Below are 72089 nucleotides of genomic sequence, written 5' to 3'. Positions count from 1 at the left end.
ACCATGCCCCCTCACTGTAACTGTTACACTACTGTCAGTAGGGTATGGTAGACTCTCCTGTGCTGCTCACCCTGGGCTTACAAAGTTAGCCCTCACCTGTAACCTTGATTTGCAAACCTTTCCACTTCCCCAAGCATCACAAAATAGGCATCACAGATTCTCCTACCCCTAAAACATTCTTGGAAAATGCCACTCCCTCACAACCCTGCCAGAGTATTTCTCTTCAACCCGTTGCCTCACTAAATGGCTTTGTTGCTTCATTTGGTGTGTTTGGTCACTGTGTCAATTGTGATTATGTGTTTGGATATCCTTCAGCTACTATATGTGTTTTGGATCAAATCAAACCTATCTACAGTACTTTATAAAATGGTTATTATTTATTGTACAGTATTTCTTACTATTTCGTTCTCTTTTTTCTCAATTTCTATCTCTATCTATCTGTTCTCCACCAGTCCAACTGTGGTCCCAGTGTAAAGCATCACCCAGGCAGTCATAACTGGTCTCAGCCACGCTAACTCACATCTTCCTTGTCTCTCCCAGTGCTTTGCCCAACGTAGACTGGAGGGACAACACTCGTTCCGGGGACTCTTGAACTGAGGGATTTGCTTTCCATGTCAACAAGCAAGATGAAGAGGACTCTCTCACTGTGTAACTTCTTTTTAAGAACATAAGCACACTTAATTTATTATTATTTTTAACGCATGGTATTTTACCTCAAGTTGCTCCTGTTTGTGTTTCATACCTGACGCTGTTACAGTATAATTCCTTTTTGTTGAGCATGGTGATTTCACAAACAAACCCAGCGTACTTGCCAACCCGCATTTCTTTTTTTTATTATTGTTTGAGTGTTTTTACATTAAGTGCAGTGTGAAATACAGAATCAAGTCATTTAAGAAAGACGCATTAACTCAAGTTCAGACTATACCTAGTAGATTTTGGATATGGCGGATATGAAGCTACTTATCCATAGGGTTGTGTCCTCATTCAATAAGCCCCATCCAAAAGTCTTCCAGTTGAGCTAGCATGGCTCAGGATCAGCTGTAACATCAGGGATATCAGAATAGACTCAAATGCATCATTTAATCAACTACATTTTACTGACAATGAATACAAATATTATTCTGTTCAGCTCAGCATCCCATTTGGTCCAATAGTACAGTAATGTACGTCAGTATATTTTGGGATCATCCTAGCGGTATACTATAGTAGTAGCCTACCATTGTTATTACACAGAAGAGAATGTGTTACATGTCAGAAAAAAGATTTGTCAGAACTGTAATGATTGATGCACTGATAACTAACTATGCATTTGAGTGAATAACAGCATTTGACCCAAATACTGTCTATAGCCTACCGCAGGCCCATAGAAATAGAATGAGTAGAATGGATTCTTTCTATTTGAATGCGTAAGCCTTTCTGGTTCTCAGAGTCAGTGACTGAAGCCCTGAATCAGAGGCACCAGCCCAGACCTGCCCAGTCTGTGAGGACCTCAGCAGACAAAGCTGAACATTATACGGGCATTGTTATATTTATATACACAAGATATGAAGCTGCCTTTGTCATTGCCTGAATTTTTGTACATTGTGAATGACTTATTTTTAATGAAGATGTTATTCTACTGAGCTACTTATCTGCTACACTATTTATTTATTTTGTATATATTTTATTTCAAATAAATTAATTATGTCAAAGCTTTACACGTATCAGATTGTGTCTCTCTATTTATTTAATTGCAGTGTCAATTAGTCAGAGTAATTGCTTATTGCCTAAGCCCCATCTGTTATCTATAATCAGGAACAAATAACTAATTTATTGGATGTGAATTTGATTAAGCTTTATAAGTACATCTAGACCCTTAAGCCATTAGTGTATTTACACAGTTTTCATTTTGGAGCAATTGTTCAAACTGTTGTTTTTTCACCCCAGTTCAATGCTTTTTAAGCAGTCACCACATATAAGCAATAGGTGGCAGCCAAGCTCTACAGTGTCTGGATGACCGTTTCCTTCTGAAAGACACAACTCTAGGCTTGTTCAATTATTTGTCACAATTCCCACATAAACCACGTGTGTTTGATACCATTCCTCATTCAATTCCATGCATTACAATGTGCCTGTCTACCTTTCTACCTCCACCAGCCTCCACTGTTCTATAGCCAGACCTCTTCTCCTGCATGTCCAAATGTCTGCTATAGGTCTTCCAATGTATTTGATATTATACATGTGTTTGATTGCATTCCTCACTCCATTCCATGCATTAAAATGAGCCTGTCCTCCGATTTCTACCTCCACCAGCCTCCCCTGCTGGGGAGAAGGACATGAAGGGTGGTGCATATGTGAGAGAGACAGATCCTCTCATCTGGTGCTGTTGTGCCAGTATAGACCATTTAGTATAAATCAGCCCACACATATGGGACACACAGAATACAAACTGAATAAAAACACCAACACACAGTTCAACACACACTCTTGATTGATTATGTAAGATCTGCTACGTGTCAGCAGAACCTGATCCAGCCTGCTGAGGGAAGCCAGATGGAGAGTCTGGAAGAACTCCCAAACTGACCTCTGGACCACAGGCTATAGCACTGAACAGAGGAAACACACACTCTCTCAACTCCAGCCAGGAACACAGAGAAGCTTGTATGCTACACAGCTCAATTGCAGCTGAGGACTGTGAAGAGCATGCTATCTAAGTGTATTAAAGAAATGCTATGCCTATATTTGTAATACTTACATTGTTGTTGTTGTTGTTGTTGTTGTTGTTGTTGTTGTTGTTGTTGTTGTTGTACAGTTATGCCTATATGAAATGCAATACTGACGCTGGTTATTAGATAATTGTGATATTATACATAGAAAAACACACTGGTGAGTAGAATATGAATAGCATTGACATACAATTATTGGCCAGAAGGAGTAATAAGAAACCTAACAAAGACAAATGGGTAACCTGAAAAAACATGGTCCATGGAACTAATGTCACACTGCTTCGATGGCGGATTGAATCTGAAAAACATTTTGTTCTCATCAAGATAAGATTTCCACATTCAACACCGCACCGCCAATTGAAGTGCGTAAAATACCACAGCCTGTGTTTGGCACGCACACGCACACACACACACACACACACACACACACACACACACACACACACACACACACACACACACACACACACACACACACACACACACACACACAACCCATTTAGTTATTTTGCGCGGCACCATCGGCATACTGTTGCAGAAGCGAAACGGTGTTTTTCCTGTCTTGTTGTAGAAATATACAGTGTAAATATTCTTTGAGTGGAATATACTCCGAACACCATGGATATCAGAGGTGTGCGTCTGTTCTTGTGCCTTCTCCTTCTCGCGCACTCTACCTTCCAACAAAGCTCCTCGAAGAAAAATGACAGGAAAAAAGGTAGGACTCTTACCTAGAAACTTCTGTAAATATAAATTGTATAAACAGCCATGTTCTGCAGTAGGCTATAGCCCACAGACAAAATAGACACAATTGCTCATTGCATAGTTTCTTACAAGTAAAAATAAATGCTTTTCTGCTGACGCATTTAATCCATCAAATGACTCCTTGAATAGCGATGCTTAAAGCAAAGAGAAAATATATCAGATCAAGTTAACTGTTATTTTGGAGAGTAACAATAGTTCATAAAATGGACATGTCTTAACTTGTTTTTTTATCTTTGTGCTTTTTGATCCAATTTCCTCAACGTTTAGAGGCTGTCAGCAATGCTGCTTTTGAGGAGCTGAAGAAACAGATTGATGACATTGTGCTGGAGCTGAATCTGTTGAAAGAGCAGCAAGCCTTACAAACAGGTATAGATTCTGTCCTTATCTAAAGAAGTCAGAAAGAAGTTAGAAATGTGGTGTTGTGTGAGTGATGTCACAGAGACCACCACACATGGGGAGCACCTGTGCCTCAGAATCTCAGGCACAGATGTTTCACATTAGTCAAGGGAAGTTGTGTTATCACAAGGAAGGTCTTCACAGTGAGAGAAATTATTGAATCTGACTTATTGATGGGGCATTCATGGGGGATGCTTATAATCTTAGAACCCAAACCTCTAACTACTGTACTTGTTTGTTAGGTTATCTGTGAAAATAATAATGTGGAAGGTATTGCAATAAGACCAAATCTAACTTCATGTTCACTATTCCTCCAGTTTGCCTGAAAGGCACCAAGATCCAGGGCAAGTGTATCCTGGCTGATCCAGTCAAGAAGACCCACCATGTAGCCAATGAAGACTGCATAGCTAAAGGAGGCGCCCTCAGCATCCCTCTGACAGGCGACGAGAACGACCAGCTCTACGACTACGTACGCCGCAGCATCGGCCCTGGGGAACCCATCTGGTTGGCCATCAACGACATAGCCACTGAGGGCATCTGGGTCGACCATTCAGGCACCAGCCTGCGCTTCAAGAACTGGGAGACTGATGTCACCCACCAGCCAGACGGGGGGCGTGGCCACAACTGTGCCATCCTCTCCAGTACAGCCAATGGGAAGTGGTTTGACGAGAGCTGTCGTGCTGAGAAAGCCTCAGTCTGCGAGTTCAGCATCGTCTGAGATTCCATAACATTTGTTTGCTGTATACCTTCACTTTTATAGTGCAGTAGTCATACGGGCAATGCAATGCATGCATAATGCTACAGGAAAGCTTAATTTCAATGAAAACAGGCACAGCACCGAAAGGTTACCAAATACACCCTTGAGGCTGAGACATTAGACATTATGTTGGGTTTACTGCTTACATCTCATATTTTTCTGCTGTATTTTGCCAAGAGCAGATTAAGTTTAATCTTCTAACGGATTGAATCTAGATTGTCATGTGTAGTGTGCAACCAACCAGATTGAAAGCATTGTATTTTACATTAAAATCCATAACTTTAAAATAGTGTATATGCAGTGCTATATTTAAACACTGCTTACATGTTAATATTTTCTTGACTGTTTGTTGGATTATGAGGAAATCCCTATCTGATGGCTTGTCTTTGTTATTTGTTTGGTCTCTAAATTCTGGCCTTGCACATTGTAACCTCTGCTGATCCAATAAAAAAGAAATTGAACATCTTCTGCCAGCGTTTCCAAAAGCCCTCTCTTCTGAATGTGTTAAGTAATGTTCACTGACATGTGTATGAATAAGGGGTGTGTCAAGTGCTACACCCTTTGGGCAGGCTCTTGTTTGTTGAATTTTTGGGCAGGAAATGAATTTTTCCTCTTCTAAAGATTCCACATTCCAGCTTCCAACACTGGGGTCATTATGGCAAGCTGATGTGAGCACAGGAGTTTATTGTAGGCTAGGCCTAAAGGCTACTGGTTGATAGATTTAGGTTTCACCATGGAGTGGTAGATCTAGACTAAATTATCTCATAACAGTATTACATACATCAACATGTAACCATATAGCCTATTACAGTATCTGGTAAACCAAACACAGTAGCTGGTACAGTAACTACAGTAAGGATGCAAGCTCTAAAAAGCTCTTAAGCTAGCAACTTAACCTCAACCCTTATCATAGTCTGCGATCAACATCAACATTCTAAACAAACAAGATCCATGTCAGGTCAAATAGAATATATAGACAAACACTTCAATTGCAACCAAATAGAATTGATATTCGGAATTCATCTCAGGAAGTGGGAAAATGCTTATGATGCTTATTCACAGTAGGCACTCATCTGGGGGATACAAGCCTGCTAACTTGACCCTTGACCATTACCCTGACACCACAAGTTGACAGGAGAAAATATTCTAAACTTGGATCAAATGTGCTAAAAATTAAGGGATTTCATTACAACCATGTGAATTATCTAAAAAAGAAAATGTTTTAAAACAACAAGATAAAAACAGCATATTTAAATGCATGAAATTACACTGGGTGTCAAAACTCAAAGTGAATCGACTTAATGTAACAGTGCATTCACATTGCACCTGTAACACATGTACTTTACAGAGTTTCCACCATTATATCCCAACAGTTTATTCCTTATGAATCCATGTTTAGTGGGATACAAAAGTGGAAAATATGAAAAAAAGAACTAGCCTACATCACATGGGAAACCTTGGTAACTAGCAGGGGTAGAGAGCGACGTTTGGGAAACAAGGTCAATCAAACACTGAAGTGTATCAGCTTTGAAGTGTGTCAAACATTGAAGTGGGTCAGCTTTGAAGTGTGTCAGGTTTTCATTGTGCTCCATAACAAAATTGATGAATTGAAGTCATTTGGATAGAGGGTCACCTTACTAGATGCAAATGTCTATAAATAAAGACATGGTTATAGGCTACTGTAGTTTTATGAGTGGCAGGCTGAACCTAACTCACCTAAGCTGACAAGTAAGGTTTTTACTGTGAGAGTCAAATGTGTATGTAATGCATACTATAGATAAAATAACATGCTTATAGGTGTAACAACAGCTGGAAACTGCTCTTTGAATTGCATTTATTTCACAGGCCATCCAGACACCCCCATTCACATCAGTGGGGCAGAAGAAAATACAGCATTTGATTTGTTACATTCAATATTACAGCACGTTTCTCAGAAGTGAATTAATGCATAAAGCATGTGTGATTCATAACAACTTTCAGTTGAGTAAGGCCAGGCAATTGCAAAAGAGGATTCATATTGATTTAAGGGCATGGGGTAATCATGCTGTTATTCAGAAAAAACTCAATCCACCAACTGGTTATTCAAGACAGAGGTTTTAGGCTCAGCTTTCTGCTCTTTGATTGGCTCAGCTTGCCCCTTCGTTTTGGACCCAATTTTCTCATCTTTGCTCACCTTTTTAATTCTTCTTCCTCTGTCTTCCTCTCATCAACTGCCTTCTCTTTCAAACCCATGGCTGACACATCCTCTTTCAATGGTGATGTCTTAGTGATAGACATTTCCACATGTTCAGGTTTTGCCTCTTTTTGGTTTTTAGTGAGTACCTCAGACTCCTTGGTCTTGACACTCACTGTTTTTGTAGGAACATCTTTGGGATCACCTTTCTCAGGCTCTTCTGATTTCTCCTGAGATATATTGCTTTCTGGTGTAACCTTGTATGAGCCCTTGCTCTTTGCAACTGCAGTAGTTTTATCTGGTATTATAAATTCCTCTGCACCTGTCTCCACTGCTTTGTCTCCACTGCTGGTCTCTTTAATCTCCTCCTCTTTAGGAATGGCCGTCAGGTCTGATTTTGGGCAAGTCTCAGATTCCTTAAAAATGTTCTCATCCTTTGAGTCATCTTTTGTTATCTTTACACTGCCCTTGGGTGTTTCCTGTTCAGTGATTTTTACACTCTCATCCTTGCTGCTCACCTTTGGCTCTTTAGGACTCATCTCCTTTTCAGGACTCTTGGGTGCCTTTTCCTTCCTTTCAGGTGTGCTCTCTGGCGCCACGCTGTGTGAGTCCTTGCTCTCTTCAACTGCAGTAGTTTTATCTAGTATTATAGATTCCTCTACACCTGCCATCGCTTTGTCTCCACTGCTGGTCTCTTTAATCTTATCCTCTTCAGCAATGGCTGTCAGGTCTGGTTTTGGTAAAGTCTCAGATTCTTTCATCTTTTTCTCAGCTATTAAGTCGTCCTTTGTTTCATCTTTTGTTATCTTTACACTGCACTTGGGTGTTTCCTCTTCAGTGATTTTTGCACTCTCATCCTTGCTGCTCACCTTTGGCTCTGTTGGGCTCATCTCCTTTTCAGGACTCTTGGGTGCCTTTTCCATCTCCTCGTCTTGAGGAATGGCCATCAGGTCTGGTTTTGGGGAAGTCTCAGATTCTTTAAAAATGTTCTCATCTTTTGTTTCATCTTTTGTTATCTTTACACTGCCCTTGGGTGTTTCCTGTTCAGTGATTTTTACACTCTCATCCTTGCTGCTCACCTGTGGTTCTGTGGGACTAGGTGCCTTTTCCTCCCTTTCAGGTGTGCTTGGAATTTCTTGTGCTTTGTCACGCTGAGTTGCATTGCTCTCTGGCGCCACGCTGTGTGAGTCCTTGCTCTCTTCAACTGCAGTAGTTTTATCTAGTATTATAGATTCCTCTACACCTGCCATCGCTTTGTCTCCACTGCTGGTCTCTTTAATCTTATCCTCTTCAGCAATGGCTGTCAGGTCTGGTTTTGGTAAAGTCTCAGATTCTTTCATCTTTTTCTCAGCTATTAAGTCGTCCTTTGTTTCATCTTTTGTTATCTTTACACTGCCCTTGGGTTTTTCCTCTTCAGTGATTTTTGCACTCTCATCCTTGCTGCTCACCTTTGGCTCTGTTGGGCTCATCTCCTTTTCAGGACTCTTGGGTGCCTTTTCCATCTCCTCGTCTTTAGGAATGGCCGTCAGGTCTGGTTTTGGGGAAGTCTCAGATTCTTTAAAAATGTTCTCATCTTTTGTTTCATCTTTTGTTATCTTTACACTGCCCTTGGGTGTTTCCTGTTCAGTGATTTTTACACTCTCATCCTTGCTGCTCACCTGTGGTTCTGTGGGACTAGGTGCCTTTTCCTCCCTTTCAGGTGTGCTTGGAATTTCTTGTGCTTTGTCACGCTGAGTTGCATTGCTCTCTGGCGCCACGCTGTGTGAGTCCTTGCTCTCTTCAACTGCAGTAGTTTTATCTAGTATTATAGATTCCTCTACACCTGCCATCGCTTTGTCTCCACTGCTGGTCTCTTTAATCTTATCCTCTTCAGCAATGGCTGTCAGGTCTGGTTTTGGTAAAGTCTCAGATTCTTTCATCTTTTTCTCAACGACTAAGTCATCCTTTGTTTCATCTTTTGTTATCTTTACACTGCCCTTGGGTGTTTCCTCTTCAGTGATTTTTGCACTCTCATCCTTGCTGCTCACCTTTGGCTCTGTTGGGCTCATCTCCTTTTCAGGACTCTTGGGTGCCTTTTCCTCCCTTTCAGGTGTGCTTGGAATTTCTTGTGCTTTGTCCTCTTGAGTTGCATTGCTCTCTGGTGCCATGCTGTGTGAGTCCTTACTCTCTGCAACTGCTGTATGTTTCTCTGGTATTATAAATTCCTCTGCACCTGCTGTCGCTTTGTCTCCACTGCTGATCTCTTTAATCTCCTCGTCTTGAGGAATGGCCGTCAGGTCTGGTTTTGGGGAAGTCTCAGATTCTTTAAAAATGTTCTCATCCTTTATTTCATCTTTTGTTATCTTTACACTGCCCTTGGGTGTTTCCTGTTCAGTGATTTTTGCACTCTCATCCTTGCTGCTCACCTTTGGCTCTGTTGGGCTCATCTCCTTTTCAGGACTCTTGGGTGCCTTTTCCTCCCTTTCAGGTGTGCTTGGAATTTCTTGTGCTTTGTCAGGCTGAGTTGTATTGCTCTCTGGCGCCACGCTGTGTGAGTCCTTGCTCTCCTTTTTAGGACTCTTGGATGCCTTTTCCATCTCCTTGTCTTTAGGAATGGCCGTCAGGTCTGGTTTTGGGGACGTTGCAGATTCTTTCAAACTTTTGTCATCCTTTGTTTCATCTTTTGTTATTTTCACACTGTCCTCTTCAGTGGTTTTGAATCTCTCATCCTTGCTGATCACCTTTGGTTCTGTGGGACGAGGTGCCTTTTCCTCCTTTTCAGGTGTTGTGCTTGGGATTTCTGGTGCTTTGGTGTCCTCTGATGACTTAACAGGCTCCAAAATCGCTTTAGTTAGAGTGGTTTTCATCTCTGTTGTGACCTCAGTGGATGTCTTGTCAGTGGATGTCTCCTCTGAGGGCACAGGGAGAGCCTCCTCTTGTACTGTAACAGTGCTCGCTGGCTCTGTAGACTGGTCGGTGTCTTTGAGCTCCTTCAGGTCGGTAGTGGCCAACTCAGGTTTCTGCTCTAGCAGTGGAGTTATGTCCTCTTTCAGATCCACCTCTTTGCTCTCTATTAATGGACTTTCCTTTAATGGACTCTCTTTTTTGCTACCCTGCTGTTCCTCTACTGAGGCACTCTCCTCTTTCAGGTCAGGCTCTTTTTTCTCCTTTAAGGCACTTTGTTTTAGGCTATCCGATTTTTGGGGCTGTTTTGAGATTTCATCCTCAATGGGAGCTTCGGTTTGTGAATCTTCTTGTTTTGAGGGATCATCTTTTTGGAATTGCTCCTCTGCATCCTTTTTCTCACTATCTATATCCTCTGCTGAGTAAAGTTGATCCTTTTCTTCATCACTGGAGGCCTCAACTGATTTAACCTCAATCTGTATAGGTTTGACAGTGTCCTCCTTCCTCTCAACTGCATCTGGCTCATCCCCTGTTTCCTCCTTTCCTTCATCACCCTCTTCTGCCTCTGCAGGGCTAACTCCATCTCCATGCTCCGTGGATGTTTCTACCTGCTGATCTTCAGACACCTTTTCATCCTCTTTCTCTGGGGCCTCCTCACAGAGACCAGCCTTATCTTCCTCCTCCTTTTCCTCATTTCTTTCCCTCTCAGTTTTGGCGAGTTCCTCCCCCTTCCTCTGATACGCTCCTTCTCCTCCAACTGTCTCCTCTGACCTTGTATCCTCAAACTCAGACATCTCCACTTCTCTGATGGTCTTTGTGATGATCTCTTCCACAAACTTCTGTGGCTCGGCTCTCCTGGTGGGCCCCCCCTGCCGAGCCAGGCACGGGAGAGTGTAGACGGGGGACTGGCGGTAGGTGTATGGCATTGAGATGTTGGTGTCAGAGATGGTGGACAGACGACTCTCCTCACCCTCCAGGAGTTGCCTACATGGAGAGAGATAAGTCTTCATTTATAAAAGTTGTATTTATTTATTTGTCCTGTAAAGCATATTGTATTGCTTTTGTGTATGAAATGTGGTATACAAATAAAGTTTGATTAAATTAGTGTAGAATTGTGAGATCATGATTCATCTATGGTCTGTTCATTTAAATTATTCATTAAACAGTGTCATAAAATCAATAGTTTCATGTTGTCAAGTGTTATTTTCTTGTTCATGTATTATTATTATTTCGTCTATAGTAGTTATAGTGGTCTCTTACTGTCTTTGAAAGTCACTATGAATTATTGTAATTTGTACATGAGACATGCAGAGCTATAGTTTTACCTGAAGGAAAGGATCTCCACATCCAAAGCCATGTTCACATTCAGCAGGTCCTGGTGTTCCCGCAGGTGACCAGACATGTCAAGTTTGGCATTTTTCAGCTCATTCTCCAGCTGTCTGATAGTATCCTGGATAAAAACAATCAAGACATGGGTTCATTCTCATCAGCCGCTGAGACTATTAGGCCTAGGCCTTTAATAAAAAGGTGAAGAAAGTTTTTCTTCCTGTAAGTGTAAGCCTAGAGGGTGGGCCCAAATGATGCATCAGCTTAGTAGGCTACTGATACAAAATAAGTCTTTAAATACGGATATAAATATTTATAATGCTAACTGGATTGAGGTACAGTGGGTAGAGGTAGGCCTACACAATAAATCGCAGCATACTGTACCTGGTAATGAACCATTTCCGCATTGTGACGGTCCTCTAGCTCGTCGAGTTGCTTTGCCAGTGCCTCTCTTGTGCCTTTTGCACAGTCCAGTTCAATGTTCTTTCCCTGCAGGCGCCGTTTGTGCTCTTGGATCTCTTGTTTGGTCGCCTTCAGTGCTTCTCTGTTTGTCTCAGCAGCTTTGGTCAACTTTGCAAACTGGGCACGGAAACATTCCTCTGCTTGCTGGATGTCGGACACGGCGTGACCTTCTAATTGCGCCCGGATCTCCCGGAGAGCTGCGGTGATGTCCGGCTTGCCAAAGTGGTGCGCTTCAACCTTTACCTGAGTCTCTTGCATCTGGGCCAACATCTCTGACACCTCAATCTCATGGTTTTTCTTCAGGAAATGTATCTCATCCACCATTGACTGGGCTTTCTTGTCCAGCTGAAGCTTAGCCAAATATGTGTCGTTGATGTCCTTTTTCAGCACTATAATGTTGCTCTCAGCGTCTGATCTGTAACACGCCTCTTGGTCATATTTTGCCCTCAAGTTGAGGACATCTTCCTCCAGGTCCTGATGTTCTATTTCAATCTGACGCTTCTGAAGCGTGATGTCATTTACTTGTTTTCTCAGATCCCTGAGCTCCGGTTCGTACTGCTGTGCCAAAGACGAAGGGGATTGTGCCTTCTGCCTAATGTCTTCAATTTCTCTCTCTAGCAATTGATTCTGATGCTCTAAATGACGTACCTTTTCGATGAACCCAGCAAAACGGTCATTCAGCCCATGGAGCAATTCTTTGTCGTTTGTTTTCAGTTCACCTACATCTAAGCTCTCCGATGCTCTCAGAACCGAGCCGAACTCTCTCTTCTGCAGTGCATTGCCTCTGTTCAGAGATGCGGCTGCCGCCTCAAAGATCCTTGAAGTCTGTTGCGATGCGGTGGAGTATCCAGTCAGTTTTGTTTGGTATCGTGAATACTCAGATTGAGTTGTCCTATGCGGAGAACCCGATTCAAAGTCCATTCTGTGGCTCATGGTGTTGCTGTGTAGAACAGCAGTGAAGATGTGCAGGATAAGCGACGCCTCAAGCCTTTTATACCTCCTCCGTCCACTGAAGCTGCAGAATCAAACTGTCCATAGTGCTGAAAATGTATACAATCAGCTGGTAGCCTGACTGGCTGTCAGCGCACGTGTCCTGTCCATCGCTTCTTTTCCTTTTTTCTTACAGACAGCTGTGACGTAGCTCCTCATTTCCCTGAAGCTGCACAATGAGACCTCACAGTTGAGTCATGAGTCTTGAGTCGTTGATAATGGTATTTGTGGACTGGTGAGGTATGTGACATAAAAAAATACTATAGGCCTCTCCCGTACTGCAACAGTTTTGACCAGGATGCACAAGATACTCCTCGCCCTATGTTGTAAACACAATAACAGCATCTATATCAATGCATTTCTTTGGTTCAACCCTATCTGATTAAGTGGATGTGCATGTTAATAACAGCCTGAACAGTTTAGTAAATTCAGCACATCTATATTCTATAATCAGTCTGTCCAGATTATAGACCTCTGTGTAAAGGTTTGTAGGCCTTTGTCTTAATCATTATTGGTTGGTGGAGAATAGTCAATTTGACAGAACCTCTCATTTCACAGCACTTCTTTTTTTTTTTTTTTTTTTACAAATGGACAAGTCTACAAGAGGAAAACACATGAGTCATCTTGGCACAAACAGACATGCTGAAAAGCCAGAAACAAGCAAATGTCCTGGATGGGTTTCAACTATGCAGACTTCACATATTGTAGCAAGCCCTATACAGTATCTGCTATGCTATTCCACTGTAATATGCATCATATTTGAGGGAATAATACAAATATGATATCAGATGATATTAGACTTTTACTTTCCTGATTACAAATCTTCCTGTGTTTGTCCAAGGAGTTATATTTTGACACATAATACATGACATGGTTGGAAAATGTTGTAAACCATATGTATGTGTCTAATATTGTAAATAATGTGCTGTTGAGGACCCCTCATGTTGGAGACATCTCTTGGTGACTGTGGTGAGAGACCACTTCAAAACTAAGAGTAAATGAACTCTCTAATCTGATATGGTTCACCTCTCCGTCTGCTGCCGATTCTACACTGATGCCACTCTCTGCTGATTCAACACTGATGCCACTCAGTTGAAGTTCTGTAGCATCATCAAGGCCGGCGGTGGCTATGGGCAGGGGTGGGCTCACCCCCCCCCCAAACGTGCGTCTTGCCCACCCAATCAAAAGTTAAGAAAACACTTTTTTTGTTGTTCCAGCCAATGGAAAAATAGCAAAGAAAATACCAGTACCGTTTCTAACTTCTGATTGGGTGGGCCTGCCTCCTGATTGGGTGGGCCCGCCTCCTACAGCCCGCCTCCAAAGTCACCCACTGCCCACCCCCTCTTCTCGTCGTGTTCTCGTCGTATTTCTTTGAGATTGGCAAATTTCTAGTGTGGGTGCTTGGTGTCATGAAACCAGTGAATGCAATTCTACAGTCTCAGTCTGTGGATACGTGCATTGCTTGTCAGGTTGTTGGTGCATCACTGGAGTCCTTAAAAGACATCCATAAAGATGACTGCTGGACAGAGCTTTCTCAGGCACCTGCTGGGGATGATTCACATCCTCCAAAGAGAAGTAGAACATTGAGTAAACACCTTGGTGAAAGTGTTGTGCTCTCAACTGTGGGTCATACAGATTCTGATGATCCCACCATCACCTCCTGTCAGTCTCTGAAAAGATCCCTGCTCAACATCTTTGACAGGGCCATTTCAGAAATGGAAAACAGATTTTCCAAGAAGAATGTAGATCGAATGACAACCAGTCTTGTACCCAAATCTAGTGCATTTCTAGATTCCACCTTGTTGCGCCCTCTGCATGTGCTTGCTGGTACTGTGGCAGACGATGTGAGTCTTAAAATGTAATTCTTGTTGCAAAACCAATGTTGGTCAAGAAATGTCCAAATGAAACAGACCTGTCCACTGTGTGTAAACACCTGCAGGAGTATAAGGAAGCTTTTCCTGTGTTGCATAAATTGTATGTAACAGCCCTGTTAATTGTGTGTCTTCAGCATTATGTGAGAGTTCCTTCTCCACACTGTCGCAAGTCCTAACCCCCACATGTCGCACCATGTTACATGAAAGAAAGAGGAATTTGGTGATCTTGGCCCATGAGAAATCAATAACAAATACCTTAGACATGGATGAATTTGTTAGAATTTTTGCCAAGGGAAACAGGAGACTAATGTTGTGGATGGATGGATGGATGGATGGATGGATGGATGGATGGATAAAAAGATATAAAGAATGGATATATGACTGAAATACTGTACATATACCTTCGGGCTACTCGTCCACTTCTCTAACCTCTGGGCTACCTACCACCCAAGTTGCCCACCTATTATTTCTACCAGCCATTTACTTACTTGCTTGCCAGTTAGGAGCCAGTTATTAATGCTTTAGAAATGCACTTATAAATGCTTCAAAACTAACCCTGATCATGCAACATTATTTGAAATTGTTGCACAGTGGTCGCACAGTTGGGAAATTGTATTTGCTAGTTTTTAATAATATAATAATAATAATATAATAATATATATATATATAATAATGTAATAATATATATATATATAATATATGCCATTTAGCTGACGCTTTTATACAAAGCAACTTACATTGCAGTGAGTGCATACATTTCAGTATATATGGTCCCAGCGGGAATCAAACCCACAACCCAAGCGTTGTTAGCGCCATGCTCTACCAAATGAGCCACAAAGGACCACCGGATTTGGGTAATTAAGGGTGTAATTACTCTTAATGAATGTACTCTATCTATCTATGCCTCTACCTTACAATTACTACCATGACTGCTCTCATCAGATATCATAGAAACTGAGACCCTCCACTTATTGATTCATTTCTGATATGGATTGATACAGTTTTCTCTTCATTGCTTTTCAAAAGGAGCACAAAGTTTGCCCAAATATGACAATATGACAATAGGACAGTGAAGGTTCTCCAAGCCTCTTTGGGTACACAAGATAAGGAACGTGGTGATAATGTGAGCCAATAGTTTACAGTAGGTACGGTTATCAAACTTTATGTTAGCTGCTATTAATCTATGATGCTGAACATCAGTGAATGACATGAAAACAGATGTTAGGGCAAATGTTGGTGTATTATCCAGAATTGATTTGCTTAGATAGACACCATGATGACACAACATTATGTATAAAATAATATTATGGAATAGACAGTGCTCTGTTTTAATATTAGTATGTTTGGGGTTATCAACCATTAGCATTAGTTAGTATTAGCGCTTAAAGGTGCATGATGTAACATTCAAGCTTTCTTAAGGTTCTATATTACTATGTTTAATCTGTAGAGAACAAGGAATGCCCTTGTAAGAAATATTTAATTGACAAACGCTGTTATGGTCCCGCCGGAAGTCATTCATTCCAATAGGGCAATCTGCACTGCTGCATCAACACTGCGTTCTGTTTCTGCATTCTTTTGTGTGTGCGGCATGCTTTGGATGGATCTATTGCGAGTTGCAAGTTACTGTGCGGGAACAGGAAGTTGTCAAACCACAGAGGGTTGCAAGATGTAGCTTTCACCAATGGTTTTATGGGACAGCAACAAGACAAAAATGAACAGACTCTCTACTAACCCACATCACATGGGAAACCTTGGTAACTAGCAGGGGTAGAGAGCAACGGTAGGGAAACAACGTCTATCAAACATTGAAGTGTGTCAGCAGGTTTCCATTGTGCTCTATAACAAAGTTGATGAATTGAAGTCATTTGGATAGAGGGTCACCTTACTAGAGGCAAATGTCTATAAATACAGATATGGTTATAGGCTACTGTAGTTTTATAAGGCTGAACTTAACTCACCTAAACTGACAAGTAAGCTTTTTACTGTGAGAGTCAAATGTGTATGTAATGCCGACTATAGATGAAATAACTTTGAATTGCATTTATTTCACAGGCCATCCAGACACCCCCATTTACATCAGTGGGGCAGAAGAGAATACAGCATTTGATTTGTTACTTTCAATATTACAGCACATTTCTCAGAAGTGAATTAATCCATAAAGCATGTGTGATTCATAACAACTTTCAGTTAAGTAAGGCCAGGCAATTGCAAAAGAGGATTCATATTGATTAAAGGGCTTGTAGTAATCATGCTGTTATTCAGAAAAACTCTGTCCACTAACTGGTGATTCTAGACAGAGGTTTTAGGCACAGCTTTCTGCTCTTTGATTGGCTCAGCTTGCTCTTTCGTTTTGGACCCAGTTTTCTCAACTTTGCTCACTCCATCATCTTCAGAAAAGTCATTCTCTATTTTTGATTCTTCTTCCTCTGTCTTCCTCTCATCAACTGCCTTCTCTTTCAAACCCATGGCCGACACATCCTCTTTCACTGGCGATGTCTTAATGATAGATATTTCCACCTGTTCAGGTTTTGCCTCTTTTTGGCTTTTAATGACTACCTCAGACTCCTTGGTCTTAACACTCTCTGTTTTTGTAGGAACATCTTTGGGGTCCAGAACTTTCTCAGGCTCTTTCGCAATTTCCTCTGATTTCTCCTGAGTTGTATTGCTCTCTGGCGCCACAGTATATGAGTCCTTGCTCTCTGCAACTGCAGTAGTTTTATCTAGTATTATAGATTCCTCTGCACCTGCCATTGCTTTGTCTCCACTGCTGGTCTCTTTAATCTCCTCCTCTTTAGCAATGGCTGTCAGGTCTGGTTTTGGTAAAGTCTCAGATTCTTTCACCTTTTTCTTAACTATTAAGTCATCCTTTGTTTCATCTTTTGTTATCTTTACACTGCCCTTGGGTATTTCTTCTTCAGTGATTTTTACACTCTCATCCTTGCTGCCCACCTTTGGCTCTGTTGGACTAATCTCTTTTTCAGGACTCTTGGATGCCTTTTCCATCTCCTCGTCTTGAGGAATGGCTGTCAGGTCTGATTTTGGGGACGTTGCAGATTCTTTCAAATTTTTCTCATCCTTGGTTTCATCTTTTGTTATTTTCACACTGTCCTCTTCAGTAGTTTTTAAACTCTCATCTTTGCTGTTCACCTTTGGTTCTGTGGGACTAGGTGCCTTTTCCTCCCTTTCAGGTGTGCTTGGAATTTCTTGTGCTTTGTCACGCTGAGTTGCATTGCTCTCTGGTGCCATGCTGTGTGAGTCCTTGCTCTCTTCAACTGCAGTAGTTTTATCTAGTATTATAGATTCCTCTGCACCTGCCATCGCTTTGTCTCCACTGCTGGTCCCTTTAATCTTATCTTCTTCAGCAATGGCTGTCAGGTCTGGTTTTGGTAAAGTTTCAGATTCTTTCACCTTTTTCTCAACTACTAAGTCATCCTTTGTTTCATCTTTTGTTATCTTTACACTGCCCTTGGGTGTTTCCTCTTCAGTGGTTTTCACACTCTCATCCTTGCTGCTCACCTTTGGCTCTTTAAGACTCATCTCCTTTTCAGGACTCTTGGGTGCCTTTTCCTTCCTTTCAGGTGTGCTTGGGATTTCTTGTGCTTTGTCACGCTGAGTTGTATTCCTCTCTGTCGCCATGCTGTGTGAGTCCTTGCTCTCTGCAACTGCAGTAGTTTTAGTTTTATCTGGTATTATAAATTCCTCTGCAGGTGTCATTGCTTTGTCTCCACTGTTGGTCTCTTTAATCTCCTCCTCTTTAGGAATGGCCATCAGGTCTGGTTTTGGGGAAGTCTCAGATTCTTTAAAAATGTTCTCATCTTTTGTTTCATCTTTTGTTATCTTTACACTGCCCTTGGGTGTTTCCTGTTCAGTGATTTTTACACTCTCATCCTTGCTGCTCACCTGTGGTTCTGTGGGACTAGGTGCCTTTTCCTCCCTTTCAGGTGTGCTTGGAATTTCTTGTGCTTTGTCACGTTGAGTTGCATTGCTCTCTGGCGCCATGCTGTGTGAGTCCTTGCTCTCTTCAACTGCAGTAGTTTTATCTAGTATTATAGATTCCTCTGCACCTGCCATCGCTTTGTCTCCACTGCTGGTCTCTTTAATCTTATCCTCTTCAGCAATGGCTGTCAGGTCTGGTTTTGGTAAAGTCTCAGATTCTTTCATCTTTTTCTCAACGACTAAGTCATCCTTTGTTTCATCTTTTGTTATCTTTACACTGCCCTTGGGTGTTTCCTGTTCAGTGATTTTTACACTCTCATCCTTGCTGCTCACCTTTGGCTCTTTAGGACTCATCTCCTTTTCAGGACTCTTGGGTGCCTTTTCCTTCCTTTCAGGTGTGCTTGGAATTTCTTGTGCTTTGTCCTCTTGAGTTGTATTGCTCTCTGGTGCCATGCTGTGTGAGTCCTTACTCTCTGCAACTGCAGTATGTTTCTCTGGTATTATAAATTCCTCTGCACCTGCTGTCGCTTTGTCTCCACTGCTGATCTCTTTAATCTCCTCCTCTTGAGGAATGGCCGTCAGGTCTGGTTTTGGGGAAGTCTCAGATTCTTTAAAAATGTTCTCATCCTTTATTTCATCTTTTGTTATCTTTACACTGCCCTTGGGTGTTTCCTGTTCAGTGATGTTTGCACTCTCATCCTTGCTGCTCACCTTTGGCTCTGTTGGGCTCATCTCCTTTTCAGGACTCTTGGGTGCCTTTTCCATCTCCTCGTCTTGAGGAATGGCCGTCAGGTCTGGTTTTGGGGAAGTCTCAGATTCTTTAAAAATGTTCTCATCCTTTGTTTCATCTTTTGTTATCTTTACACTGCCCTTGGGTAATTCTTCTTCAGTGATTTTTACACTCTCATCCTTGCTGCTCACCTGTGGTTCTGTTGGGCTCATCTCCTTTTCAGGACTCTTGGGTGCCTTTTCCTCCCTTTCAGGTGTGCTTGGAATTTCTTGTGCTTTGTCAGGCTGAGTTGTATTGCTCTCTGGCGCCATGCTGTGTGAGTCCTTGCTCTCTGGAACTGCAGTAGTTTCACGTGGTATTATAGATTCCTCTGCACCTGTCGTCGCTTTGTCTCCACTGCTGGTCTCTTTAATCTCCTCCTCTTTAGGAATTGTCATCAGGTCTGGTTTTGGGGACGTTGCAGATTCTTTCAAATTTTTCTCATCCTTTGTTTCATCTTTTGTTATTTTCACACTGTCCTCTTCAGTGGTTTTGAAACTCTCATCCTTGCTGATCACCTTTGGTTCTGTGGGACTTGGTGCCTTTTCCTCCTTTTCAGGTGTTGTGCTTGGGATTTCTGGTGCTTTGGTGTCCGCTGATGACTTAACAGGCTCCCAAATTGCCTTAGCTGGAGTAGTTTTCATCTCTGTTGTGACCTCAGTGGATGTTTTGTCAGTGGATGTCTCCTCTGAAGGCACAGGGAGAGCCTCCTCTTGTACTGTAACAGTGCTCGCTGGCTCTGTAGACTGGTCGGTGTCTTTGAGCTCCTTCAGGTCGGTAGTGGCCAACTCAGGTTTCTGCTCTAGCAGTGGAGTTATGTCCTCTTTCAGATCCACCTCTTTGCTCTCTATTAATGGACTTTCCTTTAATGGACTCTCTTTTTTGCTACCCTGCTGTTCCTCTACTGAGGCACTGTCCTCTTTCAGGTCAGGCTCTTTTTTCTCCTTTAAGGCACTTTGTTTTAGGCTATCCTCTGGCTCAGATTTTTTGGGCTGTTTTGAGATTTCATCCTCAATGGGAGCCTCGGTTTGTGAATCTTCTCGTTTTGAGGGATCATCGTTTTGGAATTGCTCACTATCTATATTCTCTGCTGTGTAAAGTTGATCCTTTTCTTTATCACTGGAGGCCTCAACTGATTTAACCTCACTCTGTATAGGTTTGACAGTGTCCTCCTTCCTCTCAACTGCGTCTGACTCATACCCTGTTTCCTCTTTTCCTTCATCACCCTCTTCTGCCTCTGCAGGGCTAACTCCATCTCCATGCTCCGTGGATGTTTCTACCTGCTGATCTTCAGACGCCTTTTCATCCTCTTTCTCTGGGGCCTCCTCACAGAGACCGGCCTTATCTTCCTCCTCCTCCTTTTCCTCATTTCTTTCCCTCTCAGTTTTGGCGAGTTCCTCCCCCATCCTCTGATACGCTCCTTCTCCTCCAACTGTCTCCTCTGACCTTGTGTCCTCAAACTCGGACATCTCCACTTCTCTGATGGTCTTTGTGATGATCTCTTCCACAAACTTCTGTGGCTCGGCTCTTCTGGTCTGCACCCCCTGCCGGGCCAGGCATGGGAGAGTGTAGACGGGGGACTGGCGGTAGGTGTACGGCATTGAGATGTGGGTGTCAGAGATGGTGGACACACGACTCTCCTCACCCTCCAGGAGTTGCCTACAGGGAGAGAAATAGTTAGGTCTTCATTTATAAAAGTTGTATTTATTCAGTCGTCCTGTAAAGCACATTGTATTGCATTTGTGCATGAAATATGCTATACAAATAAAGTTTGATTGAATGAGTATTAAAATTGTGCGATCATGATTCATCTATGGTCTGTTCATTTAAATCATTCATTAAACAGTGTAATAAAATAAACAGTTTCATTTTGTCAAGTGTTATTTTCTTGTTCATGTATTATGATTTTGTCTATAGTAGTTATAGTTGTCTCTTACTGTCTTTCAATAATTCTTTAATATAATTCACTGTGAATTATTCGAATTTGTACCGGCTGAGACATGCAGAGCTATAGTTTTACCTGAAGGAATGAATCTCCACATCCAAAGCCATGTTCACATTCAGCAGGTCCTGGTGTTCCCGCAGGTGACCAGAAATGTCAAATTTGGCAATGGTCAGCTCATTCTCCAGCTGTCTCATAGTATCCTGGATAAAAACAATTAAGACATTGGTTTATTCTCATCAGCCTCTCTGAGACTATTAGGCCTAGGCCTTTAATAAAAGAGTATTTTTCTTCCTCTAAGCATAGGCCTACAGGGCGGGCCCAAACAGTGCATTAGCTTAGTAGGCTACTGATACAAAATAAGTCTAAGTATTCAAATACGGATATAAATCTTTATAATGTTAACTTGATTCATGTACAGTGAATATAGGTAGGCCTACACAATAAATCGCAGCATACTGTACCTGGTAATGAACCATTTCCGCATTGTGACGGTCCTCCAGCTCGTCGAGTTGCTTTGCCAGTGCCTCTCTCGTGCCTTTTGCACAGTCCAGTTCAATGTTCTTTCCCTGCAGGCGCCGTTTGTGCTCTTGGATCTCTTGTTTGGTCGCCTTCAGTGCTTCTCTGTTTGTCTCAGCAGCTTTGGTCAACTTTGCAAACTGGGCACGGAAACATTCCTCTGCTTGCTGGATGTCGGACACAGCGTGAACTTTTAATTGCGCCCGGATCTCCCGGAGAGCTGCAGTGATATCCGGCTTGCCAAAGTGGTGCGCTTCAACCTTTACCTGAGTCTCTTGCATCTGGGCCAACATCTCTGACACCTCAATCTCATGGTTTTTCTTCAGGAAATGTATCTCATCCACCATTGACTGGGCTTTCTTGTCCAGCTGAAGTTTAGCCAAATATGTGTCGTTGATGTCCTTTTTCAGCACTATAATGTTGCTCTCAGCGTCTGATCTGTAACACGCCTCTTGGTCATATTTTTCCCTCAAGTTGAGGACATCTTCCTCCAGGTCCTGATGTTCTATTTCAATCTGACGCTTCTGAAGTGTGATGTCATTTACTTGTTTTCTCAGATCCCTGAGCTCCGGTTCGTACTGCTGTGCCAAAGATGAAGGGGATTGTGCCTTCTGCCTAATGTCTTCGATTTCCCTCTCTAGCAATTGATTCTGATGCTCCAAATCACGCACCTTTTCGATGAACCCAGCAAAACGGTCATTCAGCCCATGGAGCAATTCCTTCTCATTTGTTTTCAGTTCAACTAAATCTAAGCTCTCCGATGCTCTCAGAACCGAGCCGAACTCTCTCTTCTGCAGTGCATTGCCTCTGTTCAGAGATGCGGCTGCCGCCTCAAAGATCCTTGAAGTCTGTTGCGATGCGGTGGAGTATCCAGTCAGTTTTGTTTGGTATCGTGAATACTCAGATTGAGTTGTCCTATGCGGAGAACCAGATTCAAAGTCCATTCTGTGGCTCATGGTGTTGCTGTGTAGAACAGCAGTGAAGATGTGCAGGATAAGCGACGCCTCAAGCCTTTTATACCTCCTCCGTCCACTGAAGCTGCAGAATCAAACTGTCCATAGTGCTGAAAATGTATACAATCAGCTGGTAGCCTGACTGGCTGTCAGCGCACGTGTCCTGTCCATCGCTTCTTTTCCTTTTTTGTTACAGACAGCTGTGACGTAGCTCATCATTTCCCTGAAGCTGCACAATGAGACCTCACAGTTGAGTCATGAGTCTTGAGTCGTTGATAATGGTATTTGTGGACTGGTGAGGTATGCGACATAAAAAAATACTATAGGCCTCTCCCGTACTGCAACAGTTTTGACCAGGATGCACAAGATACTCCTCGCCCTATGTTGTAAACACAATAACAGCATCTATATCAATGCATTTCTTTGGTTCAACCCTATCTGATTAAGTGGATGTGCATGTTAATAACAGCCTGAACAGTTTAGTAAATTCAGCACATCTATATTCTATAATCAGTCTGTCCAGATTATAGACCTCTGTGTAAAGGTTTGTAGGCCTTTGTCTTAATCATTATTGGTTGGTGGAGAATAGTCAATTTGACAGAATCTCTCATTTCACAGATTTATTTTTATTTTTATTTTTTTACAAATGGACAAGTCTACAAGAGGAAAACACATGAGTCATCTTGGCACAAACAGACATGCTGAAAAGCCAGAAACAAGCAAATGTCCTGGATGGGTTCCAACTATGCAGACTTCACATATTGTAGCAAGCCCTATACAGTATCTGCTATGCTATTCCACTGTAATATGCATCATATTTGAGGGAATAATACAAATATGATATCAGATGATATTAGGCATGAAAAGTGATGGGACTAGGGACAGGTGTAATGTTGAGAATGTGTGAATAATGATTCGGTTTGTATGCAATTCCATGCCAGAGGAGCATCTGATTGGGTTGCTTGACTTGCATCAACTCGATGCTGAGTACATGTCCACTGAAATATTGAGACATCTTTCTGATGCTGGCTACAGTGTGACAACATAGCTAGCCAGTGTTATGATGGTGCATCGGTGATGAGTGGAGCATGAGGTGGTGTGCAAGCATTGCTTCAAAAGAAGCTTGCTCGATATATTCCATATATTAATTGTTACAACCACCAGTTACACTTAGTGGTTGTGCATGCCATGCAGGGTGAGCCATGTGCCAAAAAGTTTTTCGACCTCTCTATTTTTCTCTAGTTGCTCCTTGTCTCAAAAGACTGCTTGAAATTCACTGGACAAGCCATTATGATGTGACATGGTGCATTGTTGAGAATGAAGACCGTCTTCTCACTATCCTGTCAGAGATCTCAGAGGATGATGATGCCACAGTTGATTTGTGCACTGAGGCATCAGGCCTGTTAATTCAAATTAAGAGGCATAATTTCTTTGAGATTGGCAAATTTCTAGTGTGGGTGCTTGGTGTCATGAAACCAGTGAATGCAATTCTACAGTCTCAGTCTGTGGATACGTGCATTGCTTGTCAGGTTGTTGGTGCATCACTGGAGTCCTTAAAAGACATCCATAAAGATGACTGCTGGACAGAGCTTTCTCAGGCACCTGCTGGGGATGATTCACATCCTCCAAAGAGAAGTAGAACATTGAGTAAACACCTTGGTGAAAGTGTTGTGCTCTCAACTGTGGGTCATACAGATTCTGATGATCCCACCATCACCTCCTGTCAGTCTCTGAAAAGATCCCTGCTCAACATCTTTGACAGGGCCATTTCAGAAATGGAAAACAGATTTTCCAAGAAGAATGTAGATCGAATGACAACCAGTCTTGTACCCAAATCTAGTGCATTTCTAGATTCCACCTTGTTGCGCCCTCTGCATGTGCTTGCTGGTACTGCGGCAGACGATGTGAGTCTTAAAATGTAATTCTTGTTGTAAAACCAATGTTGGTCAAGAAATTTCCAAATGAAACAGACCTGTCCACTGTGTGTAAACACCTGCAGGAGTATAAGGAAGCTTTTCCTGTGTTGCATAAATTGTATGTAACAGCCCTGTTAATTGTGTGTCTTCAACGTTATGTGAGAGTTCCTTCTCCACACTGTCGCAAGTCCTAACCCCCTATTGTCGCACCATGTTACATGAAAGAAAGAGGAATTTGGTGATCTTGGCCCATGAGAAATCAATAACAAATACCTTAGACATGGATGAATTTGTTAGAATTTTTGCCAAGGGAAACAGGAGACTAATGTTGTGGATGGATGGATGGATGGATGGATAAAAAGATATAAAGAATGGATATATGACTGAAATACTGTACATATACCTTCGGGCTACTCGTCCACTTCTCTAACCTCTGGGCTACCTACCGCCCAAGTTGCCCACCTATTATTTCTACCAGCCATTTACTTACTTGCTTGCCAGTTAGGAGCCAGTTATTAATGCTTTAGAAATGCACTTATAAATGCTTCAAAACTAACCCTGATCATGCAACATTATTTGAAATTTTTGCACAGTGGTCACACAGTTGGGAAATTGTATTTGCTAGTTTTTAATAATATAATAATAATAATATATATATATATATATATATAATAATGTAATAATATATATATATGCCATTTAGCTGACGCTTTTATACAAAGCAACTTACATTGCAGTGAGTGCATACATTTCAGTATATATGGTCCCAGCGGGAATCAAACCCACAACCCAAGCGTTGTTAGCGCCATGCTCTACCAACTGAGCCACAGAGGACCACCGGATTTGGGTAATTAAGGGTGTAATTACTCTTAATGAATGTACTCTATCTATCTATGCCTCTATCTTACAATTACTACCATGACTGCTCTCATCAGATATCATAGAAACTGAGACCCTCCACTTATTGATTCATTTCTGATATGGATTGATACAGTTTTCTCTTCATTGCTTTTCAAAAGGAGCACAAAGTTTGCCCAAATATGACAATATGACAATAGGACAGTGAAGGTTCTCCAAGCCTCTTTGGGTACACAAGATAAGGAACGTGGTGATAATGTGAGCCAATAGTTTACAGTAGGTACGGTTATCAAACTTTATGTTAGCTGCTATTAATCTATTGTAGTGTATTTTGCTCTGACCAGAAGAAGGCCTGATGTGTTAAGAATAGCCTACAGTGATGTGCACAATGGAAGATGCAGCATGCAGCTGGCCACTGTAGATTGCAAGAGAGATAGTGCTAGGAATGGCCTTATTTGGTTAAGGCCATGAACATCACCATAAGGAATAGCCCTACGTGGTTAAGGCTATGAACATCATCATAAGGAATAGCCCTACTTGGTTAAGGCTATGAACATCACCATAGTATAGGTTGAAAATGTTTAGAGGAACGTGGACCTAGGGATTGCATGCCCAAATCTGGAAGACAAAGCATGCTGTTTTGTATATAAGACTGAACGGCTAGACTAGACAGGAGGGGACATTATTGACTGTATAGGAGCCCCCACATCTGGCCGTGGATTGTAATGATGAAGTTATGATTAATTAAAGACGATTAAACTGACTCATCCGGACCTCTGCAGCTTCCTTTCTTCATCTAAGTTTATAAACTACACAATGATGCTGAACATCAGTGAATGACATGAAAACAGATGTTAGGGCAAATGTTGGTGTATTATCCAGAATTGATTTGCTTAGATAGACACCATGATGACACAACATTATGTATAAAATAATATTATGGAATAGACAGTGCTCTGTTTTAACATTAGTATGTTTGGGGTTATCAACCATTAGCATTAGTTAGTATTAGCGCTTAAAGGTGCATGATGTAACATTCAAGCTTTCTAAAGGTTCTATATTACTATGTTTAATCTGTAGAGAACAAGGAATGCCCTTGTAAGAAATATTTATTGACAAACGCTGTTATGGTCCCACGGGAGGCATTCATTCCAATAGGGCAATCTGCACTGCTGCATCAACACTGCGTTCTGTTTCTGCATTCTTTTGTGTGTGCGGCATGCTTTGGATGGATCTATTGCGAGTTGCAAGTTACTGTGCGGGAACAGGAAGTTGTCAAACCACAGAACATAGCAAGATGTAGCTTTCACCAATGGTTTTATGGGATAGCAACAAGACAAAAACAAACAGCTTCAAAATTGTTGACTCTCTACTAGCCTACATCACATGGGAAACCTTGGTAACTAGCAGGGGTAGAGAGCAACGGTAGGGAAACAACATCTATCAAACATTGAAGTGTGTCAGCAGGTTTTCATTGTGCTCTATAACAAAGTTGATGAATTGAAGTCATTTGGATAGAGGGTCACCTTACTAGAGGCAAATGTCTATAAATACAGATATGGTTATAGGCTACTGTAGTTGTATAAGGCTGAACTTAACTCACCTAAACTGACAAGTAAGGTTTTTACTGTGAGAGTCAAATGTGTATATAATGCAGACTATAGATGAAATAACTTTGAATTGCATTTATTTCACAGGCCATCCAGACACCCCCATTTACATCAGTGGGGCAGAAGAGAATACAGCATTTGATTTGTTACATTCAATATTACAGCACATTTCTCAGAAGTGAATTAATCCATAAAGCATGTGTGATTCATCACAACTTTCAGTTAAGTAAGGCCAGGCAATTGCAAAAGTGGATTCATATTGACTTAAGGGCTTGTAGTAATCATGCTGTTATTCAGAAAAACTCTGTCCACTAACTGGTGATTCTAGACAGAGGTTTTAGGCACAGCTTTCTGCTCTTTGATTGGCTCAGCTTGCTCTTTCGTTTTGGACCCAGTTTCCTCAACTTTGCTCACTCCATCATCTTCAGAAAAGTCATTCTCTATTTTTGATTCTTCTTCCTCTGTCTTCCTCTCATCAACTGCCTTCTCTTTCAAACCCATGGCCGACACATCCTCTTTCACTGGCGATGTCTTAATGATAGATATTTCCACCTGTTCAGGTTTTGCCTCTTTTTGGCTTTTAATGACTACCTCAGACTCCTTGGTCTTAACACTCTCTGTTTTTGTAGGAACATCTTTGGGGTCCAGAACTTTCTCAGGCTCTTTCGCAATTTCCTCAGATTTCTCCTGAGTTGTATTGCTCTCTGGCGCCACAGTATGTGAGTCCTTGCTCTCTGCAACTGCAGTAGTTTTATCTAGTATTATAGATTCCTCTGCACCTGCCATTGCTTTGTCTCCACTGCTGGTCTCTTTAATCTCCTCCTCTTTAGCAATGGCTGTCAGGTCTGGTTTTGGTAAAGTCTCAGATTCTTTCACCTTTTTCTTAACTATTAAGTCATCCTTTGTTTCATCTTTTGTTATCTTTACACTGCCCTTGGGTATTTCTTCTTCAGTGATTTTTACACTCTCATCCTTGCTGCCCACCTTTGGCTCTGTTAGACCCATCTCTTTTTCAGGACTCTTGGATGCCTTTTCCATCTCCTCGTCTTGAGGAATGGCTGTCAGGTCTGATTTTGGGGACGTTGCAGATTCTTTCAAATTTTTCTCATCCTTGCTTTCATCTTTTGTTATTTTCACACTGTCCTCTTCAGTAGTTTTTAAACTCTCATCTTTGCCGTTCACCTGTGGTTCTGTGGGACTAGGTGCCTTTTCCTCCCTTTCAGGTGTGCTTGGAATTTCTTGTGCTTTGTCACGCTGAGTTGCATTGCTCTCTGGCGCCATGCTGTGTGAGTCCTTGCTCTCTTCAACTGCAGTAGTTTTATCTAGTATTATAGATTCCTCTGCACCTGCCATCGCTTTGTCTCCACTGCTGGTCTCTTTAATCTTATCCTCTTCAGCAATGGTTGTCAGGTCTGGTTTTGGTAAAGTTTCAGATTCTTTCACCTTTTTCTCAACTACTAAGTCATCCTTTGTTTCATCTTTTGTTATCTCGACACTGCACTTGGGTGTTTCCTCTTCAGTGGTTTTCACACTCTCATCCTTGCTGCTCACCTTTGGCTCTTTAGGACTCATCTCCTTTTCAGGACTCTTGGGTGCCTTTTCCTTCCCTTCAGGTGTGCTTGGGATTTCTTGTGCTTTGTCACGCTGAGTTGTATTGCTCTCTGTCGCCATGCTGTGTGAGTCCTTGCTCTCTGCAACTGCAGTAGTTTTAGTTTTATCTGGTATTATAAATTCCTCTGCAGGTGTCATTGCTTTGTCTCCACTGCTGGTCTCTTTAATCTCCTCCTCTTTAGGAATGGCCGTCAGGTCTGGTTTGGGGGAAATCTCAGATTCTTTAAAAATGTTCTCATCCTTTGTTTCATCTTTTGTTATCTTTACACTGCCCTTGGGTATTTCTTCTTCAGTGATTTTTATACTCTCATCCTTGCTGCTCACCTTTGGCTCTGTTGGGCTCATCTCCTTTTCAGGACTCTTGGGTGCCTTTTCCATCTCCTCGTCTTGAGGAATGGCCGTCAGGTCTGGTTTTGGGGAAGTCTCAGATTCTTTAAAAATGTTCTCATCCTTTGTTTCATCTTTTGTTATCTTTACACTGCCCTTGGGTATTTCTTCTTCAGTGATTTTTACACTCTCATCCTTGCTGCTCACCTTTGGTTCTGTTGGGCTCATCTCCTTTTCAGGACTCTTGGGTGCCTTTTCCTCCCTTTCAGGTGTGCTTGGAATTTCTTGTGCTTTGTCAGGCTGAGTTGTATTGCTCTCTGGCGCCACGCTGTGTGAGTCCTTGCTCTCTGCAACTGCAGTAGTTTCACGTGGTATTATAGATTCCTCTGCACCTGTCGTCGCTTTGTCTCCACAGCTGATCTCTTTAATCTCCTCCTCTTTAGGAATTGTCATCAGGCCTGGTTTTGGGGACGTTGCAGATTCTTTCAAATTGTTCTCATCCTTTGTTTCATCTTTTGTTATGCTCACACTGTCCTCTTCAGTGGTTTTGAAACTCTCATCCTTGCTGATCACCTTTGGTTCTGTGGGACTTGGTGCCTTTTCCTCCTTTTCAGGTGTTGTGCTTGGGATTTCTGGTGCTTTGGTGTCCGCTGATGACTTAACAGGCTCCAAAATCGCTTTAGTTAGAGTGGTTTTCATCTCTGTTGTGACCTCAGTGGATGTCTTGTCAGTGGATGTCTCCTCTGAGGGCACAGGGAGAGCCTCCTCTTGTACTGTAACAGTGCTCGCTGGCTCTGTAGACTGGTCGGTGTCTTTGAGCTCCTTCAGGTCGGTAGTGGCCAACTCAGGTTTCTGCTCTAGCAGTGGAGTTAAGTCCTCTTTCAGATCCACCTCTTTGCTCTCTATTAATGGACTTTCCTTTAATGGACTCTCTTTTTTGCTACCCTGCTGTTCCTCTACTGAGGCACTTTCCTCTTTCAGGTCAGGCTCTTTTTTCTCCTTTAAGGCACTTTGTTTTAGGCTATCCTCTGGCTCAGATTTTTTTAGCTGTTTTGAGATTTCATCCTCAATGGGAGCCTCGGTTTGTGAATCTTCTCGTTTTGAGGGATCATCGTTTTGGAATTGCTCACTATCTATATCCTCTGCTGTGTAAAGTTGATCCTTTTCTTTATCACTGGAGGCCTCAACTGATTTAACCTCACTCTGTATAGGTTTGACAGTGTCCTCCTTCCTCTCAACTGCGTCTGACTCATACCCTGTTTCCTCTTTTCCTTCATCACCCTCTTCTGCCTCTGCAGGGCTAACTCCATCTCCATGCTCCGTGGATGTTTCTTCCTGCTGATCTTCAGACGCCTTTTCATCCTCTTTCTCTGGGGCCTCCTCACAGAGACCGGCCTTATCTTCCTCCTCCTCCTTTTCCTCATTTCTTTCCCTCTCAGTTTTGGCGAGTTCCTCCCCCTTCCTCTGATACGCTCCTTCTCCTCCAACTGTCTCCTCTGACCTTGTGTCCTCAAACTCAGACATCTCCACTTCTCTGATGGTCTTTGTGATGATCTCTTCCACAAACTTCTGTGGCTCGGCTCTTCTGGTCGGCACCCCCTGCCGGGCCAGGCATGGGAGAGTGTAGACGGGGGACTGGCGGTAGGTGTACGGCATTGAGATGTGGGTGTCAGAGATGGTGGACACACGACTCTCCTCACCCTCCAGGAGTTGCCTACAGGGAGAGAAATAGTTAGGTCTTCATTTATAAAAGTTGTATTTATTCAGTCGTCCTGTAAAGCACATTGTATTGCATTTGTGCATGAAATATGCTATACAAATAAAGTTTGATTGAATGAGTATTAAAATTGTGCGATCATGATTCATCTATGGTCTGTTCATTTAAATCATTCATTAAGCAGTGTAATAAAATAAACAGTTTCATTTTGTCAAGTGTTATTTTCTTGTTCATGTTATGATTTTCTCTATAGTAGTTATAGTTGTCTCTTACTGTCTTTCAATAATTCTTTAATATAATTCACTGTGAATTATTCGAATTTGTACCGGCTGAGACATGCAGAGCTATAGTTTTACCTGAAGGAATGAATCTCCACATCCAAAGCCATGTTCACATTCAGCAGGTCCTGGTGTTCCCGCAGGTGACCAGACATGTCAAATTTGGCAATGGTCAGCTCATTCTCCAGCTGTCTCATAGTATCCTGGATAAAAACAATTAAGACATTGGTTTATTCTCATCAGCCTCTCTGAGACTATTAGGCCTAGGTCTTTAATAAAAGGGTATTTTTCTTCCCCTCAGCATAGGCCTACAGGGCGGGCCTGTAGGCCAGTAGGCTACTGATACAAAATAAGTCTAAGTATTCAAATACGGATATAAATCTTTATAATGTTAACTTGATTCATGTACAGTGAATAGAGGTAGGCCTACACAATAAATCGCAGCATACTGTACCTGGTAATGAACCATTTCCGCATTGTGACGTTCCTCCAGCTCGTCGAGTTGCTTTGCCAGTGCCTCTCTCGTGCCTTTTGCACAGTCCAGTTCAATGTTCTTTCCCTGCAGGCGCCGTTTGTGCTCTTGGATCTCTTGTTTGGTCGCCTTCAGTGCTTCTCTGTTTGTCTCAGCAGCTTTGGTCAACTTTGCAAACTGGGCACGGAAACATTCCTCTGCTTGCTGGATGTCGGACACAGCGTGAACTTTTAATTGCGCCCGGATCTCCCGGAGAGCTGCAGTGATGTCCGGCGTGCCAAAGTGGTGCGCTTCAACCTTTACCTGAGTCTCTTGCATCTGGGCCAACATCTCTGACACCTCAATCTCATGGTTTTTCTTCAGGAAATGTATCTCATCCACCATTGACTGGGATTTCTTGTCCAGCTGAAGCTTAGCCAAATATGTGTCGTTGATGTCCTTTTTCAGCACTATAATGTTGCTCTCAGCGTCTGATCTGTAACACACCTCTTGGTCATATTTTGCCCTCAAGTTGAGGACATCTTCCTCCAGGTCCTGATGTTCTATTTCAACCTGACGCTTCTGAAGTGTGATGTCATTTACTTGTTTTCTCAGATCCCTGAGCTCCGGTTCGTACTGCTGTGCCAAAGATGAAGGGGATTGTGCCTTCTGCCTAATGTCTTCGATTTCCCTCTCTAGCAATTGATTCTGATGCTCCAAATCACGCACCTTTTCGATGAACCCAGCAAAACGGTCATTCAGCCCATGGAGCAATTCCTTCTCATTCGTTTTCAGTTTACCTAAATCTAAGCTCTTCGATGCTCTCAGAACCGAGCCGAACTCTCTCTTCTGCAGTGCATTGCCTCTGTTCAGAGATGCGGCGGCCGCCTCAAAGATCCTTGAAGTCTGTTGCGATGCGGTGGAGTATCCAGTCAGTTTTGTTTGGTATCGTGAATACTCAGATTGAGTTGTCCTATGCGGAGAACCCGATTCAAAGTCCATTCTGTGGCTCATGGTGTTGCTGTGTAGAACAGCAGTGAAGATGTGCAGGATAAGCGACGCCTCAAGCCTTTTATACCTCCTCCGTCCACTGAAGCTGCAGAATCAAACTGTCCATAGTGCTGAAAATGTATACAATCAGCTGGTAGCCTGACTGGCTGTCAGCGCACGTGTCCTGTCCATCGCTTCTTTTCCTTTTTTGTTACAGACAGCTGTGACGTAGCTCCTCATTTCCCTGAAGCTGCACAATGAGACCTCACAGTTGAGTCATGAGTCTTGAGTCGTTGATAATGGTATTTGTGGACTGGTGAGGTATGTGACATAAAAAAATTCTCTCCTGTACTGCAACAGTTTTGACCAGTATGCACAAGATACTCCTCGCCCTATGTTGTAAACACAATAACAGCATCTATATCAATGCATTTCTTTGGTTCAACCCTATCTGAGTAAGTGGATGATGCACATGTTAATAACAGTCTGAACACTTCAGTAAATTCAGCATATCTATATTTTATAATCAGCCTGTCCAGATTATAGACCTCTGTGTAAAGGTTTGTAGACCTTTGTGTTAATCATTATTGGTCAGTAGAGAATTGTCAATCTGACATAACCTCTCATTTCACAGCACCTTTTTACAAATGTCTACAAGAGGGAAAGACATGAGTCAGCTTGGCACAAACAGATATGCTGAAAAGCCAGAAACAAGCAAATGTCCTGGATGGGTTCCAACTATGCAGACCTCACACCTTGTAGCAAGCCCTATACAGTATCTGTAATATGTATCATGTTTGAGTGAATAATACACATTTGATATCAGATGACTGATTAATATTACTTTCCTGATTATAAATCTTGTTTGACCAAGGAGTTATATTTTGACACATAAAACATGTAATGTTTGGAAAATGTAGGAAACCATATGTAGCCTATGTGTGATATTGTAAATTTGAAAATACCTACAATTATGGACTACAAAAACAAGAAACGTGTCTCAGCAAACAGATTTTTATTGTGAAATAGGTTTCTCTTTAAACAATAACCACATCATCCATTTTGAAGTCACCCCTCATTTCTGGTCTCGGCATGGGTGAAGACGGAGTTGGGGAGAGTCCAGAGTGTCAAGGTTTCAAGGAGTGGACTGGTGGTGATATTTTTGATCCCAAGATCACGTAGCTGTGGTGTGTAGGAGAGGTTCCCACGGTGTGGTCGGTGTGGTGAAAGTGAGGTGTTGTAGGTGCGTGTGACTGTGAATTGAGTTGTGGGTTGGTTCGATGTGTCAACTCTGGTGGTGACCACAAGGCTGGGTTTTCCAAGTGTCCAAGTTACCATGCTAAAACCTATAGCAGCTTGATTAATTAATTAGAACGATGAGAGCCACATCAGAGAAACGTTTAATTGAATAGTCCACACTTTCAAGACATATTTGCACCATTGTGTTGGGAGAGTGATAGACCAAATATACTCCCTCTAAGAAGTCGTTTCTAGAATTTGTTTCATGGCAGAATGGACCTGAAAATCAGTTCCTGAAGATTAAGACCAGTAGCGAATTGAGCCATTTGTTGCAATGTTTTTTTAAATTTATTGTTATTGTATTGTTTGGCTATTCTGTAGTGTATCAGCAGGCAGCATACAGTAGGCCCCTGTTCGTTAATATGACCACATGATAATCAAGGGTGTGTGATAGTTGATTAATAAGGACTTTAGCTCATAATACAACCGGTTTCTAGGCTTTGTTTGTCATGTAGCCTAGAGGTTGTGCGCTTGTGACACTTGTGAACAAGTGGCAGCACAGACAAAACATTTCGGTGACGTAATGTTATATCGCAAAATAAAACAATGCTGAATGGGCAACATTATGTTTGAAATGGAACATTGTCAAATCAGAAGTCCGACACAAACGACATACATGAGCAGGCATATATACTTTTTTACAGTTTAGCTCGAGGCGTATGGTTTTCTAAAACACATATTGCTCCTTTCCCTTGTTTGTCCAAGAAAGAAAAAGGTGCAAGCACCGATCTGCTGACGTGGAAGGCAGGGCCAACAGTCCTGTCCATTCAGCCCTCTCTCTCCAACCCTCCAATGCTATCTCCCCTCCCCCTGGCTCACCTGTCAGGACCCGCACCCCCTCCAGAGGCCTATCTCAGGCTTCCAGTCTCTCCTCACTCCACCTCTCCTCTCTCCTCTTTGCCTCCCAGCTCAACCTCTTTATTGACCTCCCCTCTGCTGCCCAGTTGAGACCATGCTCTCCTGTGTGTCCCTCCCGTGGCCTCACGCCCTGTATCGCGCCCTGTCTCCCCCTCTCCACCCTGTGCGGTCCCCCCCTCTGCCCCCTGCCTAGTATCCTGCCCTGTCTCCCCCTCTCCACCCCGCCCTGTCAGACCCTCTGCCCCCTGCCTAGTATCCCGCCCTGTCTCCCCTCTTCTCCCACCCATTACCAGTCCTCCCTTGCTACAGACTCCTCCTCTCCCTCATCCCTTTCAAGATTCAAGATTCAAAGTGTTTCTTATCATATGCACAGTAGAAAACATGTTTCCCTGTACAACGAAATTCTTGCCCTTATGGCCGCCCATTCTTGCCCTTATGGCCGCCCATACTGCCCTCTCTCAGTCCTCCATTTCCTCTTCAGCGCTCTCGTCTGACGACACCCAGGACTAGGATGGAGAGAGCAACAAGGAGCCTGAGACCCTCAGGCTCTGAAGTTCACTTTCACAGGACTGATTGGTTTGAAAAGTCGATGATGAAAATTCTGTCTGTATTTCCCTAACTTTTTCCTATGGATTCATCAATCAAAATGTTCAATGGTGACTGCAAGTCTGCATGATGGTCATAATGTTCCCTCGAAAGAATATGTGAATTAAAGATAATCTGTGTGTATGTGTGTTTGTGTGTTTTCAGAGTTCAGGCCATTGCAGAGGTGCTGGCAGCCCCATTGGCACAAGCTGTGCCATGTGCTGAGGCTGTTGCTATTGCCTCACAGACAAATAAAGCAGTGCCACAGGTTGCTGCTATTGCAGGTGTGTGAATATAGTAAGACTTTTGTACTCTTGTCATTTCTCTCCAGAATGTCTCTCTCATCACACTCATCTCTGTCCGTCTATCTGTCTCTCCTCAGATGCATCCATTGACCTGAGGCGTTCCTCTGTCTCCCTGGAGAGGTATGAAGGCTAAAGGCTACAATACTTTATAGCTTAGTGGTCCAAACATATCAATATCAGGCCTACCTGCATTCGTTTGACCTTTATCTATCCAGAGCTACGGTACTGCTGCTGCGATGGCTTCTGACTAACCTCCCCCCTACCTTCCTCCCTCCTCCTTCTCTGCCCTCCTCCTTCTCGCCCACTCTTCCCTTTCCCTCTCCGTCCCCCAGGCCCGTTGTGGACCAAGCCCTGACCAGCACTAAGGCCAAGAAGCTGACTGGCCTCCAGCGCTTATTCAGCTGTAACAAGGGCCAGCTGGAGGATCAGAGCTGCAGAGGAGAGAGCCAGAACCAGGCCAAGCTGCTGGGGTAAAAAACACACTACACCCACACTTAAAAACATACGAAAATCTGGCTAAACATTTTATTGTAAGTCATTTGATGTTGCCTGGTCGCCCGAGACTGTTTGTGCTCTTCACCAATTTTCGTTGTCATGCTTTTAAACATGGTATACAGTATAGCGAGATGTAAGTGTGTGTAACTGGTGGCACCTATCCCACAGGTTGCCCAACATCGGGAACACCTGCTTCATGAATGCAACCCTCCAGTGCTTCCTTGGACTGTCCACCTTCTGCCTGGACATTGTTAGGCAGGAGGACTGCTGGCAACACACCTCGTCCTCAACCCTGCTAACGTAGCCTACAGAGCAACTCTCAGAAGACCCTCTAAGACCCATACTTGTCTAGTTGAAAGCAGAGGGAAAAGCTGGGACCTGACTAACTTGTGGTCATAGGGTGAGCGAGTCACACCTGATGTCAGGCTCTCTTTCTCCCTCTACAGGTGCTTCACAGAACTGCACAATTGAAGGCAAACTGACACCAGTACCTCCAAGTCAAAAAAAAAGAAGGTCCTCCAGAAGGTTAAGAGCTTTGTGTCCATCTATAATGAGGAATACAGAGAGGACTACAAGCAGGTGAGACACAGGCTAGGCTTTCATCATGGTTGGTCTTTTTGTTTTTAGTTATGTGTCTAATGTTCATACTCAACTTTATCATAGTTTGTTTGAGTGTATTTAGTGTCTCTCAATCTCAAATGATTGCATGCTTAGTTAATCAAAATGGTCATACATTCAATCGTAGTCACTAAGTGCTCTTGTCATTGTCCCATTCTAGTGGAGCAGGTGAGGGGGACCAGGAGTCCCCTGGTCTCTAGGCCCACAGAGAGGCTCAGGGCTGGGGGCCAAACACCACGGTGGTGGTCTGCCCAGGATGAGCGTTTGACACCTGAAGATCATCATGCCAAGACCAGCATGTGAGCCCGCCTCCGTGTGAAGATGTTCCTGGTTGCTGATAAGCAAATAATATATGACTGAATATCCCATCATATCTCAAAAAACAAAGAAACAATGCATTTTTGGGAATATTTGGCACATTAAGTGGACCTGAGTGCTGCATACATAAAGAGTCCCTTTAGTTTGAAGTCCAAAGATGGCCACAGCCAAAAAACAAATGGGTAAAACAGGTCTCGAAAACATTGCTTAATGTTATCAAATGGTAGCAGGTTAGAACAGGTTGATAACATGAGGCTTGTCCTGTTCTACTGTTGGGCTGAATCGTAAAACAGTCAGGGCAGGTTTCTGGGAAACCCCAGGGGAGTCACATAAGAGCCAGGGAATCAGGTGAATATTAGGAAAATAGGGGCTGTGCTTTGGCTGAGGGATGTGCTTGTCCTCGATGTGCTTGGCTTCAGTGCTTGAAGTGGAAGGACAGACATGCCGAGACTGACTTCAATCCGATCATACAGGGGTTTGTATTTTAGAGCTGGTGTTCTATAAAAGGTGGCAGTACTCAAGCAGTAAATCATTGGAGAGGTCAGATATTATTATTATTATTATTATTACATATAGATAGTGCTCTGAACCGGTCAACACCTGCCCATTTCAAACAATGACGACCCTGGACTTCCACCCAGCCTTTCATCCTCACTCACTGTCCTTGTTCTGTATTTGTCCAGTGCTGATGTTTTAAGCCTCTCCCACTGTGCAGCTAGACTCTTCAGCTCAGATTGCAAATTGTCAACAGTTGCCCTGCTGTCAAACTTAAGCAAGCATTTGCTGAGCTCTTGAAGGGATGACTTGGGTAGATCACTTTAGGTTATCTGTGGGAATTTTTGGGGGTTAAGAAGAGAGAAGTCACGATACAGAGTGCCATGAGTGAGAAAGCGCTGATGGATGCACTCATTGACCTTATCCATGATTTGATTGTGGACATCAATGTTGTAGGCCCATTGCATCTGTCAAAGTCTCATCCTGGGCCATCTCTCTGTCTGCTTTGGCACAATTTCTGTGCATGATACAAATTTGGTGCTCCTCTACACGTTGGTGGACATCCAATCTTTCATGCCAGTGATGAAAAAACTGCTCTCTGTGGGCTTCCCAAATGCCATACAAACTGAACAACACAAAGCCTGACTTTCTTTACTGTATGACAGCCACTTCCGATTTGTGCCATATTTGCAAAAGAAAACGTTATGCACTACACTAGTTTGTTTGTTTTTTAAACTTTTTTTTGGAAACAAAAACAATGTTTAGGTCGCCTGACCTGGGTCGCATTAAATAATAATTTTAAAAAATGGGCATTCTGGCTCTCCCTGACTCTATCCTCCACTGCAGCTGAACTGGGCCTCGCAACATCGGTACAAATGGATGAATAAACACAAAAATATAATTATTAAACCTGACAAATTATTTCTTCAGAAAATAAACTCACGGACCATTTATTAGGTACACCTAATAAAGGTACACCTGTTCAACTGCTCGTTAACGAATATATCTAATCAGCTAATCACATGGCAGCAACTCAATGCATTTAGGCATGTAGATATGGTCAAGACGACCTGCTGAAGTTCAAACCGAGCATCAGAATGGGGAAGAAAGGTTATTTAAGTGACTTTAAACGTGGCATGGTTGTTGGTGCCAGACGGGCTGGTCTGAGTATTTCAGAAACTGCTGCTCGACTGGGATTTTCACGCACAACCATCTCTAGGGTTTACAGAGAATGGTCCGAAAAAGAGAAAATGTCTAGTGAGTGGCAGTTCTCTGGGCGAAAATGACTTGTTGATGCCAGAGGTCAGAGGAGCATGGCCAGACTGGTTCGAGATGATAGAACAGTAACTCAACGCAACAGTAACTCAAATAACCACTCGTTACAACCCAGGTATGCAGAAGACCATCTCTGAACGCACAACACGTCAAACCTTGAAGCAGATGGGCTACAGCAGCAGAAGACCACACCGGGGGCTACTCCTGTCAGCTAAGAACAGGAAACTGAGGCAACAATTTGCACGGGCTCACCAAAATTGGACAATAGAAGATTGGAAAAACGTTGCCTGGTCTGATGAGTCTCAACTTCTGCTGCAACATTCAGATGGTGGGTCAGAATTTGGCGTAAAAAACATGAAAGCATGGATCCATCCTGCCTTGTATCAACGGTTTCAGGTTGGTGTTGGTGGTGTAATGGTGTGGGGGATATTTTCTTGGCACACTTTGGGCCCCTTAGTACCAAATGAGCATCGTTTAAGCGCCACAGCCTACCAGCCTACCGTTGCTGACCATGTCCATCCCTTTATGACCACAGTGTACGCATCTTCTGATGGCTACTTCCAGCAGGATAATGTGCCATGTCACGAAGCTCAAATCATCTCAAACTGGTTTCTTGAACATGACAATGAATGCACTGTACTCCAATGGCCTCCACAGTCACCAGATCTCAATCCAATAGAGCACCTTTGGGATGTGGTGGAACGGGAGATTCCCATCATGGATGTGCAGCCGACAAATCTGCAGCAACTGTGTGATGCTATCATGTCAATATGGACCAAAATCTCTGAGGAATGTTTCCAGCACCTTGTTGAATCTATGCCACAAAGAATTAAGGCCGTTCTGAAGGCAAAAGGCGGTCCAACCCGGTAGTAGTAAGGTGGCCGTGAGTGTATGTTGCCTGCTATATTTTTTTACTATACTACCGTTACCATGGCAAGCGGGGACGCCCCGCGAAAATATCTATGTGGCAGCTGGAGCCACTGGGCTGGCTAGCTAGCTAGCCTTTATCTTAGCTAGTTTGTATATGGCTATAATCAACCATCATGAAAAACAACACTTTACATGTACATTAATAAACAACAAATAATCATGAACAGGTATACATACTGACCAATGGAGCCAAGACACATGTACCTTTGGCTCCAAATGTGACATAAAAATCATGAAAATAATAGCATAAAACCCACTCGGTTTTCGGTTAGCCGAGCTAACTTAGCTGGCGAACTCTACAACCCAAACTCAATCAACATTCAAAATACATTTAACACCATCTACATATTCGGGTTAGCTACCGTATAGGTTTAGTCTAACTGTAGAGCTGTTTGTTGACATTTCATTAACATGGAAGAATAATAAAAATGAAAAAGGGTGAGCTGACTGTCCTCAGTGGCTACTACTGAGTCTCGGTGGTAACTGCCAACTGAAGAAACAATTAACAATTACCTTAACAATTACAAATGAATGGGGGGTGTTACAAGTCATTTCTAGAATTTATTTCACCTCATAATGGACCTATAAATCACTTCCTGAAGATTAAAACCAATGGCGAATAGAGATATATATTTTTAAATGTAGCCTATTATTATTATTATTATTATTATTATTAGCCTAGCTATTCGGTAGTGTAGCAGGCAGCATAGGCCCCTGTTATTAATATGGCCACATGATAATCAAGGGTGTGTGATAGTTGATGAATAAGGACCGTAGCTCAAAATCCAACCGGTTTCTAGCCTTTGTTTATCATGTAGCGTTCAGGTTGCGCGCTTGTGGCAAACAAGTGGCAAAGCGGAAAAAACCTTTCGGTGACGTAACGTTATGGCATAACGCGTCATAAAGTGATCGTTGACATTATGGGCAACATTATGTTTGAGATGAACATTTTCATGTTTGAAGTCCGACACAACTGACATGGGATGCTTGTGCTGTTGTAAAAAGGTAGGCATATTTCATGGATTTATTCAATCATTTCTGCATTGACTCTTTCTGATTGTTTAAAATAGTAAAAAAAAAAAAAAAAAAAAAAAAGGTATACTATTGGTTTACAGCTTTTTCCTTTAGCTGTAGGCCTATGGTTTTCTGAAAAAAAAAAATTGCTTGAAAAAGGTCACTGGATAAACTACATAGCTTGTATGCTCAAATGTACATTTGTATTTTTACTACATTTTTTGTACTGGTGGTGATGATATTGTGTTATTATGGTGATGTTATCATATTGATGTCATTTTCAAGTTCTGGTAGATTCAAAAACAAAAAGAACATGCGTTTCAAAGCATCTGCAGATAGACTAATCGAAATATAAATTGTCCCTTTATTTGTCCAAACAGAGAAAAAGGTGTAAGCACCGATCTGCGGACGTGGAGGGCAGGGCCAACAGTCCTGTCCATTCAGCCCTCTCTCTCCAACTCTCCAATGCTACCTCCCCTCCCCCTGGCTCACCTGTCAGGACCCGCACCCCCTCCAGAGGCCTATCTCAGGCTTCCAGCCTCTCCTCGCTTCACCTCTCCTCTCTCCTCTTCGCCTCCCAGTCCAACTTTTTTATTGACCTCCCCTCTGCCACCCAGTCGAGACCATGCTCTCCTGTGTGTGCCTCCCCTGTGGCCTCACGCCCTGTGTCCCGCCCTGTCTCCCCCTCTCCCCTCTGCCTAGTATCCAGCCCTGTCTCCCCCTCTGCCCCCTGCCTGGTTTCCAGCCCTGTCTCCCCCTCTCCACCTTGCCCTGTCTCCCACTCTGCCCCCTGCCTAGTATCCCGCCCTGTCTCCCCCTCTCCTCAGACCCCCTCCCGGTCCTCCCCTACTACAGACTCCTCTTCCTCCTCTCCCTCATCCCTTGCCCTCATGGCTGCCCTTGCAGTTCTCTCTCAGTCCTCCACCTCCTCTTCAGCCCTCTCGGGTCTATCCTCTGGATCCTCTGAGCCTGACGACACCCAGGACCAGGATGACACCCAGGACCAGGATGGAGAGAGCAACAAGGAGCCTGACACCATCAGGTAGCCCATATGACATCTGATGTTCACTTTCAAAGGATTTGATTGGTTTGAAAAGTCAAGACAAACACCCCAAACATTTTCCTATGGATTCATCAATCAAAATGCTCAATGATGACTCCAATTCTACATGATGGTCTTAATGTGCCCTAGAAAGTATAGATGAATTAAGGCTAATCGGTGTGTATGTGTGTTTGTGTTTTTTCAGAGTTCAGGCCATTGCAGAGGTGCTGGCAGCCCCATTGGCACAAGCTGTGCCATGTGCTGAGGCTGTTGCTATTGCCTCACAGGTTGCTGCTATTGCAGGTGTGTGAATATAGTAAGACTTTTATACTCTTGTCATTTCTCTCCAGAATGTCTCTCTCATCACACTCATCTCTGTCCGTCTGTCTGTCTCTCCTCAGATGCCTCCATTGACCTGAGGCGTTCCTCTGTCTCCCTGGAGAGGTATGAAGGCTAAAGGCTACAATACTTTATAGCTTAGTGGTCCAAACATATCAATATCAGGCCTACCTGCATTTGTTTGACCATTATCTATCCAGAGCTACAGTACTGCTGCTGCGATGGCCTCTGACTAACCTCCCTCCTTGATTCCTCCCTCCTCCTTGCCCGCTCTTCCCTTTCCCTCTCCGTCCCCCAGGCCCGTTGTGGACCAAGCCCTGATCAGCACTAAGGCCAAGAAGCTGACTGGCCTCCAGCGCTTATTCAGCTGTAACAAGGGCCAGCTGGAGGATCAGAGCTGCAGAGGAGAGAGCCAGAACCAGGCCAAGCTGCTGGGGTAAAAAACACACTACACCCACACTTAAAAACATACGAAAATCTGGCTAAACATTTTATTGTAAGTCATTTGATGTTGCCTGGTCGCCCGAGACTGTTTGTGCTCTTCACCAATTTTCGTTGTCATGCTTTTAAACATTGGTATACAGTATAGCGAGATGTAAGTGTGTGTAACTGGTGGCACCTATCCCACAGGTTGCCCAACATCGGGAACACCTGCTTCATGAATGCAACCCTCCAGTGCTTCCTTGGACTGTCCACCTTCTGCCTGGACATTGTTAGGCAGGAGGACAGCTGGCAACACACCTCCTCCTCAACCCTGCTAAGGTAGGCTATAGAGCCCCCTCACTCTCAGACACACACACACACTAACACACACATACCCACCTGCCCGCCCGCATGCCCACCCACCCACCCAAACACACACACACACACACACACACATACAGTCACACACACACAGTGGTTTCTTAGTTGTCAGTTGGTTCAATAACACAGCCAGTTATTATCACTGTGATTTTTTTCTGTAACATCCATACTTGTCTAGTTGAAAGCAGAGAGAGAAGCTGGGACCTGACTAACTTGTGGTCATAGCGTGAGTGAGTCACACCTGATGTCAGGCTCTCTTTCTCCCTCTACAGGTGCTTCACAGAACTGCACAACTGGAGGCAAACTAACACCAGTACCTCCAAGTCAACTAAGAAGAAGATCCTCCGGAAGGTTAAGAGTTCTGTGTCCATCTATAATGAGGAATACAGAGAGGACTACGAGCAGGTGAGACACAGGCTAGGCCTTCATCATGGTTGGTCTTTTCTTTTTTGTTCTGTGTCTAATGTGCATACTCAACTTTGAAGTTTGTTATACACAGTCCGTCAGTAGGAAGGTGTCTCTGTCAACCAAGCATCCGTTTGTTGCTGTCTGGTAAACATCTTGTCCGTATCTCTCTTGTTGTCCTCACAGGATGCCCATGAGTTCATGGTGCACCTGCTCTCCCAGCTGAAAGTGGAGGGTGAGGCGCTGCAGGCCACGCCCGACAGTTACACCTGCCCAGTGGGCAACTTTGAGTTCCAGCTCAGAAACATCCGTACCTGCAATAGGTAACATCTCTCATTGCCTCCTGCTTTCACAGATAGACTGTATGTCTGATGTTCTCATAAGTATCATCATCACTGAATGGATTCTGAAGCCAATCAGCCAATCAATCATCTCTGTGCAGAGCAGGGGTGGACAACTCCTGGAGGGCCTCAGTGTGTTCAGAGTTTTGTTACAGCCTAGCACTAACACATCAATAATCAGTGGTCCACAGTATCTTCAAGACCATAGTTGCTAAATGGGCCCTTAACCCTGGTATTATCATCAGAGTCAAGCTGTTTGCCCATGTAAAACCTAATGCATTTCTAATATCCCTACTTCCTGCCCCGTAAGCTGCGGATGGAAAGTCTTCAGAGAAGAAGACTTCAATCACCTGTCGCTGGACCTGAGGCCCAGCCTCACTGACAGCCTGCAGCTCTACTTCAAGGTCAGTATGAGGAGGAGACAGCTTTAATAATCAATAAACACATTTAGTTATTCTCCTTGGGGATATCAGTCTTGCATATCCCATCAAACAAGCAACAGGCATTACACTCATAATACAAAGATGATACATACAGTATGCATCATTCAATGACACAGACAATAGACATTAATTACTGCTTATTATGATGATAATAATAGTTCTTAACTTTGGGAATTAAAGCAAAACAAGTATTGGAATGGTAGTGTAATAGTATTCATAATGAAAGTTGTTTGTCATCTCCAGGCATCAGAGATAGAGTGCCTCTGCTGGAGGTGCGAAGGCCGTCAGGCGTCTGTGGAGATGCAGTTTCTCACGCTGCCTCGGTGAGTCTCCTCCCCTCCTCCTTATTACAACAGCACTGCTCCAAATGAAACCAGACTATTGAGTCAATTGATACCTAGAATTGTTTAGATTGATAGATAAATTGAAGTGTTTGATAGAACACATCGGCTCCTGTAGCCACAACATGAGTTCATCAGTCAGTGCATCTGTCTGTCTGTCTCGCTCTGAGCAGAGTCCTAGTGCTTCACATGATGCGCTTCCATGTGGACACGGACTTTGAGAAAATGACCGACCCCATGGTCATCCCTGCAGAGGTGACACTGGCCTCCTTCTGTGGAGACGCCTCGCCCGCCATGCATGGTCTGAGGTGACTCTACAAACTCCTTGACTCTAGAAACAACCCCTAGTCCCTGAACCCTACACACTTGTGTACATCTGACAGGGCCCTGACCCTACCCCAGCGTTAAGCAGCCTCTCTGTACTGTCCCTAGTCTGCTCCACAACGGATCAGTCTCCCAACTGTACGATAGAATGGGATGTTTGGAGAAGAATTGTAATGTAGACAAAAGTTAGTCTAATACACTAACACTGCTATGATGCTGCTATATTATGATGTATACCTTTGTCTTTTAACAGGACAAGTTCACCACCGGGAGGTGAGTTGAATGCTGCCGTGGCAGAATCCCTGGCTGACACCCTCACTGATCAAGGTAGGCTCAAGTGTCTTATCAAAGACATCACACACGCATACCCTACACACCCACATGGATCAGTACTGTCACAAAGAAAGTTTGATGCTAAAGTTAAATGAGGAATCTTTGTCAGAGTCATTCAGGCTTCTACTGTTTGTGTTTATATTCGACCCCACTCAGCATCAGTTGCCAGCAACCAGCTAGGCTCAGTTGACAGAGAGAGAGGACAGCAGGAAGCCTCAGTGGTGAGAAAGGAGAAAGAGAGAGCAAGAGAGAAAATGAGGGAGGAGCTAAATTAGTCAGATAATTAGATGAGTCAGTTGAGGAGGTCAGATCTCAAAAGTGTAGTTTGTAGGTCTGTCCTGTACATTTAAATAATAATCTTATATCATTTACTGTTTTTCCTTACAGCAAGACCAGCAGGAAAATGGTGCCTATCACCTCACGGGCATTATCTCGCATTTGGGGGACAGCCCATATTCGGGTAATTGAAAACACACACGCACACGCACACGCACACACACACACACACACACACACACGGAGCTTGACATTTCACGTTTCCCATTCCCCAGGTCACTACATAAGTGATGTTCGTGAGGCTCATGGCGATGGGTGGCTCTCTCTCGATGATGCCAACGTGGCGAGAGTGGATGAGGCCACCGTACTAGAGGAGAGGGCACACACAGCCTACATTCTTTTCTATGTTTTCAGGTAAGGCTTCGGCTTGGACCCTCATTCATTTTACACTTATTTTTAATACTGGGTATCTGTGTATCTGTTCTGTGAGCAAAGAAATCTCAAAATGGTTTCAGAATTGACCAAAAGTTAGCAAGTTATGCATCAGCCACACTTTGAGAGATATATTAGCAATCTAAGCTAGTAAACGTTAATATGTTCCTATGCAGTCTCTAAGTGCTCTTGTCATTGTCCCATTCTAGTGGAGCAGGTGAGGGGGACCAGGAGTCCCCTGGTCTCTAGGCTCACAGAGAGGCTCAGGGCTGGGGGCCAAACACCACGGTGGTGGTCTGCCCAGGATGAGCGTTTGACACCTGAAGATCATCATGCCAAGACCAGCATGTGATCCCGCCTCCGTGTGAAGATGTTCCTGCTTGCTGATAAGCAAATAATATATGACTGAATATCCCATAATATCTCAAATTACAAAGAAACAATGCATTTTTGAGGGATACTTCAGGCAATAAAAAAACATAGAAAATACTACACAATTCTCCATTATCATTCATTCAAGTATAAACGCTTAAATATCTACTGTTCACATCAAATAAACATTTAATAAAAGCACCACACATATTAAAATGTAATGCAAATAAAATAATAACATTTGGCACATCAAGTGGAGTTGAGTGCCGCATACATAAAGAGTTACTTCAATGTGAAGTCCAAAGATGGCCACAGCCAAAAACAAATGGGTAAAACAGTTCTACTGATAGCAGGTTAGAACAGGTTGATAACACAAGAGGTTTGTCCTGTTCTACTGTTGGGCTGAATCAAAAAACATAATCAGGGCAATTTTCTGGGAAACCCCAGGGGAGTCACATAAGAGCCAGGGAATCAGGTGAATATTAGGAAATAGGGGCTGTGCTTGTCCATAAGAACCAGGCAATCAGGTGAATATTAGGAAAAAAGGGATGTGTTTGTCCTTAATGTGCTTGGCTTCCATGCTTGAAGTGGAAGGACAGAGATGCAGATACTCACTTCAATCCTATCATACTGGGGTTTGTATTTTAGAGCTGGTGTTCTGTGGGCAACCTAAAGTTTGGGAAGGAGGAGATAACAGTGCTCTAACTTAGAGGACATGTGGGAGATTTGTGTTTGCGGCTTTCAACATGTGTCTCCCAAAACGGCCCTGGACTTCCACCCAGTCTTTCATCCTCACTCACTGTCCTTGTTCTGTATTTGTCCAGTGCTGATGTTTTAAGCCTCTCCCACTGTGCAGCTAGACTCTTCAGCTCAGATTGCAAATTGTCAACAGTTGCCCTGCTGTCAAACTTAAGCAAGCATTTGCTGAGCTCTTGAAGGGATGACTTGGGTAGATCACTTTAGGTTATCTGTGGGAAGTTTTTGGGGTCAAGAAGAGACAAGTCAGGATACAGAGTGCCATGAGAGAGAAACGCCGATGGATGCACTCATTGACCTTATCCATGATTTGATTGAGGACATCAATGTTGTAGGCCCATTGCATCTGTCAAAGTCTCATCCTGGGCCATCTCTCTGTCTGCTACACAATTTCTGTGCATGATACTCTTTTGGTGCTCCTCTACACATTGGTGGACATCCAATCTTTCATGCCAGTGATAAAAAAAAACTGCTCTCTGTGGGCTTCCCAAATGCCATACAAACTGAACAATACAAAGCCTGACTTTCTTTACTGTATGACAGCCACTTCCGATTGGTGCCATCTTTGCAAAAGAAAACTTTATGCACAACAGTTTTTTAGGTTTTTTTTTCTACTTTTTTTGGAAACAAAAACAATGTTTAGGTCGCCTGACTTGGGTCACATTAAATAAATAAAAAATGGACTGGCAACGGCATTCTGGCTCTCCCTGACTCTATCCTCCACTGCAGCTGAACTAGGCCTCGCAACATCGGTACAAATGGATGAATACACGCAAAAGTAGAATTATTAAACCTGACGAATTATTTCTTCAGAAAATATGTTGCCTGCTATATTTTTACTATACTACCGTTACCATGGCAAGCGGGGACGCCCCGCGAAAAGATCTATGTGGCATGTGGCTAGCTAGCCTTTATCTTAGCTAGTTTGTATATGGCAATAACAAACCATCATGAAAACCAACACTTTACATGTACATTAATAAACAACAACTAATCATTAACAGGTATACATACTGACCCATGGAGTCAAAACACATGTACCTTTGACTCCAAATGTGACATAAAAATCATGAAAATAATGGCATAAAACCCACTCACTAGCTAGCATGTTAACGGTTAGCCGAGCTAATTTAGTCAAACTCAAGTCAAACCCAACATTCAAAATACATTTAACACCATCTACATATTCGGGTTAGCTACCGTATAGGTTTAGTCTAAATGTAGAGCTGTTTGTTGACATTTCACTAACATGAAATAATAATAGAAATGAAAAAGGTGAGCTGACTGTCCTCAGTGGCTACTACTGAGTCTCGGGGGTAACTGCCAACTGAAGAAACAATTAACAATTACCTTAACAATTACAAAAGAATGGGGGGTGTCTGTTATACAGTACAATACAAACGAGCAGACAATAACATACAACTTTATGTGCCACATAGGTTAGGCCGAAAGGTTACTGGTTGATAGATTTAGGTTTCACCATGGAGTAAATGGTAGATTACATTAATTTCTGTCTCATGCTGAAACGATGATAGATTTAGCATGATTAATTAGAATGCTGAGGGCCACATCAGAGAAACGTTGAATTGAATAGTCCACACTTTCAACATATTTACACTTTTGTATTGGGAACGTATAGTCCAAATACTCCCTGTTACAAGTAATTTCCAGAATTTATTTCACCACATAATGGACCTATAAATCACTTTCTGAAGATTAAAACCAATGGCGAAGAGATATATATTTTTTAAATGTAGCCTATTATTATTATTAGCCTAGCTATTCGGTAGTGTAGCAGGCAACATAGGCCCCTGTTATTAATATGGCCACATGATAATCAAGGGTGTGTGATAGTTGATGAATATGGACTGTAGCTCAAAATCCAACCGGTTTCTAGCCTTTGTTTATCATGTAGCGTTCAGGTTGTGCGTTTGTGGCAAACAAGTGGCAAAGCCGACCAAATCTTTAAGTGACGTAATGTTATGACATTTCGCGTCATAAAGTGATCGTTGACATTATGGGCAACATTATGTTTGAGATGAACATTTTCATGTTTGAAGTCCGACACAACTGACATGGGATGCTTGTGCTGTTGTAAAAAGGTAGGCATATTTCATGGATTTATTCAATAATTTCTGCATTGACTCTTTCTGATTGTTTAAAATAATATAAAATGGTATACTATTGGTTTACAGCTTTTTCCTTTAGCTGTAGGCCTATGGTTTTCTGAAAAAAAAATTGCTTGAAAAAGGTCACTGGATAAACTACATAGCTTGTATGCTGTATTACTCCATTTTTTTGTACTGGTGGTGATGGTATTGTGTTATTATGGTGATGTTATCATATTGATATGTCATTTTTCAAGTTCTGGTAGATTAACAAAAAGAACATGCGTTTCAAAGCATCCCTTACACACTGCAGATAGACTAATCGAAATATAAATCCTCCCATTGTTTGTCCAAACAGAAAAAAAGGTGCAAGCACCGATCTGCGGATGTGGAGGGCAGGGCCAACAGTCCTGTCCATTCAGCCCTCTCTCTCCAACTCTCCAATGCTACCTCCCCTCCCCCTGGCTCACCTGTCAGGACCCGCACCCCCTCCAGAAGCCTATCTCAGGCTTCCAGCCTCTCCTCGCTCCACCTCTCCTCTCTCCTCTTCGCCTCCCAGTCCAACCTTTTTATTGACCTCCCCTCTACTACCCAGTCGAGACCATGCTCTCCTGTGTGTGCCTCCCCTGTGACCTCACGCCCTGTCTCCCGCCCTGTCTCCCCCTCTCCCCTCTGCCTAGTATCCAGCCCTGTCTCCCCCTCTCCTCCCTGCCCTGTCACACCCTCTGCCCCCTGCCTGGTTTCCAGCCCTGTCTCCCCCTCTCCACCTTGCCCTGTCTCCCCCTCTTCCCCCTGCCTAGTATCCCGCCCTGTCTCCCCCTCTCCTCAGACCCCCCCCCGGTCCTCCCCTACTACAGACTCCTCTTCCTCCTCTCCCTCATCCCTTGCCCTCATGGCTGCCCTTGCAGTTCTCTCTCAGTCCTCCACCTCCTCTTCAGCCCTCTCGGGTCTATCCTCTGGATCCTCTGAGCCTGACGACACCCAGGACCAGGATGACACCCAGGACCAGGATGGAGAGAGCAACAAGGAGCCTGAGACCATCAGGTAGCCCATATGACATCTGATGTTCACTTTCAAAGGATTTGATTGGTTTGAAAAGTCAAGACGAACACCCCTAACATTTTCCTATGGATCAAAATGCTCAATGGTGACTCCAATTCCACATGATGGTCTTAATGTGCCCTAGAAAGTATAGATGAATTAAGGATAATCAGTGTGTATGTGTGTTTATGTGTTTTCAGAGTTCAGGCCATTGCAGAGGTGCTGGCAGCCCCATTGGCACAGGCTATGCCATGTGCTGAGGCTGTTGTTAAAGCAGTGCCACAGGTTGCTGCTATTGCAGGTGTGTGAATATAGTAAGACTTTTGTACTCTCGTCATTTCTCTCCAGAATGTCTCTCTCATCACACTCGTCTCTGTCCGTCTCTGTCTCTCCTCAGATGCCTCCATAGACCTGAGGCGTTCCTCTGTCTCCCTGGAGAGGTATGAAGGCTAAAGGCTACATACTTTATAGCTTAGTGGTCCAAACATATCAATATCAGGCCTACCTGCATTCGTTTGACCTTTATCTATCCAGAGCTACGGTACTGCTGCTGCGATGGCCTCTGACTAACCTCCCTCCTTCCTTCCTCCCTCCTCCTTCTCTGCCCTCCTCCTTCTCCTCCTCCTCGCCCGCTCTTCCCTTTCCCTCTCCGTCCCCCAGGCCCGTTGTGGACCAAGCCCTGATCAGCACGAAGGCCAAGAAGCTGTCTTGGTACCAGCGCTTATTCGGCCACAAGGGCCAGCTAGAGGATCAGAGCTGCAGAGGAGAGGGCCAGAACCAGGCCAAGCTGCTGGGGTAAAAAACACACTACACCCACTTAAAACCACATAAAAATCTGCCTAAACATTTTATTCCAAAAGTTATTTGATGACTTGGCAACTGGTGGCACCTATCCCACAGGTTGCCCAACATCGGGAACACGTGCTTCATGAATGCAACCCTCCAGTGCTTCCTTGGCCTGTCAACCTTCTGCCTGGACATTGTTAGGCAGGAGGACAGCTGGCAACACACCTCCTCCTCAACCCTGCTAAGGAAGGCTACAGAGCCCCCTCACTCTCACACACACACACACACACACACACACACACACACACACACACACACACACACACACACACACACATAGCATGAGTGAGTCACACCTGATGTCAAGCTCTATGTCTCCCTCTACAGGTGCTTCAAAGAACTGCACAACTGGAGGCAAACTAACACCAGTGCCTCCAAGTCAAAAAAAAAGAAGGTCCTCCGGACAGTTAAGAGCTCTGTGTCCATCTATAATGAGGAATATAGAGAGGACTACGAGCAGGTGAGACACAGGCTAGGCCTTCATCATGGTTGGTCTTTTCTTTTTAGTTCTGTGTCTTGTGCATACTCAACTTCATCATAGTATGCTTAGTTCATTAGATGATAAATACATAATTTTGCATGTAGTGGTAATACATACAACTACTTGTACAATCTTTGAAGTTTGTTATACACAGTCCGTCAGTAGGAAGGTGTCTCTGTCAACCAAGCATCCGTTTTTTGTTGTCTGGCAAACGTCTTATCTGTATCTCTCCTGTTGTCCTCACAGGATGCCCATGAGTTCATGGTGCACCTGCTCTCCCAGCTGAAGGTGGAGGGTGAGGCGCTGCAGGCCACGCCCGACAGTTACACCTGCCCTGTGGGCAACTTTGAGTTCCAGCTCAGAAACATCCGTACCTGCAATAGGTAACATCTCTCATTGCCTCCTGCTTTCACAGATAGACTGTATGTCTGATGTTCTCATAAGTATCATCATCACTGAATGGATTCTGAAGCCAATCAGCCAATCAATCATCTCTGTACAGAGCAGGGGTGGACAACTCTGGTCCTGGAGGGCCTCAGTGTGTTCAGAGTTTTGTTACAGCCTAGCACTAACACATCAATAATCAGCGGTCCACAGTATCTTCAAGACCATAGTTGTTAAATGGGCCCTTAACCCTCCCCCTGGTATTATCATCAGAGCTGTTTGCCCATGTAAAACCTAATGCATTTCTAATATCCCTACTTCCTGCCCCGTAAGCTGCGGATGGAAAGTCTTCAGAGAAGAAGACTTCAATCACCTGTCACTGGACCTGAGGCCCAGCCTCACTGACAGCCTGCAGCGCTACTTCAAGGTCAGTATGAGGAGGGGACAGCTTTAATTATCAATAAACACATTTAGTTATTCTCCTTGGGGATATCAGTCTTGCATATCCCATCAAACAAGCAACAGGCATCACACTCATCATAATACAAAGATGATACATACAGTATGCATCATTCAATGACACAGACAATAGACATTAATTACTGCTTATTATGATGATAATAATAGTTCTTAACTTTGGGAATTAAAGCAAAAAAGTATTGGAATGGTAGTGTAATAGTATTCATAATGAAAGTTGTTTGTCATCTCCAGGCATCAGAGATAGAGTGCCTCTGCTGGAGGTGCGAAGGCCGTCAGGCGTCTGTGGAGATGCAGTTTCTCACGCTGCCTCGGTGAGTCTCCTCCCCTCCTCCTTATTACAACAGCACTGCTCCAAATGAAGCCAGACTATTGAGTCAATTGATACCTAGAATTGTTTAGAGCGATAGATAAATTGAAGTGTTTGATAGAACACATCGGCTCCTGTAGCCACAACATGAGTTCATCAGTCAGTGCATCTGTCTGTCTGTCTCGCTCTGAGCAGAGTCCTAGTGCTTCACATGATGCGCTTCCATGTGGACACGGACTTTGAGAAAATGACCGACCCCATGGTCATCCCTGCAGAGGTGACACTGGCCTCCCTTTGTGGAGACGCCTCACCCGCCATGCATGGCCTGGGGTGAGTCTACAAACTCCTTGACTCTAGAAACAACCCCTAGTCCATGAACCCTACACACTTGTGTACATCTGACAGGGCCCTGACCTTACCCCAGCGTTAAGCAGCTTCTCTGTACTGTCCCTAGTCTGCTCCACAACGGATCAGTCTCCCAACTGTATGATAGAATGGGATGTTTGGAGAAGAATTGTAATGTAGACAAAAGCTAGTCTAATACATTAACACTACTATGATGCTGCTATATTATGATGTATGATCAATACCTTTGTCTTTTAACAGGACAAGTTCACCACCGGGAGGTGAGTTGAATGCTGCCTTGGCAGAATCCCTGGTTGACACCCTCACTGATCTAGGTCGGCTCAAGTGTCTTATCAAAGACATCACATACACACCTTACATACCTTACACACCCACATGGATCAGAACTGTCACAAAGAGTTTGATGCTGAAGTTAAAGGAGGAATCTTTGTCAGAGTCATTCAGGCTTCTACTGTTTGTGTTTATATTTGACCCCACTCAGCATCAGTTGCCAGCAACCAGCTAGGCTCAGCTGACAGAGAGAGAGAACAGCAGGGAGCCTCAGTGGTGAGAAAGGAAAAAGAGAGAGAGAGAAAGAGAGGGCAAGAGAGAGAGAGCGAGAGAAGCTAAATCAGTCAGATAATTAGATGAGTCAGTTGAGGAGGTCAGATCTCAATAGTGTAGTTTGTAGGTCTGTCCTGTACATTTATATAATAATCTTATATCATTTACTGTTTCCTTACAACGACACCAGCAGGAAAATGGTGCCTATCACCTCACGGGCATTATCTCGCATTTGGGGGACAGCCCATATTCAGGTAATTGAAAGAAAACACACACGCGCGCACACACACACACACACACACACACACACACACACACACACACACACACACACACACACACACACACACACACACACACACACACACACACACACACACACACACACACACACACACACACACACACACACACAGAGCTTGACATTTCACGTTTCCCCTGTTCCTCAGGTCACTACATAAGTGATGTGCGTGAGGCTCATGGCGATGGGTGGCTCTCTCTCGATGATGCCAACGTGGAGAGAGTGGATGAGGCCACCGTACTAGAGGAGAGGGCACACACAGCCTACATTCTTTTCTATGTTTTCAGGTAAGGCTCCGGCTTGGACCCTCATTCATTTTACACTTATTTTTAATACTGGGTATCTGTTCTGTGAGCAAAGAAATCTCAAAATGGTTTCAGAATTGACCAAAAATGTGCATGTTATGTATCAGCCACACTTTGAGAGATACATTATCAATCTAAGTTTGTAAAAGTTAATGTCTTCCTCTGCAGTCTCTAAGTCCTCTTGTCACTGTCCCATTCTAGTGGAGCAGGTGAGGGGGACCAGGAGTCCCCTGGTCTCTAGGCCCACAGAGAGGCTCAGGGCTGGGGGCCAAACACCACGGTGGTGGTCTGCCCAGGATGAGCGTTTGACACCTGAAGATCATCATGCCAAGACCAGCATGTGATCCCGCCTCCGTGTGAAGATGTTCCTGCTTGCTGATAAGCAAATAATATATGACTGAATATCCCATAATATCTCAAATTACAATGAAACAATGAATTTTGGGGGGATACTTTAGGCAATAAAAAAACATATCAAACACAATACACAATTCTCCATTATCATTAATTGGAGGGGGTCACATAAGAGCCAGGGAATCAGGTGAATATTAGGAAATAGGGGCTGTGCTTTGGCTGAGGGATGTGCTTGTCCTCGATGTGCTTGGCTTCCGTGCTTGAGGACACTTCAATCCTATTGTACGGGGGTTTGTATTTTAGATCTGGTGTCCTATAATGTCAGACAGTGCTCTGAACCGGTCAGCACCAGCCCACTTCAACCAATGACTGGCCAACGAGCGAAGACCCAACCTACAGTCTAGAGTCGTCTCCCTCTGGCTCCAGTGTTGACACCTGCTCTGTGCTGACAGTCAGAGGATCAGAGACGTTGTTGACGTTACTTTCAAAGCCATACAGCTCGTTGTCCACCATGGGCTGTCCTAGACCTTGACCTTGTCCTGCAGGCCTATTAGGAACAGGCGGGCCCAGCTGAGACTGGGGCCGGAAGGGCTGGTACACCCCCACCTCCGGCCCCGAAAACAAGGGCTCCAACCCCTCTGTGGGCCCAGTGAAGGTCCGGTACACATCGACTGCTGGGTCGTCTTGTAGGAGATGCCCATAGACCATAGTGTCCTCGATGGAGGCGTAGATGTGAGACTCGTTGTCCTCGCGTGACTTAGGAAAGCGGTTGTTACTGGGCAGGAAACTGGTACCGTTGGGGTTATAGATGGACACCTGGTGAGTCAGCTGTCTCTTCTTCTTCCTGCTTGGACGGGAAGGAGGTCACAATTTAACATCACTTATTCACTATGCTGCCAACAAGCAGCTTACTGTGACAGAACAGGACATTGTCCTATTGACATCCTCAAACATTTAAATAAATTAAACATTTTAAAGGCCCACTAAAGTGAAAATCGTCATTTCTAGTGTTTTGAGATCAAACTTGATCACCAGATCAAATTAGAATATGGAAAATGTGGTTTCTGTCGTTTTCCAGTACTCTCTATGTACAAATTTAACCTTTTTTACATTTTCCTCCAATTTTAGCCACATTGTACACAATCACCTCAGCAGGTACAGATAACAGCTCAAACTCGATGAAACTGGCCATTTAGAATGTAATATATGCCATTTAGCTGACGCTTTTATCCAAAGCGACTTACATTGCAGTGAGTGCATACACTTCAGTATATATGGTCCCAGCAGGAATGAAACCCACAACCTATGCGTTGTTAGCGGCATGCTCTACCCACTGAGCCGCAGGGGACCATGTTGTGGTAAAATGCAAAGGTAAGAAAACCATGTGGCTTAAGTTATCTTGTTGTTTGAGCTAGCACAGTGTTGTATTTTGCCCAGGTTCGATTGGTTTCTAAAAAGTCAATGGGCTGAGTTTAACAGATAACAGATAAAGATTTGAAAACATGGCGCAGTTTTGAAATGAGAATCGTGTCAATAAAACTTTGAGTTTCAAGCCGTCACGTTTTTAATGTAGCAAGCTAGCAGCGAAATGCTAAGCAAATAGCAAACAAGCTAGCTAAGCAAACTAGCTAGCTAAACATTTAGCAGCCTCTTAGCTACTCATGTTGAATTAAGAAATATAGCTAGCTAGCTAGTTAGGTGTCAAATATACAAGTAAGTCAAGCTAAAAAGCTACTTCTTGCTTCTTTTTCAGCATTTTAATTGTAATCAATTCAAGTACAATATGTAACCTAACATTTACACAAATGATTTACTATGGAAATCAAAGTCACTTTAGTGGACTTTTAAAGGGGCAATCTTGGATCAAATCAATACAAAAAAGTCCAAAAATGGATGTTCCCTATCCCAGATTGCCCCTTAAGCATAATATATTACATACAGTAGTTTGTTGTGTACAATGGAGGGAACCTGAGACTCAATGCTTGAGGCTACCAAAGGCATATTATATCAAATATAATATTTCGCCCATTTCTTGTATTTCCTTTATTAAATTAAGTGAGCATATGGTGAGGTTCAAGGGAACCTTGGGCAGCATCATAACCATACAGTACATGATGTACTATGGCAATACAACAACAACAACAACAACAACAATAACAATTCAGTTAGAGTAGCTCACCTGATGACCACACACACCACTGCTAACACGGCCACCATCAGCACCAGCAGAGCAGACACCACACTCAGGATGATGGTCAAGAGCCGGTCTGAGGAACAGACACACACATACACACCTGAATGATTGACTGTAATTTAGACATTTAACTGTAATTTTACACATTTAACTGTCATGACAATTTCAACATTTTACACACAGGTTATCCAATGTGTTCCCAGGAATACAAAATAGGTTCTCAGTCAACTTCCCTGATGAGGTAATTAGTTACAACGGTTAATAAAGGTGGTGTCTCACTCTTGTCCTTGTGCAGGGTGATCTGTGTGACCACGCTGAAGGCTCCACTCTCAGGCATGCAGTTGGACATGTTGAGGTAGAAGCTATCGGAGGAGGTGAGCTCGCTGGCGGCCATCTCGTCCTCCCTACGACTGTACATCTCCTCCTCGGAACCCAGGTTCTGTGGAACACAAACACTTATCTTGTGATCTCGACAAAAACAATAATGATCATGAGATAAATAAGTAATCTCCATAAAACAAGTTTTTTTTAATAAATCATATGTCCTCTCTGGACTTTCGTAGGTAACAATAAACAAAACCAAAACATGAGAACCTTCCTATGAAAACAAAAAGAATCCCTGGATTGTTGACTAATTTCAGCTGCGTGTGAACCGAGCCTATACAGTAGGAGAAGGCGGAGGAGCTGGTGCAGCCCATAGCTGTATGGCCCTGGAAGGCACTGATAAGGATCTAGACTGCATGATTAGATAGCAGAGGTCTCCCTTGAGCTAGAAACACCCAATCTCCAGCAGATTTGTTATTTGATTTGATTGATTATGGATATAAAAATCATATCATGATTCTAGATGCCCACACCCTGATTTTAGCACCTGATGTCAGAAGAGGTTAACCGAAATCACTGTAAATGGAGTGAAATAGAATGTCTTCTGCTGAAGATAAAAAAAAAATATGCAAGTGGTCCTTATCTTTTTTGAAAATAGTTTTTGCATTTTTTTTGTACTAAAAGCATACAAAAACACACCCTTGACAGTTATCAACACAGAACTAATTACATTTTGGTAAAAGTCCCACCTGCACCCTGATGTGTGCGTGGCGGTTGCTGCACTTGGGCTGGCTGACGTTGATGAACATGAGGTGGGCCTCCAGCTTGTCAGGCACAAAGACGATCCAGGACACGGTGGAGTAGGACTTCATACTCGCCGGCCAACTAGGAGTGGCCAGGAAGACCGGGACGCCTTTCTTAGGACACACAGTGAAGATGTAGTTCTCTGTATGGGGTGGGGGAGGAGAGAGAGAGAGCGATGTTTATTTTCTACACTGCACAATGTCATTTCCACCTAAAGGGCTGGTTTCCTGGACACAGGAAGCTTAGGCGTACTCTTAGATTTAAAACATCTTAAGAGGAGATTCTCCATTGAAAGTGTTATTTAATCCAGGACTTGGCATGACCATCCATGTAACTGCCCCTACAGTACATGTATGGAGTTGCTGTTACCTGCAATTTCCTCGCTGAAGGCGATATTGAGTAAGGGGCTCAGATGACGAGATGCCGGGCGCAGCACGTTGTCTCCCATGGTTGTCGCGGTGATGGACACATTGGTGCGGACCTGGACCTTACTGATGGCGCCGCCCTTAGCCTGATTGCAGAACTGGCCAACAGTGGTGCCGTCACCCTCAACTATGCTTAGAGTGACAGTGCCATTGCATGTCTGGCCAGGCAGGGACTGCCTCATGTTGCCAGCAGGGGGCAGCAGCTCTACAGCGCCATGCTGAGGGGGGCTCAGGGTCCAAGTAACGTTAGACAGGGGGACTGGTAGACACTTCAGGACTGGCACAGTCAGAGAGACAGGGGCCGTTGGGCAGTCCTTCAACTGGCGGCATTCTAGGAAATGTGGATGATTAAAAACAACAACAAAAGAAGAAATTTAGTGCCTGAGAAGTTTCTAAGATAACAGAAACTCATCTATCACAAACATGTTGACTGGAATTACAGTATGTTCATCTATGTCACAGCAGACACACACAGCAGGTTAATGACTAGGTGAGTTACTAACTGAGTGTTACTGCCTCTGGGCTATGTCACTCAGAGCTAGTTAGTGCGGGTTTACCTATGGTTTTGCTAGCTGTCAGCAGCAGGTCGTGACGTGAGCAGTCCTGGAAGGACAGCTCAGAGATCTTCCCTGAGGAGACAGTTATCTTCTCCTGGACGACAGAGTTCAGTTTCAGTTGACACTTTGACCTGGAGCTGGTCTTCTCAATGTAGAGGGAAAGGCCACTCTCACTCCTTAGGTCCACACTGCACAACACTGCAAAGAAGAGTATGTGTATACCATGGTTGGGGTCAATTCCACAAATTCAATTCCCTTTTTCAGGAAATTCTGTCAATTCAATTCAAATTCCAGATCCTCACTTTCAGAATCAATTAAATTCCTGTAGATCATTTTTTCCCCCCATGCCTAATTCAATGTTCCTCCACAACAATTCCCTTAATTCAATTCCCTCTTTAGACCAATACTTCCAATTACAATTGGTCTAAAGAGGGAATTGAATTAAGGGAATTGTTGTGGAGGAATAATTGAATTAGGTATACTTACAATTACAATTACAATGCATTCGGAAAGTATTCAGACCCCTTCACTTTTTCCAGCCTTATTCTAAAATGGATTCAATAAAACATTTTCCTCATCAATCTACACACAGTACCCCATAATGACGAAGCGAAAACAGGTTTTTACGAATGTTTGCTAATTGATTAAAAATAAAAAAAACTGAAATATCACATTGACATAAGTATTCAGACCCTTTGCTATGACACTCGAAATTGAGCTCAGGTGCATCCTGTTTTCACTGATCATCCTTGAGATGTTTCGACAACTTGATTGGGGTCCACCTGTGGTAAATTCAATTTATTGGACATGATTTGGAACAGCACACACCTGTCTATATATATAAGGTCCCATAGTTGACAGTGCATGTCAGAGCAAAAACCAGGCCATGAGGTCAAAGGAATTGTCCATAGACCTCAGAGACAGGATTATGTCAAGGCACAGACCTGGGGAAGGGTACAAAAAAATCTCTGCAGTATTGAAGGTACTTTTTTTATTTTTAATAAATTAGCAAACATTTCTAAAAACCTGTTTTGGCTTCGTCATTATGGGGTATTGTGTGTAGATTGATAAGGGGAAAAAATGAATTTAATCAATTTTAGAATAAGGCTGTAACATAACAAAATGTGGAAAAAGTGAAGGGGTCTGAATGCACTGTATCTTACATCCCCAGTGACCCCCAACCCTGGTATGCACGCACACACATACAGTAAAAGCTAGCCTGGGGCATTGCATCACAGGAATTTGGCAACTAACCAGAAACATTACAACTAACATGACACAACATGTCAACTTCAACATGGAGCCCCCAAAATGACTTCAGGTACAGGAAGTGTTTCCTGGCTAAATTCCATTCATGACTCAGTGATGATGTAGCAACCCAAGATCTCCCATGAACTTGCGGGGGTTCATGATGCTATCGAATTGTCTGTAGACAAATGATTCATGATTCCCTCAACCCCCATTGTCTAAAGTGGCAAGGTGTATCAGTACAAGTCCTAATGTAAACGCTGGGTTGCCAACTGACAGTGATGATGAAGCAACCCAGGATCTCCCCTGACCTGACCTGACCTGGGTGTGGGTATGGGGGGTGGGTTTCCAACTGACCGTGACACTTACGGTCTAACGCCAACAAGTCAAATCTCATGAATTTACCACAGTACTCGTGATCCAAAATCCACTATCATTCATTAAATTCATATCTGGTCTGGATTCGCACTGTGCAGAGTTGCATACCTCACTGGGCCATCCCAAGCATCACAGTTAGCATTTACCCTGCACGTACCTCTGGTCCTGATGGTGGAGACCCTGAGGTGCAGAGAGAGGCCAGGAGAGCCAGCGGTGGCCCTTTTCATCTCACAGTTCCTCAGGGAGAGAGAGAAGGAGTCCTGGAATTGGGCCGGCTGGAGGTCCGCCAGCTTCACCACTGTGGTTGCCCCCCCGCTGCGGCTGTGGTATTCCACCCCAGGTTCCTTCTTCACACACTGCGGCTTGGTGTGTCCCACGAAGGCCACCGTAGCATTGTGTATGGGGGGGACCACAAACTGCCACTCCATCAGGTCGTCGTCTGGGAAACTGTCGGGGTAGTTTGGAGAGAACAACTCCGAAGACGATGTCCCCTCCGGTAGGGTTACCGTGATGACGGCAAGAGCTGAGGGACAAATGACAATTAAGTTGGCGGGAGTGTCACAATGCTACTTTGATAAACAAATCATATGGTTAACCAGGCCTTTTAAATCATGAAGTATATATGCAATTCATTACTATATTCCCTATATCATTCATCACTTGAATAGAGTGATGCCATGAAACCTCCCATCTTTGTCTATTTCAGCGATCTCACACCATTCTGTTCAAACTCACATTTGATTTCCTCCCCAAGAGACACATCAAACCACACAGGGTTCAGCCTCCTCCCAGCTGGAACCTCCTGAGATACCCTGCCCTGGTTGAGCACCTGAGCCCCAGAGATGGCCCCCTGTCTGCAGTAGGTCCCGATGGCCACCCTCCCTGTCTGCTGGAAGGCTTGGAGAGTGTAGGTATACTGGTCTGGACAGACCTCCGAGGGCCGGACCTGCCTCAGACCCGTCTGGGTGAAGTCTAGACGGAACGCTCGCGGCCCAGGCGCCTTCAGGTTCCAGGTGAAGGTACGGTTGAAGTCCAGAAGAGGGAGGGAGCCAGCGTCGTTCTGGATGGTGTTACCGGTGCAGGACTTTGTGGTGCACTCTGATTTACAGTGAATACACACTACACTAGTAAGGTGACTTTGCTTGCAAATCATAGATACAAATACTGGTCATACTATACCAACCAGGTATAGTTTCATGCTTGTAAGTATCTTGATTCAATATTTGTAAGTATTATATAACTAAGTGGTGAACAATGAATGCCTGCCTATGTACTGTAATCACCATGTAAACACATAGTATTAGCAATAGCATCGCTAACTTTAAAATGAGACCACAGATCAATTCACACATCCGTTTCTCAGTTCAGGTGTAACTGACAACTCTTACCTGTGTTCTTAACCTACACATATGGCTCTAAGTCAATGATTGAGAGGTCTCTTACCTATGTCCCTACTGACCTCCACAGTGAAGACCTCCTGTGGTTTAGGGCAGGTAAACTCCACTGGAGTAGCTACGCTGTTGGTCAGCATCACAGAGGCCAAGCATTTTCGGCCCCCACCTTTACCTGTGCACACGGTGCACTTTGACCCTGCATCCTCAGTCCTACTGATGTTGAAGGTAGTGCCCTGGTCCGGGGTGAGGGTCAGTGTCATGCCCTCTGGAAGTAACACAGAGAACAGACTTGATGAATTATAAGGGCGACACAGCACATAAAAGTATGCGACAGTAGGGTAATGTTGTACATTACCAAAAGATACAATTTGAATCACAGTGTATTGATTATAATAGTAAAGTGATTAGAATTGTATAGTTATAATGTCATACATATCATCAATTGAATGTTCCTATACATAACCATTTCATATTCTCACACACTGTAATGAACACTCAGCAGACCCAACAGAGTTTGTCTTAGGTTGCAATGCATTTGGAGATGTGTTTAAACGTGTTACCAGAGAATCCTGATACAGTATGACTGAGTGGGTGAGTTGTAAACTGATGGCAGCAGCTTGGCTTCACTTCCTGTATGACTAACCTGTCCCCATGTCTGAACGGCTCCTCCTGAGCAAACACATGCCTGTTCACACACAGACATACATCTACAGTAAGGCGCAAGCACCATAAACCTTCTTTGTTTTATATTGTATGTTCAATTTCTCTCTTTCTCTCTCTTTTTCTCTCTCTATTCATCTCTCTCTCTGTCAAACACACACACACACACACACACACACACACAGAGTTGTCATTGTTATTGTTTCTCCAAAATACAGTATCACCTAGAAACATGGCAGAGAGATAGCATCTGTTTTTATGACTGTTTAGACAATTGAGGTTTAGCAGGAAAAACACTAGAAAGCCCCATCTGTCCCTCCCTCCTACATGTACCACAATTAAAGCACCCCATCGTTAACACTGTGATAAGACCTTCACACACCACAACAAACAGCCTAGAAGCACCAGACTTGGTCCTTGACTACTGTACTGTATGTACTATATGCATTATTCTGTAGAGCTTTTTCCTCCATCTTGACTGAGTTCTGTTGATCACAGTTGGGAAATAGGTCTCTTGCTGTTACCAGGCTGAAGCTATTGTAGATTTTATTTTTGTTTAGTTTATTCATCATAAATGTAAACTAATAAAATTGTCTTCCTGATTTCATACCAATTATCATAATTGACATACATACATACATACATACATACATACATACAGCAGCCTACAGGCTACATATCAGAGCATATATTCGGCCTCTGTAATAGAAACCACACAGACATACAAAGACCCATGCAAATACTGCACTCTAATCCTAAATGCAAAACTCAGTACTACAGTGGCCTTCTCTCTTATGTAATAGGAACAAATTAGCCATTGAGCCATGATTCCTAAAACCGAAGACTTCTTTTCGATAAACTCATCCCCCATAATCACTCCTACTCATTAGCCTCTTGAATTCAAGTCTCAGTAATGATGGCTTGCATGTTTATTCATAGAGTACGCTGGCAAGTCATTAGACTGTATTCTTTCTCCAACATCAATGCTCCTATTTGCGTCCTATAAACACACTTTTGTTTCAGGATACTGCTCTGATTAACTGATTGACACTGTGTAGCCCACACTAGCTTACCATACATCCAATCAATCAACAATCCTATTGAGAATATACCCTTCCTATACACCAACTCCCTACCGTTTTTCAATGGAAGCATTTCCTATGAAAGTATTTTTCATTTTAACTGCTTTTCTTAATCACATAAATTAGGATATAACATACCCTAATTTGTGACTGACAAGTTCGTTTACCTCTGAGTTCAGCAAATTAGTTTACATATGGTCATTCATTCATAATGCAAATATGTTCATTAACTTTTCAATATGTAAACATGTGATAAAATCTAATGAGTTACACATTCATTCTTGTGTCCTCTCAACCCGATCAAATGTCTTACCTGACACAACGAAAACGCCAGACGAAAGTAGTCCCAACAGCTGCAGAACGCAGCCAATTCTTAATAAGGGCATACCTTACGGGACTTTCTATTCTCGATAGATTGTTTTTAATGCGGTCTAACTGAACTCAAATTGGCACAAGTTACACTTTTATGGCTTAGCCATAATTGTGGCTCTCCACAAGGTCCTTTCGTTAGGAGAAAATGGACTTTATCCGACTTCCTGATTGCCATAACATTTCCCCGCAGGTAAAGGCGTTGCTACAACGCCTACCATGTTGAGGTGGGTTGCAACATATTTAGTGGGTTGCGCTCTACTTTGCAGTAGGCCATTCCTAACTTAATCTCGGAACCCAGAATCTCATATGGAGAGTCTGACATGGTGAGACTAGTTATAACACAAAGTATTATATAAATATAGTATCAGTATATCAATATATTCACTGTACAAACATACGTCATATACCTTTACAGCTTTTATAGCATAATAGGTTGTTTGCATTTATTGGCTGTGTGAGTGTCTTGTTTCAATGTTTAAAAAATAAATGTAATATGCTTTATCCTGATAGTGCAGTCTTTAGCAGAAGCTATAGTCGTTTTCTTTAACAGAAGCACACAGCCCACCCTGCTCTAGCACATTTATGCCTAGCCTCTGGAGCAACTAGGTGATAGTGGCGGACAATGGGAAAAGATAAGTAACTCTGTCCTGGCAAGATAGAACAGGACTATGTGACTGACTGTCTGAGATGGTTGAGACGGCAGAGAGGCTGTGTGTGTGTGTGTGTGTGTTTGTGTGTGTGTGTGTGTGTGTGTGTGTGTTTGTGTCTGTGTGTACGTGTGTGTGTGTGTATGTGTCTGTGTGTCTGTGTGTGTGTCTCTCAGGGACATTACTTGACGAAGGGGATAATTACTGTGAACAGAAGCGACAGGGAGGTGAGAGCACTGAGGAACGTGTTAATGGAGAGAGTTATGATGAAGTTTCAAATATGGACCAGTATATTAAGACAAGATCACAATCAATATCAGTAAAGCACTCGCAGTGGCGATACAACTCATTTATTTGTCTTGTTTTATGTGACCCCCAAAAGGTGATGTTATACAGGCTGGCTGTGATTAAATTCTGATAAGAGAAGAGTCAAGTGTCATATGGCCAAATGAGTGCTTTGTTATTTCAGGGAATTCACAGATGATGTAATCCACAAGGGCACTTTAAACATGGGCAAGGCCCAACTGAGGAGCTACACAATTATATACACACCAGGCTGGTGGAGGTAGAAATCAGAAAAAATCTCATCATTTCATTACCTGCATTACAACGAGCTCGTCCTCTGATTTCTACCTCCACCAACATCCCCTGATATACACCCACTGAAACCTTTTTCATTCAAGAGTGCAAATGTGCTCACACACATTCCAAACACACTGCTGTGTCATTCCAAGAGAACAATGTCTGTGTGTTTGGGTGGTTTCTTTTTCAGTTGAACAGGCCAAAACAGCTTCCACCCACAAGGTGCTGTAGCCTACATGGTAGATTTGCTTCTTGACTCATCCTGATCATTCTATAAACAGTCCGGCCATAACTTCCCTCAGTTATTGACTTGGATTACAATATAAACTCTGAAGAGAAATCACATGGCATATTTGGAATATGTCTCTGGGTTGCTGACAGATATTGAAAAACCATTTGAGGCTTAAAGTCCAAAGTATTTCATTATCAACAACACCGGCTTTAACCCCACCAATAGCCTATAACTTAGGCATATTATGTAATACAGTTGCCTACACAAAATCTTAACAAGAACAAATACAAATACATTTTATTTTAATTTTATTCATGTTACCTTATACAAATAAATACAAATGAGCTCTTAGCTTATATTCAACTTGTGTTATATAGCAAAATCCAACATTATAAATATCATCAGAGAGGGGTTACCGTTTGCCTATCAACATAGGCTACAACATCCACATTGCGATTGAAAATAAATTCTATAATAACATGTATTTATTCTAGACAACATTTATCCCCACCACATAAGCATATTCAAGTTTCTGAGTATATTGTTCTTTACATAAACACTACAAATAAGGCAGAATTCCTACAAAGATTAAAAACCATACAAACACTGTTTAAAGTGAAACCTTGTTAGTATACTTTACATTTTGACCTACTCTATATAAATACAAAAACACATAGCCTACCATTAAAATTAGGCTATTGATCCCTAACAACCATAAAGGGAAAATGTAGGCCTATGGATGACACCAAAACTGAACTCATTCATTCAAAAACGCTGCGTAAACTTGCACTTTCTTTCATTCGGTTGGATGAACGGCGGATGATGTGGGCTATAGTCATAATATTCAGCCTATAGACAGGGCTTGTATTTCCAGATTTTTTAAATGTATTATTATTATTATTATTATTTTATCTCGGCCGTCTTTGTTCCATGCCGTTGGGCAGAAATCCTGCAATGATGGGCACCGGCCATATGAGAGCAGCAACACTCCACACGATGATCACTAAAGTCATGAAACAAGCCACCAGAGTTGACTCGATCGGTTTGCGGTTCAGTCTCCAACTTTTGTCCCCTTTTAGCTCGTCAAGGCTGAAGTCAAGGCAGCAGAAATTGATGGGATCCCCTGTCTGCTGAGCCTTCGACCTGCTTTGCCCAAAGCGCCTGTACCGTGAGAGGCCACATCCGACGCACAGCCTGAACTCCTGCTGTCCGCCGGTGACTCCGAGATGCTCGATGACAACAGGTGAGATGGCACGGTTGAAAGCTCCGGAGAAAAACGCCCTTCCATGGTTGTTAGTGGTATAGATAAGCACATCGCACTGGAAACCGAAGTTACTGTCCCAGCGCGCAACCAGCGAGGTAGGCAGAAGTCTCTGCACGCTGACATTGCACTGTGGCAGCGGTTGCAGCGAGGTGTCGGACGAGGAGGCTTCGCTCTCCTCCACTGATCGCTTCGAGTAGCGCACGTCCACGTCCAAGTTCGCCAGGAATCTGTTGGTGGAGTTGATGGGCGGTAGAAGGAGGTCTTCGTCGCTCCAGCCGTGGCACCGCTGGAGCAGTCCGGCTACAGTGGTCAGAGCCAGCAGAAAAGTCGGGGAGTTGCTCAGCATGGCATTGAGTGCGTCTCTCCTACTAGCATGATGATGTTCCGTGGGGATGCGAGGTAGCTAACGAGTCGTTTACGTCGTTATCAAATTATAGAAAAATACGCCCGTCACCAGCGCAGAAACACACATTGTCAGTCTCCCGTTGCCGGAGAGGACAGCTGAGGATTTACCTTTTTGTGAACCGTTAAAAATGAAAACGTCAGCTGTCCATCAGACGCGCACGCTCCCCTCCCTCGGGTTGGTTCCCAAAGTAACTGGCTTCTAGCCAAACTGCGCGCTACTTTACAAGAGATGATGTGGTGCGTCGCGAGGACCATGCATGCTACTCTCTCTCTCTCTCTCTCTCTCTCTCTCTCTCTCTCTCTCTCTCTCTCTCTCTCTCTCTCTCTCTCTCTCTCTCTCTCTCTCTCTCTCTCTCGCTCAGGTGTGTGTGAGCAAAGAAAGAAAGGAAGAGAATCTGGGTACGTGCCACCTGCGCGCATCACCACTCTACAATGCGCGCGGCATATAGTTGATAATAGTAGAGGGAGTCAGCTGTGCGCACAAGACATCCCGTCACAAGGCTATAATCCCCCACCCAATAGCTGTGTTACTAACTCTCCTAGGATACTCAGCATCACTGTAATCCATAATTCAGATTATGGAATTTGGTCCTTGATATTAGAAGTTAGTGTAGCCTCCCATGTGGAAAAATACATAAACTTTCTTATTGTTCTGTCATTGAATTTAACCCTTATCTATCCAGGTTAGTCTCATTGAGATAACATCCCTTTTTCAAGAGAGACCTGGTATTTGACTTTCTGAGGCTCATAATGAATATAAAGTGTCATGATTTAGTATGTAAAAAAAAAAACACTCCTCAGTGATTCCAGGATCCAAGACTGTCTCTCCTATAGTCGCTTACAAGAGGAGAGAGTCCTTTTAATTGGTTCTCGTTCACAGAAAGCCAGTCAATCCATTGATTATCCTATTCACACTGATTGCCTGTGCAGACCAATTTATGGTAATTAGGCAACCATATAAGAGTCTAGTGAAATCCTTCTTAAGACGTCAGGAGCGGAGAGTATCAATGCAGAGCAGGTGCCAGAGATGAATTACCTCCAGAGGATGTAATCACATTAGACGATGCTCTGCCTTTATGGTAATGGATTTGGTCTTAATGAATTCTCCTTCAGCTCAGACAGACTGCGTTCGTTAGGAGTCTATTTAGATTGTGTTACCACCCTGCTTTAGTAAGGCCAGGCATAGGATCATATGTTTGTTGTAATAGCCGTTATGGGAGTGCATTAAAGTCTTTTTTGTTTTCTTCTTCTGTAAAAAAAAAATAATAAAAAAAAAATCATGTTAAATAATGTATTTGAGTGGTTTCCAACAGTCAGGCTTTAATCACTAGTTTCCACATTATTATTCAACACAAATTTACAAATGTACTCTTTTCCACCGTGTTATACCAAGCAGTTGCTGACTCAAATTCTCACCTAAGGGCTCTTTCAGCTGGGGCTTGTACAGTGCATTCAAGGATAGCCAGCCACATCAACAAATATCTGCTACACCGTCTGTGGTCTCCATGTAGCCTATGGATATTGGGTACAATGTGACTCAAATGTTCTGGGACAAGCTAAGTCAAGTGGACGCACCCCAAGTATATATTGGGAAAAGACCTAATCCTATTTGGACCCAGGTCTGATACTGAATTACCCTGGTTGTGTTTTGAGCACTCTCATTTGTGAATGGGGAACCGTGATTACAATTACAGCTGGGGACACAGCTGCCATTGATGCACTTTCATTTGTTTTTGTTGCTCTAATCAGGGTTTACACACTGTACCAGCAGCAGCACACCTGGTCTATTCTGGCATGTGATCTCACCCACACACACACACACACACACACACACACACACACACACACACACACACACACACACACACACACACACACACACACACACACCATGTGTCTCCTGTTTTGTAGGTACAGTATCTGATTGGATTATTCTCACATACTGTTGGCTGTTGGCTCACAGTTCAAGGTGAAATGGCCCCAGACAGGAATAAATGACTCAGTCACACACACACACACACACACACACACACACACACACACACACACACACACACACACACACACACACACACACACACACACACACACACACACACACACACACACCAGGTCTCAGAGAGAAGGAAAGGTCTGGCTGCTTCAAAGGTCAACCATCAATTGCAGCTCACAATTGAATCTGTATTTATTGTGGCCTCATTTTGCATACACTATATACATTTTTTGTAATCTACACTGATATTTACTGTAATTTTGTGCCGTTCCTCATTCCAACCTTTCTGTCACATTTTAGCTTTCCTATCAATTAATGTAAATCTTTTTGAATAGATAAGCACATCCTGAAAGGGTTAAACATTATTACATTATTATCATCAACTTGGAAAGGGAAAAAAGGCGAAATAATGCTCATCATATTCTCTTTCATCTTTGCTCGGGAATATGAATGTCACTTGTATGAACTGCTTTCCCTATGAGCTGCTTAAATGGCTTAATTTGCTCAGAAGGACTGCCTCCTGTCTTTTGATGTAGGACCGACTGAAATACGAGACACTGGAAGCCTTTGGCCTCCATTTACACCTGAAAGCACCTCTCCTCTTTCTCTCCTGTTGTTTATCAAAGCCTATTCTACCTCTATCTTTCCCTCTAAACTTTACACTCCATTTAAACTCTTCCTATACACACACAGACACACAGACATAGACACAGGCGCACACGCACACACGCACGTACACACACACTTACGTACACACACACACACACACACACACACACACACACACACACACACACACACACACACACACACACTGACTCATGCAAACACTCCCACACATTCCCAAATACTGGCCCCTCCAAATATCAGATTAGACTCCAGACAATGTGCCGGGCAAATAGAGCAAAAATGTAAATGACTTTCTTGTTCATTAATTATGCTATAAAAATGTAAATTGCTTCAGCGCCAAAAATGCTAATGGGACAGAGATAAAAGTCTCTTGTGCCAAAGGAGAATGTATAAAAGATTAATTTTCTCAAAATGTATCTCCTTTTTTACCGGGGGCCGAAAAAGAGAGTTGTTCGTGGTTTCTGGCAGGCCTCGGCCAACTCTGTGCAGCAGCAGACACTAGTGTATTACACTGACCCTGACTCTGGCTCACACAGACAACTGGCTTTGTTAGATGGCTAGATATTGGGCAAATGTGTCTTCACGTCCTCTGTGTCCAAGCTCCTTTGTGGTGCTGAGCCTCGTCAGACCCTTGATTGTGACTTCAACTATTCTATTCCCTTTCATGCCACCAATGGTGAGCCAGTCCCCCGGGCCCCATCACCACGGTAACCAACTGATGACACGCTGATTTTGCCTTTTAGAGGTATTTCAAATCTGCCTTTTTGATGTGTTTTTCGAGGTGTCGTACATTTGTAAGTTTGTGTATTGGGTATGTGGTTTTTGAATAGGCCTACCATGCAGTTGCACAATGTATGTTCAAGGTTTGAAAAAGGTTGGTCATTGTTGCTGGGAATTTTATTGAGATTAGATTTTTGCCTCAAAAAGAACAAAACCACCATAGATGCCTGTGTGTACAGTATGTGTGTCTGTGTGTGGGTGTCTGTGTGTTGGGCATAATGGGGGGAACAATGCTTTGAGTCAGACCTTAATTTTCAGTAAGAAAAAAATCCTATCTCAGCAGCGTCTGCGAGACAGCAGAGGGATCCATAGGACAGATGAGTGGAACACTAATTAGTCCTGTTAATTACTGAGGAGGATGAAGCCCTCTAGGAGCCGGAGGAGGAAGGGGGTGAAGGGAGGGAGGGGGTCTGGGTCGAGGTGGTGAGGGGGGCGGGGTGACGAGGAGGGGGGGGGGGGCAGAGGAAGGAAGTGATGTTGTGTAGAAGTGCTATTCTCCCTCACAGGATGTAGAGCTGTCAGCCCAGATGAGTCAAAGCAACACAGCAGCAACACAGAAATAATAACAAACCGATGTTGATGTCCCGTGGACCCGTTGTCACACGGCACAGAGAGAGCGATCAGAGGCTTGACAACGCTCCTAGTTTCTCTGCATGTGTGTCTTATTCCTCTTAGTGGAGTCACTCAGTGAATGTCGTGGGTTGTTTGGTTCCTGATTCCTCTTTAAACTGTCAAATGTTTTAATAGTCTCATCTCAATATTAATGCCATTCACTTTCTCAGAACGATGTCGGTGTGTCAGAACCCAGATTCCAATTAACAGGTAATTGCTCTCAGAGCTTTGAGAAAATGAAAACTATCCAAGTTATAACACAGTGACAAGCTCAGTTGAAAATCATCCATTTTCTGAGAATATGTCAGAAACGTAATCTAATGAAATATACCCACTGGAACTGTTAAATGACAGGCTAATGAGCTTCAGTCGTCTATGCTCACAGACCTCTGCTCACCAGGTCTCCACTTAAGAACTCTTCTTCTGCCTAAGAAGCTTCCATCTCTACTACACCACTACCCTGTACTTCTCTCCTTTCTCTAATTGTTTCTCTTCTCTTTTCTCTTCTCAGGGAAAAGATCAATAGAGGACTTATATCACTGGCTGAAGACCTGTCAACGTGAAATAGGCTCTGAAAATAACATCACACTTGTCAGCCCCTCTGAACTGTCACGCCCTCCACTTCACACCTGTGGTTCATCACCTCATCTACTCACAGTATTTAAACCCCGGCTTCCCATCCACTCATTGCCAGATCGTTGTTTGTCGTCACAAGTCAGTCTCACTCTTGGTCGCTTAGCAGCGCTTAGTTTCCTGTAGATTCTCTGTGTCTAAGTATTTGTCTCTCTGTGCTACAGGACCACTTCCCGGTTTCTGCCTACCTGCCTTGTCGGCCTATCTACTTGCCCTGCCTACCTGCCCTATCTACCCTGTCTGCCTGTCTACCTGTTCTGCCTGCCCTGTCGGCCCTGCCTGCCTGCTACCCTACCCTGCTTGCCATTCCACCCTGCTACTCCGTTCCCCCCTATTCCCTCAATAAAACCAGATTCTTTCATATTTGTGTCCTGCACTTGGGTTCCTTAGCTCTGACCGTAACATGAACAGTGGTCACAAGCAGCCACAAACCTACGCTCCTGTAGATTCTTCCTCTACAACATCAGAAGGATACGTCCATTTCTCACCAGAGAAGCAGCACAACACTTGTGATCTCTCGCCTTGTCTACTGCAACGCACTCTTGGCCGGTCTCCCCACCTCCACCATCAGGCCTCTGCAGCTCATCCAGAACGCTGCCGCCCATCTGGTGTTCAATCTCCCCAAATTTTCCCATGTCACTCCCCTCCTCCGCACCCTTCTCTGGCTCCCGGTAGCAGCTTGCATCAGATTCAAGACCCTGGTGCTCGCCTACCGGCTGGCAAAGGGAACAGCCCCTCCCTACTTGCAAGCA

The 72089-nt window shown here is 43.4% G+C and overlaps 4 protein-coding genes across 5 annotated transcripts in view; 2 read left to right on the top strand and 2 right to left on the bottom strand.

The window, feature by feature from the left end:
- Nucleotides 1-1626, top strand: part of fez2a (fasciculation and elongation protein zeta 2a) — a gene marked incomplete at its 5' end in the record, with an annotated part of 7789 nt that extends 6163 nt beyond the window's left edge. The window contains one exon of the mRNA XM_083678381.1: nt 541-1626. Within this exon, the coding sequence (XP_083534507.1) occupies nt 541-557 (17 nt within the window). The 3' untranslated portion in view covers nt 558-1626. The remainder of the gene's footprint in view (nt 1-540) is intronic.
- Nucleotides 1627-3195: 1569 nt separating this feature from the next.
- clec3ba (C-type lectin domain family 3, member Ba) lies at nt 3196-5086 on the top strand. Its single transcript, XM_083679365.1, has 3 exons — nt 3196-3420; nt 3735-3833; nt 4181-5086. Exons 1-3 carry the CDS (start codon nt 3324-3326, stop codon nt 4579-4581), a joined length of 597 nt encoding a protein of 198 aa, XP_083535491.1. The 5' UTR covers nt 3196-3323; the 3' UTR covers nt 4582-5086.
- Nucleotides 5087-54508: 49422 nt separating this feature from the next.
- On the bottom strand, nt 54509-63664 carry cdcp1a (CUB domain containing protein 1a). Of its 2 annotated transcripts, none has more exons than XM_083679360.1 (10): nt 63501-63664; nt 61495-61710; nt 60787-61149; nt 60209-60574; nt 58426-58623; nt 57813-58199; nt 57389-57585; nt 56595-56754; nt 56301-56388; nt 54509-54968 (listed from the first exon to the last, which is right to left on the bottom strand). In XM_083679360.1, exons 1-10 carry the CDS (start codon nt 63571-63573, stop codon nt 54515-54517), a joined length of 2502 nt encoding a protein of 833 aa, XP_083535486.1. In that variant the 5' UTR covers nt 63574-63664; the 3' UTR covers nt 54509-54514. The 2 variants fall into 2 exon arrangements, with proteins under 2 accessions (XP_083535486.1, XP_083535487.1); XM_083679361.1 differs by having other exon boundaries at nt 54509-54965; nt 63501-63662.
- A 2264-nt stretch (nt 63665-65928) lies between these two features.
- Nucleotides 65929-66630, bottom strand: tmem158 (transmembrane protein 158; the record flags this gene model as incomplete). The annotated part of the gene is made up of 1 exon (XM_083678689.1): nt 65929-66630. One exon carries the CDS (start codon nt 66628-66630, stop codon nt 65929-65931), a length of 702 nt encoding a protein of 233 aa, XP_083534815.1.
- Between the last annotated feature and the right edge of the window lie 5459 nt (nt 66631-72089).

This window comes from Argentina silus, assembly GCF_951799395.1.
Source record: "Argentina silus genome assembly, chromosome: 10".
Classification (NCBI taxonomy): Eukaryota; Metazoa; Chordata; class Actinopteri; order Argentiniformes; family Argentinidae; genus Argentina; species Argentina silus.
This window is presented reverse-complemented; position numbering and strand designations above follow the sequence as displayed.

Excerpts from the sequence above, each read along its gene's own strand:
- clec3ba (XM_083679365.1), top strand. The coding sequence starts at position 3,324 with ATGGATATCAGAGGTGTGCGTCTGTTCTTGTGCCTTCTCCTTCTCGCG. Across the intron at positions 3,421-3,734 it reads GAAAAATGACAGGAAAAAAG|AGGCTGTCAGCAATGCTGCT; the intron begins GTAGGACTCTTA and ends CTCAACGTTTAG. Across the intron at positions 3,834-4,180 it reads GCAGCAAGCCTTACAAACAG|TTTGCCTGAAAGGCACCAAG; the intron begins GTATAGATTCTG and ends CTATTCCTCCAG.
- cdcp1a (XM_083679360.1), bottom strand. The coding sequence starts at position 63,573 with ATGCCCTTATTAAGAATTGGCTGCGTTCTGCAGCTGTTGGGACTACTT. Across the intron at positions 61,150-61,494 it reads GGAGGTCAGTAGGGACATAG|AGTGCACCACAAAGTCCTGC; the intron begins GTAAGAGACCTC and ends ACTGTAAATCAG. Across the intron at positions 57,586-57,812 it reads CTTCAGCGAGGAAATTGCAG|AGAACTACATCTTCACTGTG; the intron begins GTAACAGCAACT and ends CACCCCATACAG.